This window comes from Rhododendron vialii, chromosome 1a (genome assembly GCF_030253575.1).
Source record: "Rhododendron vialii isolate Sample 1 chromosome 1a, ASM3025357v1".
NCBI lineage: Eukaryota > Viridiplantae > Streptophyta > Magnoliopsida > Ericales > Ericaceae > Rhododendron > Rhododendron vialii.
In genome coordinates this window covers 20,168,839-20,240,927 of record NC_080557.1, presented here as the reverse complement: position 1 = coordinate 20,240,927, position 72,089 = coordinate 20,168,839, and the positions used below count along the sequence as shown (strand labels likewise).

General features: G+C 38.3%; 2 protein-coding genes and 1 long non-coding RNA gene across 3 annotated transcripts; 2 read left to right on the top strand and 1 right to left on the bottom strand.

Annotated features, from left to right (window-relative positions):
- Nucleotides 1-28,237: 28,237 nt before the first annotated feature.
- On the bottom strand, nt 28,238-37,228 carry LOC131336287 (non-functional NADPH-dependent codeinone reductase 2-like). The gene is made up of 4 exons (XM_058372072.1): nt 36,790-37,228; nt 30,855-31,101; nt 29,902-30,081; nt 28,238-28,871 (listed from the first exon to the last, which is right to left on the bottom strand). Exons 1-4 carry the CDS (start codon nt 37,149-37,151, stop codon nt 28,629-28,631), a joined length of 1,032 nt encoding a protein of 343 aa, XP_058228055.1. The 5' UTR covers nt 37,152-37,228; the 3' UTR covers nt 28,238-28,628.
- Nucleotides 37,229-39,919: 2,691 nt separating this feature from the next.
- On the top strand, nt 39,920-40,892 carry LOC131332674 (uncharacterized). The gene is made up of 2 exons (XM_058366975.1): nt 39,920-40,215; nt 40,346-40,892. Exons 1-2 carry the CDS (start codon nt 39,956-39,958, stop codon nt 40,755-40,757), a joined length of 672 nt encoding a protein of 223 aa, XP_058222958.1. The 5' UTR covers nt 39,920-39,955; the 3' UTR covers nt 40,758-40,892.
- A 6,083-nt stretch (nt 40,893-46,975) lies between these two features.
- On the top strand, nt 46,976-48,756 carry LOC131325632 (uncharacterized). The gene is made up of 4 exons (XR_009199767.1): nt 46,976-47,119; nt 47,194-47,298; nt 47,413-47,490; nt 48,580-48,756. It is a non-coding gene; the product is annotated as an uncharacterized LOC131325632 (long non-coding RNA).
- The last annotated feature ends 23,333 nt before the right edge of the window (nt 48,757-72,089 follow it).

Below are 72,089 nucleotides of genomic sequence, written 5' to 3'. Positions count from 1 at the left end.
TCTATGGCAACTAAATGCCTGGTGTTATCTCGGTTGTACTTAGGCTTCAAAGGTGATTGTTTTCCTATAATGGAGAATTGCTTACCTCTACCTATGATGACTCAAAACAAAAACTAATGACCCGAGTTCTTAATACATGTTACCGTCCTAAGCTATGGCGCCAAAAATGCTTAACGATTTCCTAAACTTAAAATAACGGGTTGCCCCAAGCGTAGGGCTAAGATCGATGTAGCATAATATCTAGTAAGACCAGAGTCGAATTCAAAGAGACAATGATGTGTGTTGACTCAAAAACTCGGGTTGTTACTGTTTAAACTGGCTCTTAGGTAGCCACCCCTTGTCGTTTGGTGCTGAGATTAATTAAACCTAGGAAATTGTTTTGTTTTTTCAAATAATTAAAAGGAGGTACGGTCGTAGGATTCATAGCACTCTCAACCAGTTTGGGACTTATCTGCTCCATTCGGTGTTCTTAAAAACGTTTGACTTTAGAGAGAAAAAGCTACCCCGAAAGATGCAAATCTTTATGGGCGCCATTTACCCATGTGCAGCAGAGAACAAGTTTTGGTCCCCTGTTCCCCTATTCACATGGGTTCCGACGCTGCTTGGGTTCATCTAATGGAAGTACTTTACTAACCTAAAATTGCTTTTTCATTTATTATATCAAAATAGGAGCAGAACATGTCCGACTTGGCTACGGTGTGCTAATCACCCTGTAACCCTACCTTTACGACTACTCACTCAACATCAAATAAGAAACGAAAGAAACCCTAATTTGAAACATGCTTCCAAGTAGGTAATAAACAAAGGATATTAACTAATCAAGTACCAATGAACAACTTTAATGAAGAACGAAAATTAATACGAGTTACTAGCATGTGAGTAATTGAACAAAGTGTCAAAAACTTGAAGGAAAAGAGCTCTAAAGAAAACTACATAAGTCTAAAGCTGCAAAAAGATGTTCGAACCCTAACAAACGAAGTTTTGAGGGGTATTTATACAAGACCCCTAAAATCTGGAATTAAAAACGTTAAAAACTAATTTTATTCCGTAGTTGCCACTGGTATCAATATAGCTCAAAACTGTATCGATACAGGCTTCTCTAGACCGCGAATTATCATATCTGTATCGATACAACTGAGAGCTGTATCAATACCGCCTCCCTTAGTGGCCAATCTCGAGCGTTGCATGCACTTTTGGCACCCGACGCACCAACGACGTCATTCAACGCCTCACGCCTTCGCCTTGACTTTCCACGATGACATCCAACTCGGCCTCAAGGCCTCGCAATCAATCTTGGTGTAAAATTCGCCTTATTCCTGCGAAATTAACAAAAATATGAAAACCAAACAAAGCACGGCATTAAGTGGAACATGAGATAAAACGCGCCTCTAACGCGCTAATTTGCCCTACTTAGGCACCCATATCTATGATATTGTGCGCCTATCAAAAGTGTTAGTCGGGAATTAACTAAAAATCGCCGACTAAAATTGTTTAGTCGGGACAAACCTCCCTTCCCCAACCAATTATTTAGTCGAAAAATATATTCCATTTGTTGTTTTTTAAAATTGAGAACAAATTGATATTTCCCTAATAAATATGTGTTTCGGCGTTAATATGAAGATATACCGACTAAATTTTAGTCGGCCATTCAATTCCCACCATCACCCGCGAAAATTCTAGGTTGGCGCCGCATTTTTGCCGACTAACATATATTTTAGTCGGTAAAATATATGTTTTGGCCGACGAAAATAGTTTAGTCAGCAATTGTCTTATACTTTGCCAACTAAAAATTCTTTAGTCGGTTGATTGGCTTATATTTGTCGACTAAAAATTCTTCAGTTGGAAATGGTGTATTTTGTTGTAAGATCTTTACAAAATTACAAAGATTAGAAGGACAATGCTAGAAAAGAAATTAAAATTACTTAATTTCCAATACTACCTGAGACCCAATCGCTGGTCCAAGACCAACCAAAGCCCTAAACACCCAAAAACTAAAACTCCATTGCCCAAACCACCACCCTACCGGAAACCACCAACGATCGGGATTCGAAATGCTGCCACCGTCGCGTAGACCGCCGTAAATCTACAGTATGTTGCCAATCCCAAAAATGCCCCGAGCCAGACGCAAACACCTCGCATCCCAACCATCACCATCGTTGAGACACCACCACCGCTAGGACCACCATAGCTCCAAAGCCCCACCACCACTATCACTACAAGAAATCAAGTAATAGGTAACGAAAAATGGTGATGAAATTGATTTTCGTCGCAAATAGTACACATTGGCGACAAAAATAATTTCGTCGTCTTTTTAACAAAATTGGCAACGAAATTGTAATTTTGTCGCCATTTTAACAAAATCGGCGATGAAATTACAATTTCGTCTCCTTTGGTAATCAAATTGGCGCCGAAATTATTTTTTGTCGCCTTTTGTAACAAATTGGAAAGGAGACGAAATTACAATTTCGTCGCCAATTTATTACAAATGGTGACGAGAAAGTAATTTTGTCACCAATTTGGTTACCAAGAGGCGACGAAAAAGTAATTTTGTTACACGAAATTAATTTTTTTTCCAATGTGTACTATTTGCGACACAATTAACTTACAATGTTAGTCATGAATACATATAATTTATGACCGCATAACTTATTCAAAGGTTTGCATGTAAAAAATTAATACAAGTTAAGAGACACAGTGATCCCCATAGACCTATACCAAACGAAACGAATAGAAAAGAATAAAAGAAACATAGTACTCAGCTTTTAACGGTTCAATTTCTTCTCATTTTTCCAAACCCAAGTCCGTAGAGGTGTCAAATGGGTCGTGCCGGCACGACACGACACGGGCACAGCACTGGCACGGGACGGCACGGCACGGCACGGCACAGGCACGATCTTGGCCTGGCACGGCACGACACGGCACGGTCTTAGTGGGCCTGGGGCACGGCACGGGCACGACACGACATGGTCGTAGACGGGCACGACACGAGCACGGGCACGAAAAGTGGACAGGAACGGCGCGGCACGGCACGGTTCTAACCGGGCATGAGCACGAGCACGGGCACGACATGGGCATGGAAGGGAACGGCACGAGGCACGAAAAAAAAAAAAGAGAGAACCAAATGACATTTTTTTAAATTTAAAAATGTAAACAATTTCTATGCGGTAAAAAATATTTGTTTACCTTTAATTTAATTTTAAAAAAATTCTTAAAAAAATCAATTTTTTACCTTTAAAAAATTATTAAATTTTATTTGGTAAAAAAAATTTCTTTTGTTTTTGTTAGTGAATAGGCTTTTGGACCATTGGTTTGTAAATTTAACATTACAAGATAACAAGTAAAATTAAAAAAACTTATCAAAATATTTATGGTTCAAGAGTAATTTAATACAAAAGGAAATGTGCAAGAGTCGTATATTATTTACCTCATAATCAGATTTATCGGGAAATAAGAAAAAAAATCTCAAACAAAAAATATGGAAAAAAATACATAGTAGAAATAAGGGGAAAAAACAAAACAAAAGAGATTAGCTGGACTAAGACTTGAACCTAAGTCCCTAGGTTCTTTCATACACAAACAAACCACCATGCCACCAATTAACTTGTGTTATAGAATTGAAAATTTAGTATATAATATATAGCTCTATTATATAAAAACGAGACCATCAAGCAGTAGCCACACAATCGCAACGCAATCATGACAATCGATACCATTCAATGCGTTCATTTTATTGTGCTTAGCATTTTAATCATGGGATCCAATTTTTTCGTGCGTCAGATTTTGAAAGTTCTTTCATCGGCACGCTGATTCATTGTTTGATTGAATTTTTTTTTTACATCCGATCAAGTATGTAGTGATAAGTATTTTACTTGATTATTAGCATGAATGATCTAATCCCTCCCACATAAAAGTTAGATGGTTCCGATTTTAAAAAAATAGCTTTGGCGGCCCTCAAGTAGTGCATTATAGGATTTTAATGCCTTTGGAAGCACTGAATGTGTTCCGATCATGTGGTATCCGACATTCGATTATCATCTATTCAGGTGAGAATGATAAATTTGATAAGACATTAAATCGTAACGGTTTAGATCGAACATTCGGGAAAAAAAGTCTGTAGCTACCTTTCAAATCTATACATTGAACTTAATTGGTTATGAACCAAGGTATTCTGCTATAGTCTAATGTACGTTGGCCACATGATCACAAAACAACTGTGCCAATCCATACTGTTCATTTTGTTATTCTCTGTGTTTTAATGACTTTCACCAATTTTTGGGTCTATCGGGTTTTAAAAGCTCCTTCATCGGGACGTAAATTAATTATTATCAAAAATTTTGTTATGTACGATCAAGCACATAATGATAAGAAATTTAATTAATTCTTGGCATGAATGATATAATCACTCCAACGTAAAATCTAGACGGTTCCGATTTTTCAAAAATAGCTCAAGTGGCCCTTGAGTGCTGCATCGTAGGACTTTACGAGATTTTTTCATTATTGGTGCATATGGATTACTGGTGTTGTGTACGCACATGATCATAGGGTTCCTATAAAAGGGAAAGAGATGTTGCCCTAGCAGACTGCAAACATCTCTGATTCTCTCTCTATCTCTCAGTCTCTCACAAATCACAATCACAATCTCACTCTCTCACTCTCAACGTTCGGATCTCAACGTTCGGAATTCTTGACTTAACTTCAACGTCTGAATCTCTCTCTGTCTCTCTCACTCTCTAGTCTCTCCACTCTCAATGTCTCTCACTCTCGTCTCTATCACTCTCTCCACTCTCAATGGTGACTGGTAGTGGTCTGGTGGTGACTCAAACCCTAGATCGACTACCGTTTCCATTTCCGTTCAGGCGGTGAGTCGGTGTCGGTGACCATTTGGCGACTGGTGTTCAGCGACTCAAACCCTAGATCTACAACTAGATTTGAGTTTGCCTTTGCCCGACGGCCCCGACTCAAACCCTCTGTCACGTTCAGCGATTTGTCTCTGAAACTCGATTGAGGTCGTTTGTAACGCCCCGAATTTTGGGTACGTTAAATGAGGCATTTATTATATAATAAAGAGAGTTTGACTCATTATTACATCATAAATACATCATAAGGAAAGGGTACATTTATTCAACAAGGAAGGAAACTAGGGTTCCTAATACTACTCTGCTTGCTCTTCCATCCTAGCAAGCTCCTCTGCTCCAAAAAGCTTCCACGGTGTACATCTTACCCTGTTCATCTAAGAAGTCTAACACATTATACCGGCGTCGCCACCCATATAATATGTCAGGGTCACCAAAAAGGCAACACCGTGAGCTACAACGCTCAATAGAAAATCCTTACCCACCAACCTTAACTTACAAACAAGGCTATAATAGAACATCAATTTCCACATGATACGTATATACACAGTTAACAATGACACATCCACATTCGTTAATCATCTATCGTTGGTGTCCAAGATTTTCGGGTTTCTCTTACGCAACTCATCGTAGACCGTGTCAACATTTTCATATTTCAAATCAACCTTTCTAAATCATTTGCATTGGCTCCGTACCGCGGATAACCAAGCTACACACCCAACCTTTCAAAATCATTTGCATTGGCTCCGTTCCACAGATAACCAAGCTACACACCTAACCTCGGTTCCGCCACGCCGGGTTCCCGAGTATCCTCACAATGGTTCCGCCGCGCCGGGTTCCCATTGGCACACAATTGCATTGGCTCCGTACCGCGGATAACCAAGCCATACCTCACCATGGTTCCGCCGCTCCGGGTTCCCATGGGAACGCACACAATTTAAAACCCTCGGTTCCGCCGCTCCGGGTTCCCGAGTATCCCACAATGGTTCCGCCACTCCGGGTTCCCATTTGGGGTTTTCGAAATCTAAAACCCTCGGTTCCGCCGCTTCGGGTTCCCGAGTATCCCACAATGATTCTGCCGCTCCGGGTTCTCATTGGGTTTTTCACAAATCTTACTTTTACACACGCACACAACTCACATAATGCCACCCAAAACCGGTCATTATGTTGTTTCAAAATATTTTCTTCCTCGGAAAACATTTCCTTTCATTAATCACACCCTAGGTGTCATGTTTCTACTTTCTCGGTTCTCGTGTCTCGTTTACATGCAAAGACTCCGCGGTAGGACAAAAATAAGCATGAATCATTCTAACAAGATCATCCAATTCTATATTACTTATCACGCTAAATCACCACTTATAGCATAACGCCACATGTACGGACGCCTTTGGAGTGTATCACTTATGCTTTATTCAAAGCACAACGCCACATGTACGGACGCCTTTGGAGTGAAATCACTTATGCTTAATCACATACCACAAGTAATACAAGCAACTCATATACGCATACTCATAACCATCTTAAAGATCAAAATACGAATACTTAAAGTAAATAGGTAAAGATACACTTCATATAATTAGGAGTAGTAGATAGGGAGAATCTACCATTCTTTCTTAGCGGTTCAAAATAACAACGCTATACTTGAGTAAGTAAGTAAATAGGAAGTAAGTAAGGATTTCCTTACCGTTCTTCCAGGCGGTAGTAACGGCTTACGGACGGTAATCGACGGTCGGACGGAGTAACTTCCTACGGTGGTCTCCGGTAGCTTCGAAAGAGAAAGGTTTCTCTCGAAACTTCTACTTGACTAACACTACTCTACTTTATGGATCGAATGGTGGTCGAGTGGCGGTTTAGTGGCGGCTTAGGTTGAGTTTCTTGAAGAACTCAAGAACAACTCAAGAACAAGAAGAACAAAAGAAAGAACAAAGAAAGAACAAGATTTTTCTAGAGAGAGAAGTTGCTAGGTGAAGGTGTGAGTTGAATGAGAAACATGGGGTGCAATTTATAGCCAAAACTTGAGCTCCCTCTCTCTCTCTAAGGCCAGCCCTCTCTCTCTCTCTATATCTCCCATGGATTTGCTCCATTAAGTTGTCAAACCACATCACATGTCATGCCATGCCTTGTCCAATCATATCTTAGGTGTAAGGCTATAGAATCAAGTAAGATCTTTAGGCTTTTTAGGTGAATCTAGGTAATTACAACCTAGGTCTAGCTTGTAGTCAAAATCTTAGGCTAATAAAGGCTAGGATTGTGTCATAATGGTCCATCAATAGGTTGTCATTAGGCAAAAATAGACTAAGGCCTATTTAGGTAGCTTGCATGGCTAGTTTGTCCTTGGATGGGATTATGGAAGATTTGTTGGAAAGGATGGAGACAATGGTACAAGATTTGGGTACTAAACAATCCTAGAAGTACAATGGGGAGTTATGTTTGGTTAGGAGAAAGATTCACCCATGGATTTGAAAGATGTAGGAAGATATGGAAGATCAAGGAAAGTACGATCCCATCTCCTTCTCTCTCTCTCTCTCTCTCTCTCTCTCTCTCAGGTACACACACACACATATATAAATATTAGAAAGAATAAATAAAAAGTACCAAGTACAAGATTTTCCAAATCCAAAAATCCTATTAAAGAAATCCAATAAGGCACATGTTGATTTAAATAAATAAACTAGTGTACAAAGTACTCTAGGAAGATCAACTCCCCAATAATTTAATCCAATTGGGTACAAAACCCCAATATAAAATAATATAGGAGTACTTAGGAAAATCTTAGGCTTTAAAGGCTACTAAGGATAATAAAATATTGGTACTTCATCACATGGGTAATTAGGAAAAATGACTAGTTTAATAAGCCCATGTACTTGGTTGAAAGACCAAACTATTACCCAATGGATAATAAATACCCTAACTTTTATTATCCAATGGACAATAATAATTAGGGAACTTTTTATAATAAAATAATCAAAAAGTACTTTAAAGCAATTATAAAAGTCTATTCAAGTACTTTGCTCAAACCTTTCATTAAACCCTTTTAATATAAAGAATTGGATTTCTATTATCCAATGAATAATAGTTCTCCTAACTTTTATTGTCCAAAGGACAAAGAATAAAACCAAATTAATAAAAGGAAATAGATAAGTAATTTCTAGGGTTGAAAAGGTTGACTAGTCAAATCAACTTTATTAGAAGGTTCCCTAGTCACATCGGTACTTTATTTGGTCAAAAGACTCTATTACCCAAGGGTTACTAACTTCTCTAACGGTTATTACCCAATGGATAATAATTCCCCTTGCGGTTAATAACCAATGGATAAAAGGAGTAAAGTACTTTTATCTTTAAAATAAGATTTTGAAAAGACTATATGTACTTTTAGTCAAATATAAATAAAAGTTTATTGTCCAATGGGTAAAGATTACCCTAACATTATGGACCAAAGGGTAAAGGTAAAAGGTTCAAAAGTTTCAAAAGGTCCAAAAGGTTCATCTAGTAACTAGGTGAGCTCGGTTCCTCCAAGTAGTCGGTTGGAATCTAATTCGATTGGTCAAGTAGGGTTTCTAGTCGAGACCAAAATTTAACTACGACGAAAGTTAACAAGAAATCATATAGCCACTCAAAGAGAAAATAAGTAATTCAAATAAAATTTAAATATTTAACGAAATTTTTATTGACCAAAATTCAGGGGCGTTACATCGTTTCCGGTGAAAGACGTGTACGGTGAGTTTTCATTTCTGGTGGCACACGTCTTCATCATCAATTGTTAAGGTAAGAAATGGATTCCATGGAGTAGAGCAGAACCAAAAATGATAATCTCTATTTGCTAGTGCAATGTACTATCTATTGCTGGACATTCCTCGATTTGGGATCCTATCATGTTTTAACAATACGAATAAACTCTTACGTATAGTTTGCACGTTGTTTGTAAATCCTCTGTATCATGATTTGTTGTTGTGATTTTGTTTTGTAAAATTAGAAGGGAAACCCTTCTAAAGCCGGACTGAAATGTGTGGGAGGTGGGTTTGATTCTCAATGATATGTGGATTGGCCTCTGACAGCCAAATCAGATTCTGCCATATATTATTCGGTCCTTCTAGTTTAGTTTGTAGTGTACACTGTAGGACATGCTTGTTGCATGAGTACTCATATGTGAGCTAAAACCAAGTATCCCCATCAAAGGATATGCTATGGTGTAGATAAGGATTCCATGATTCCCTTACACTGTAAAAAAATTAGGTAACCTTTTGTTCCCTCACACTGTAGCCTGTAGGGCACCCTTATTATGCTGTAGAGAAAGTATCTTTCAAATTTGCCTTTATTATGCTGTAGAGAGAGTGTCTTTCAAATTTGCTTTTGAGTTTTAATCTTAGTATTAGACTACAATGATTTTATTGAAAGGATTGGAATGGTAGCTGGAGCATTGACTTGTCTTTGATTGTGATTATTGACTGTAACTTGACTATACTTTATGTGTTTCATCATCGTTCACAATAAGATATTCAATTCATACATGAGTCCACCCAATAGCAGTTACAATTACAACTAGCATTGTCTTTGTCCTTGTCATTGCCATCATTATAGTAGTATTATCGTTAATTCAATGCTCTTTCTCAGATGTTTCTATTTACTACTACTGTATAGGACATGTTGAAAAAGGAGAAGTTCTTGTTTGAGCAGTTTGTTTTGATTTTCCCAACTTTTGTACTAATATTCTAGTACACTAATTTTCTCTGTTTGTTTTCAGTTTTTTATAGGAGATGGATCCTGAAAATATTCATTTTGACTATGAGGGTTTACACCCTGACTTGGATGATGATGGACCAACTCTACCACTGGAAATAGAGTCTGTAGGTGAAGTGTAGGTGGATAAATTCAAGTAGTGCTTTAAACAGCACTGGAATGCAACGGCTTCACGTGCCTCTTGAATGTAACCCTAATTTGTCAATGAAACCCCTGTCCTGCAAAACAGACAAGGAGTGAGTGCACCTTTGCCTCTCGTGGCAAAGGCCCTCCGATGCCTTTGTTAGTATCACGTACTAGCAATCAAACCCTAATTATCAATAAGAAAGCAAATAGAATGCAGTGTATTGCGTACCTCTCACCTCTAGGTTTACCTCATATTTATAGATTTATGGATGCTTGATGTCCAAGCATCCATATTACCATAGGATTCCTAACTCGTATAGGAAACCCAGGATATCAAGGAGTCTCGTTTCCTTTATCAGTTTATGGAAAAGAGTCCTTTTAGGATTCTTTTCCTTTAAGAGCCGAACATCCCATATTCGTTGGGTATCTTTCTCAGATCCTATATTCTTGGGATCTTTATCCCTTTATGGGACATGACTACTCTGGAACCTTCCAGAATGTTCCCTCAAATAGTACTTCTCTCTCTGTTCGGCCATCTCATGGCCGAACAGATGGCCTGGACCAATTACCTCACGTGTTACTGGTCCTAAGGAAACAATTTGAACCATATCCTTTGTAAGGAACTCTCCTCCTGTTCAGCTCTCTCTTGCCGAACAAGTTTCTATGAACAGTGGCATCTCATGTCATTTTCCTTGTATTTGGTCCTAATAACGTCTCATGTTATTGCACCGAGAATCGTACAACCTCTCTGGACCATTGACTTCTCATATCACTGGTCCACAGTGCGTTGACCCTTTGTTGACCGTGCTCGGGCTCATTTTGCACCTGTTCGGGAATACCTCCCTACAATTGCTCTCCAGCTTTGCTCGTTTATATTTTACTTCAGATGATGAGTAAAGCTTTTTACCGAACAAATTTATTTTGTTTTTGCACCCTATTTCATATATTGGTGCGTTGTTTCATCACGTTGCTAAGAAAATATCATCTTTTCTTGTGGTCGTCACAGGCTTTTAGCCTTAATTTTTACACGTGTCGATCATCGTATTGCTTTTACATCAAATACGAACAGACGTGTTTATTGGAAAACGGAACGCTCAAAACGGCGTCTGGGTGACGTTTCACGTACGCCACCTACTTTTAGGGTATTTTTGGGTTTTCGTCCCATTTTAAAAAAAAACCCCAATCTTTCTCTTAGACTCCTTCTACAGGAAACAAACGGTTCAAGCTCTTCCCCGCCATTGAAGCTCTGTTCATCGTCTCAAGGCCTCTTCTTTTCTGCTCTTTAGAGATTCCATCGACTATTCTCGTAAGTCATCACTTCTTCTTCTTACAACTCCCTTTCTCTAGTGGATTGTTTACAATCTCGTTTTAGGGTTTTATTGTCCTCTTTCTTTATACTTCAAAGAACCCCAAAAGTTTTTCTGGTAATGGGGAGATTCCGTAGACACTGTAATACTCCTCAAACCATGACAAGTTTCAGATCTCGATATGGGATTCCTGACAACGTAGCTACTGTTTTGGCTCCTGAGGATGCCATTCGCGAAAGCTTCGATTTCGACACACTTCATATTCCAGTAGTAGCCGTCGTCGAAGGCGGAGTTAGGTTTCCCTTAGCCCCTCTACTCCGCCAAGTTTTAGCGTATTACAGGCTTTCGCCAATGCAAGTTTCTGCTAATTTCTTCCGAGTAGTTATGGGTATAAATACCCTAAACCAAATGTTAGGGACTTCTCTAGGCTTGTATGATATCCATCATCTATATAGCATTTCCAGAACTGGGGACGCCCTTACGTATTATTTAAAGAGTAGGGATTCTAGAAAGAAGCTCGTTCTCGAACTCCCTGACTCTGCTCGAGGGGATGATGACGACTTTCTGATCGTTACGGGCAACTTCGAACCCAGAGACGAGGACGACCAAGTGATTGGTTTTCATGCCCCTCACATATTCGGGAGCCCACGTTAGTGCTCTCCCTTAATTTCATTGGTTTTGTCCTCTTTCATAGGAAAAGCTTTTTCGTGCTTCTAATTGCTTATGCTTTGTTTCAGCATCAAATATTAACCGTGGTTATAACATCATAACCCCACAAGTTCACGTAGCTGATATCAAACGAGCACTTGCATTCAACGGCGAAGGGACATACCTTGCAGGCCGAGCAAGAGCAGCTCAAGTACTTCTCAGCTACAAAGCTTCGTACGGTGGGTTTATTGATCGGAGAACCCGAGCAGCTGACATCCCTGCAATAGCTGGTCCTTCAAGACCAATCCCCGAACAAGAAGAGAGGCGTTCCCAGACTCCTCCAATCTCTGACGAACCTATCCCTCTTGCTGAGGAAGCTTCCAGTTCCACATCTAACTCGTCTTCCAGCGGCCGTACCTTCTCAACTTCAGAGATGAACCGGCCGATTGACTTGGGCAGCCTCCTCACCATTCCTGGTCGAGGTCGTGGTCGGGGCCAAAGTGTTCAAGGTCGTGGTCGTCGCCCCCAAACTCAAACAGATGCTCCCCCAGGATTTTCCCTTGAAGAGATTGAAGCCCTTCACCGTGAAAAACGTCAACGAGTGGAGGAAACTCAAGAAAGACCCCCTACATCCTCCTCATCACCTGCTCCCCTCTGGGCTCCTCCATTCTCACACGGGAGCCGAGCTATCACTGCTCGGGACAGTGTTGAGTCAGAAGGCACTGCCTTTGCCTTGTCTCAAGCTTTTCTGCTGCCAGGAGATATGCAGAATGAGGTGGCAAGCTCGCCTGACAACCTTCTAAGCTCATTCATGTCTCACAATGCCAAGGTAAAATTTCGCTTTTGTAAATCATAGCATACCATAGCATTTGGTATCCATGTTTAACTGTTTTGAACGTTCCAGGTGATGCAAAAAATGGTGGCTATGGCTCAAAAGCTTAGCCAGTCTGAGCCTCAACGTGTCAAGCTTGTAAGTGAGAATACCAAGCTTCAACGGACCATCATCAGGCTCGAGAAAGAAAAGAACCAAGCCTTGGGAATGGCTGATGGTTTAAAGGGACAACTGAAGGGGACTGAGGACAGCCTAAATCAGACGCTGAAGGAATTCGAGGCGAGCCAGAATGAAACCAAAGCTGCATTTGAGAAGGGATACAACGAAGGGATCAAGGTTGCCACGGAAAGCTACACAAGCCAAATGCCTGGGATACAAGACCAAGTCTGGGTGGCCTCTTGGACAGCTTGCCTTGCCAAAGCTGAGATTCCTGAATCATCTCCTCTCTGGACCAACATTGAACTACCCAGTGCTGCCAGTCAAGAGGAGGATATTGCAGAGGAGATAAATGATGAGCAGGTGGTGAACGTGTCGGCTGAGCAACCTGTGTCTGAAGTGGAGCCTCAAATTGACACGACCAACCCTGGCCAGAAGGAAGTCAGTGATGGTCAACTTGGAGATGAAAATCCCACAGAAGAGCTGGCTGCTCCAGTAGCTCCTATAATTACTCCTGCAGCTGTCCAAGATCTCACAGAAGATGAATGAGCTCTGTCGTTCTTCACATCTGTTTTTGAATTATTCTTGTCAAGATACCTTTTCCACATGTTGCTGTCATGGGTGTTTTAAGATGTTTAAGTATTTCGTACTTAAATCGTTTAAAGTTTAAAAGTTTCACGTACTTTTATGCATATATTCGTATGCTTCCAAGTTTGTGCATATTTTCGTATGCTGTGGACTGTTGGTGCATATACTCGTATGCTTTTATGCATGTATTCGTATGCACCGTAAGGGTTCTCGTACTCTGAATATCTCGTGGCTAACATATACTTGTTTAAAGTTTATGCATATCTGTCCAAGTTTCCCGTACTTCAATTTCATACAATTGTTTCTCGTACTTAGAACAATTCTCAAGTATTTCGTACTTGCGTTCTCACAAGTGTCACGTACTTTAAAGTATCACGTACTTAGAACAATTTCTCAAGTATTTCGTACTTGTTTGAAGTTCACACAAGTGTTTCGAACTTGTGTTCAAGTATCACGTACTTAAATGGATATCCTATACCCTGCTCCCCAATACGAATGAGGGAAACCAATGTCGTGATTCGTATTTAAAACAAATACCAAGAAAACAGCAGTCTAGACAAAAAACGTAACTTCATTCATAAACTGTAAAACTCAAGAGGGCGTTACTCGTATCCCTTGTAAAAATAATAAAACTAGAACACAAGAGAGTTTTATTCGTAACTCCCACACAATCACGATGTGCATAAAGAAAAATTATATAAAAAACTTTCTTAGATTATGGACATTCCAAGGTCTTGGCACTGGGTTCCCATCCAAGTCTGCCAATCGATAAGCCCCAATGCCTGCGATTTCTGTAACTCGATATGGGCCTTCCCAATTTGCCCCTAGCTTTCCCTCATTAGCCACTTTAGTATTGCCGAGCACTTTTCGTAGCACAAGGTCTCCAACACCAAACTCTCGTGGGTGTACATTCTTGTTATAACTTTTGATGAGCTGCTCTTGGTATGAGGCCAAGTGCACCAAGGCCCGTTCTCGTCGTTCCTCGGCAAAGTCTAACTCAATCTCCAAGGCTCTGTCATTTCCTCCACTTTCAACCAAAGTGGTCCTGTTGGTCGGCAGACCTATTTCTAATGGAATAACAGCCTCTGTTCCATATGCTAATGAGTAGGGGGTCTCTCCCGTAGACCTCCTAGGCGTTGTTCGGTATGCCCATAGGACCAATGGCAATTCATCGGGCCATTTCCCCTTTGCTTTATCCAAACGTTTCTTAATCCCATCAAGGATTGTTTTGTTTGAAGCCTCTGCTTGTCCGTTGCTTTGAGGGTAAGCTAGAGTCGAATAATAATTTCTTATCCCATACTGGGCACAGAAAGTTTTGAATTTCTTCTGAAATTGCGACCCATTGTCTGTAATCAACGAATAAGGTACCCCAAAGCGAGTTATGATGCTTTTCCACACAAACCTTTCTATCATAGGTTCAGTAATCTTGGCCAACGGCTCAGCCTCAATCCACTTAGTGAAGTAATCTGTTGCAACTAATAGGAATTTTCGATTCCCAGTTGCCTTGTGTAGTGGACCCACTATGTCCATTCCCCATTGAGCAAACGGCTAGGGACTTGTCAGCGGCACCAGGTCCTCGGCTGGTGTTCGAATCATTGGTGAAAATTTCTGACACTTCTCACAAATTTTTATGTACACCTTAGCATCTTCTTGCATGTACGGCCACCAATACCCTTGGGTGATTGCTCGGTGGGCTATGGACCGACCACCAGCATGGCTTCCACAAGTCCCCTCGTGAATTTCGTGGAGGAACTTTTGCACCATCTCAGGATGCACACAAAGCAAGTAGGGTCCTGTAAAAGACTTCCTATATAGTTTTCCCTCTGGGGATAACCAGAACCGAGCAGATTTGGTCCTGATTTTATGTGCATCCTTTTTGTCCAAAGGGAGTACTTCATCTCGTAAAAACTCCACTATTGGGTCCATCACGTCCAAGACCATCTCTACACTTCTCCCAATGCTCGGCTCAGTCAAATACTCCACGGCTATTTTTCTTTTAAACTCAGATGGCACAGCTGCGGCTAACCATGCCAATGAATCTGCATGAGCATTCTTTCCAGAACTTATCTGTTCAATATACACCCTTTCGAAGGTATCGAGCAGATCTCTGGTCACCTGTACATATGCCGCCATCTTCTCGCTCCGGGTTTCATATTGTCCGGACAGTTGATGGTCTACGAGCTGTGAATCAGAATACACCCTAACTCGTTCAGCTTTTAGGGTTTTTGCACTTCTCAAACCAGCTAAGAGTGCATCATACTCTGCCACATTATTTGATGCATTGAACCCTAGCCGAACAGATAATTCTAACATTGACCCTTCAGGGGGTAAAAGCACAACTCCAATTCCTGAACCGGTGTTGCAAGCTGACCCATCAACAAACAGCTTCCATTCCAGGGGATCTTGTTCGGCTAATGCCTGTTTCTTCGTTACAGGAGACTTTGCTTCACACTCCTTTCTCGTAGGAGGCAGAGGTGCAACCGCAGGTGAGAATTCTGCCACAAAATCTGCCAACACCTGGCCTTTGATTGCTGTGCGCGGCTGATAGTCGATGTCATATTGGCTCAACTCAACGGACCAAGTTGAGATCCTTCCCGAGAAATCTGCCTTTCGGAGCAATGATTTTAATGGGAACTCAGTGTAAACTACAACTTTATGGCTCTGGAAATAATGTGGCAATTTTCTAGTTGATGTCCTTAGTGCTAGGACCAATTTCTCGAGGGGCAAATACCTTATTTCGGCATCTAACAAAGTTTTGCTCACATAATAGACTGGAATTTGCTCGGATCCCTTATCTCTTAAAAGTACTGCACTTACGGCATGCTCAGAAACAGCTAAGTATAAAATTAGAGACTCACCTGTTTCTGGAGTCGAAAGAAGGGGAGGAGAGGCCAAGTATCCCTTTAGATCCTGAAAGGCTTGTTCACATTCTGCTCCCCATTCGAACCCTTCCCTTTTCTTTAACAGCTGAAAGAAAGGTCTGCACTTGTCACTTGATCGGCTAATAAATCGATTAAGAGCTGCTGCCATCCCAGTTAATCGTTGGACTTCTTTCGTTGTCCGAGGACTTTCTAGATTTTGTAAGGCCTTTATCTGGTCGGGATTTGCCTCTATTCCCCTTAGAGTTACAAGATGGCCCAAAAACTTTCCAGAGCCGACTCCAAACGCACACTTCGAAGCGTTGAGTTTCAACTTGTATTTCCTCAAAATCTCGAAAGCTTCTCTCAAATCTGCAATATGGCCTTGCCCAGATTTACTCTTTACCACCATGTCATCTATGTAGACCTCCATAGTTTTGCCGAGCAATTTTCTAAACATGATGGTCGCCAGTCTCTGATACGTTGCCCCTGCATTCTTCAATCCAAAAGGCATGACATTATAACAGTACAACCCTCGTGGTGTAATAAAAGACGTCTTCTCCTGATCTGGCCCAAACATTGCAATTTGATGGTATCCTCGATATGCATCGAGAAAACTCATCCGTCCATATCCCGCTGTTGCATCAACCAACTGGTCAATCCTTGGAAGAGGAAAACTGTCTTTAGGACACGCCTTGTTTAAATCTGTGAAGTCAACACATACACGCCATTTTCCGTTCTTTTTCTTGACGACAACAGTATTTGATAGCCACTCTGGATAATAAACTTCCCTTATTGCCTTGGCTTCCAACAAGTGATCCACTTCTTCAATTACAGCGTCAACGTGCTGTACGGCTGCCCTTCGTTTCTTTTGAATGACCGGTTTATGCTGTGGATCTATATTCAAATGATGGCAGATAACATCTGCATTCACCCCAGGCATCTCCTCTGGTGTCCAAGCAAATACATCGACATAAGTTTTCAAAAAACTAATCAGTTCATTCTCTTCCTCTTCTGGCAGTGATTCCCCAATTAGAAAATACCTATCTGGATCAGTCTCGTTGATCTGTGTTTTCTTCAAATCCTCAACCACCCTTTCGGTTGGGTCTTTTCCGATATCCTCAATGGTCGGCAGATCCGGAGTTTCCACAGTATTAATATGGTGGGCATTATGGACTCTTTTTATGATGGATACCAAACATTGTTGAGCTATCTTTTGGTTACCTTTGATGTGCTCAATCCCATTAGACCCTGGGAACTTTACCATCTGATGGAAAGTTGAAGAGACTGCCCTCATCTTGTGCAACCATGTTCTCCCTATAATCACGTTATAGGAGGACGGTACATCCACCACTAAGAAGTCGGTTCGTAGCACTACCGTCCCAGCCCGAACAGGCAGGGTTACCTTGCCTAACGGCCAAACTGCTCCTGCTCCAAATCCGACCAATGGAGTTACTGATTGTACCAAATCTTCTTGTGTGAGCCCCAGTTTCTTGAACGCATCGTAGTATAGCACTTCGGTGCAACTCCCTGAATCCACCAGGATTCTCTCCATATCATATTCCCCAACTCGGAGGGTTATGACCAAAGCATCATTGTGAGGTACCTGGACTCCTCCCAGATCTTCATCCGTAAAAACTATGCCCTCGTTGCTTGCCCCTTCGTTGCGCCCTCTTTTCTTCCCCAACTGCATTACATGTTGGTCATGTTTCACTTGTCTCTGAAGCAATCTCACCTCATTTCTCGTATAAGGTTCGGCTAATCCATGTATCATATGGATTACCCCTTTTGGATTCTGTTCGTAATCCAATTCCATTGCCTTGTCTTTATCCTTGGAATCCTCTTGGATAAATTCTTTGAGGTAACCTCGTGAGACCAAATCATCAAGATGCCGTTTAAACATCTCACAGGCCTCAGTCATGTGACCCCAATCCTTATGGTAACTGCAGTGCTGATTCGTAGCACGTTTTGCATCTTTATTCCCACCAAGAGTTGGGGGCCATTTGAAATATGGTTGATTCTTTATTCGATAAAGAATCCTGTAAATGGGCTCTTTCCAAACCGTGTTTATTGAAAAGAATGACTTGGGATCCGGGGCTTGCTTATCCTTGTACTGCTCTTTCTTCGCCTGCCCATAATCTTTCCTCTCACAATAAGTCTTGGGCTCTGGCTTGTCAGCTTTCTTTATAGGCCCCTTTACTTGCTCGGCGGCCAACTTTCCATCCTCTCGTAGGATGTCGTCCTCGTTCCTGGCGTGCTGCTCAATTCTCTCCATCAATTTTGCCAATGTCTGCACGGGACTCATGTTTAGAGATTTACGCAGTTCCCCCCGAACAGGTAAGCCTGTTTTGAACGTGGCTATTGCGTATTCTTCACTACATCCTTCAATCTCGTTGAAGGTTTCCCAGTACTTCTTTGCATAAGCCCTGATCGGCTCGTCCTCTCCTTGCTTCATAAAAGAAAGACTCTCAAAGTTTTTGGGAGCTTTCCTGCTCGTCAAAAACCGTGCAGTGAATTCCTCGACCAATTGCACCCATGTTCGGATGGAGCGTGAGCCCAATTTGTGGAACCAGGACAGAGCAACCTTCCCCAAACTCGACGGGAACATCTTGCACATAATTGCATCATCCCCTTCATGCATAAACATTGCTTGCTGATAATGCTGTATATGGGCCACGGGATCAGTATCTGTCTCGTAGAGGATGAATGTCCCGTGCTTTACCCTGGTCGGCAATCTAGCCTCCTGTAACTTTTTTGCAAAAGGGGAGGATGCTATATTCTGCAGTGCTTTCCGTGCTGCTTCCCGTGCAGTCATGGCTTCATCCTCCGGTCCTTTCTTGGATCTAATTCGTTCCCAATCGGAATCAGGTCTCTCGTACCTGTCCCTATGATGTTTTCTACTCCCTTCTTCTTCGGGGGTAGAACTCCGACCTCTGCTTCTCCTCTTTCTTGGAGATACCCTCCTTCGCTCGGGTGTTCGGATCCTGCTCCTCCCTTTTCGTGGAGAAGTTTTATGTCGCCTCGGGGTCAGACTTCTGCTTTTGCTCCTCCTTCCTCGTGAAGGAGCCTTTTGATACTGTACCAAAGCGTATTCACTACCTCTAGAATTTCTTCGAGATAGTCCAGAGTCCTCCGGATGTTCTCTGATTTTCTCTAGTTCTCTGATTTCATGTTCTCGTTTTTTGATCAAACGAGCATACTCCTCAATTTCTTGTCTCTTCTTATCAAGAACGTCTTCGCTACGGTATACACTTCTGGAGTGTGCAATCGATTCATCCCCTCGATGGGATTTAGTCCTTCTCGTGGACTTCGATGCCGTCTCTCCATCTCTATTTCTGGAGTTGCCGTGGATAGTAAGGGGGTGGCCCTTACTCGTGGTCCTCTTGTGTTCTCCTTCGGGCTTTCTCGGAGCCCCGGGTGGAGACTTATCCCCTCCTCCAATTAACACATCCTTTGGGTCGTGCGGCGTTGCTGGCTCTACTTCCACCATGGTCGTATTTCAAAGGGAACTCTTTCGTTTCCCACAGACGGCGCCAATTGTAGGTGGATAAATTCAAGTAGTGCTTTAAACAGCACTGGAATGCAACGGCTTCACGTGCCTCTTGAATGTAACCCTAATTTGTCAATGAAACCCCTGTCCTGCAAAACAGACAAGGAGTGAGTGCACCTTTGCCTCTCGTGGCAAAGGCCCTCCGATGCCTTTGTTAGTATCACGTACTAGCAATCAAACCCTAATTATCAATAGGAAAGCAAATAGAATGCAGTGTATTGCGTACCTCTCACCTCTAGGTTTACCTCATATTTATAGATTTATGGATGCTTGATGTCCAAGCATCCATATTACCATAGGATTCCTAACTCGTATAGGAAACCCAGGATATCAAGGAGTCTCGTTTCCTTTATCAGTTTATGGAAAAGAGTCTTTTTAGGATTCTTTTCCTTTAAGAGCCGAACATCCCATATTCATTGGGTATCTTTCTCAGATCCTATATTCTTGGGATCTTTATCCCTTTATGGGACATGACTACTCTGGAACCTTCCAGAATGTTCCCTCAAATAGTACTTCTCTCTCTGTTCGGCCATCTCATGGCCGAACAGATGGCCTGGACCAATTACCTCACGTGTTACTGGTCCTAAGGAAACAATTTGAACCATATCCTTTGTAAGGAACTCTCCTCCTGTTCGGCTCTCTCTTGCCGAACAAGTTTCTATGAACAGTGGCATCTCATGTCATTTTCCTTGTATTTGGTCCTAATAACGTCTCATGTTATTGCACCGAGAATCGTACAACCTCTCTGGACCATTGACTTCTCATATCACTGGTCCACAGTGCGTTGACCCTTTGTTGACCGTGCTCGGGCTCATTTTGCACCTGTTTGGGAATACCTCCCTACATGAAGCTGCTTCAAACATTGCATCAGCTTCTACTCCTATAGGTGTAGCAGGTGGTAGCCAATCAGCCCAGTCAGGTGATAAAAGGCGTCGCTCTTGGGTATGGAATCATTTAACCATTGTTAAGAAGTTTAAAGATGCACATGGAATTGTTATAGGACCTAGAGCTGTATGTAATTATTGTCCAAAAAGTTTTACTTGCGCAAGTGGTGGCAGCGTAGGTCATCTTCAACGACATTTAGAGAACAAACATAAAAAATTTAAACATACCTTAGTTGGCCAAGTCAGTGGTGAATCTGGTGGTATTGATACCGTAGGTGGTACGTCGAATTTCGTATATTCTCAATCTAGTATGAGAGAGGGATTGGCCCGTTACGTAGTTGCAGCAGAACCGTTTACTTTTGGTGATAATATTAGATTTGAATATTTTGTCAAACATTATCTTAATCCTCTTTTTTCAAAAGTTTCTAGAAATACAACCATAAGTGATTCTTTGAAAGTTTTTAATGAAGTTAGAAAAAATTTGATAAGTGAAATTGCGAAACTTGGTAAATTAATCTCTTTTACTTCTGATTTGTGGAGTGGTCGAAATAATCTTAGTTACATTTCTGTAACAGCTCATTATATAGACACCAATTGGATTTTGAATAAAAAAATTATTGCTTTCCGTTTAATGAAGTATCCTCATAATGCTATGAACATTTTTCAATGTATAATGGGTGCTTTTAGGGAGTTTGAAATTGTTGATAAAGTTTTCAGTATTACTTTTGATAATCATTCCGCTAATACCAGTTCAATTGATTTGTTCAAAACGAATTTGACTACTCATGCCGGACAATTTTTTCATGTGCGATGTGTATGCCATATAATTAACTTAGTTGTGCAAGATGGTTTGAAACATATAGGACCACAAGTGGAAAAAATTAGTGATGCTATTCTTTTTATTGCTACTTCCCCAGCTAGGCAACAAGAATTTGAAGGATTGTGTGTAAGTTACAACATTAAACAAAAACAAATCAAAACTGATGTTAAAACTCGTTGGAATTCAACATTTCTTATGTTAAAATCTTGTAGGAATCACGCTGATGTAATTTCTGCTTATGTTAATTCCAAGTACACGCGTCCTGATGGTGGTTTAACTCGAGCTGATTGGAAGATTGCTTTTGACTTTATGAAATTTTTGAAAATATTTTATGCTGCTACCTTAGCTTGCTCAGGTGTTCGTTATCCTACTACTTGTCTTGTACTTAATCACTTGTATAATATGAGTCACAATCTTAAAAATCATAGAACGAAACCAAATTTGGTAGCTGCTTGTAAGTCTATGGAAGATAAATTCAAAAAATATTTTGAGAACATGCCAACAATATTTATTGTAGCTTCTGTAATGGACCCAAGGATTAAGGTAAATGGTGTTGAATTGCTTTTAGAAGGGATTGGTGAGAATTTAGGGATTACATTATCTTCTAATTCTACTGTGACTGCACTGTTGACTTCAATATATGCTTCATATGAGTCTAAATTTGCAAGCACTACTACTACTACTGCTGGTCCATCTTCTTCAAGTATTAATGACCCATGTTCTACAAGTAACAATGAGAATGACCCATCTTGGTTTCTGATTTCAGGGTTAGGTAGAAGTGAAACTTCTTCACGCTCTGAACTTAGTCAATATGTAGAGATAAATTTACTTACCAAAGATGAGTTACAATCATTTGATATCTTAGCTTGGTGGAAAAAAACTGAAAGGACATTTCCCATTCTTTCTATCATGGCACGTGATTTACTAACACCACCTGTGTCTTCAAGGGCTTCCAAATCTGCTTTTAGTGCAGGTAATAGAGTGTTGGATGAGAGGAGGAGCAGACTAGCTCCTGACATTTTGGACTGTCTTATATGCTTAAAAGATTGGGAGGATGCACGTCTTGGAATTCAAAAATGTCATCCTAGAGATGAATTTAGAGATTATTTTTCGGACTTAGATATAGATGCTGATTAGGGAGAGATGCATTGCTGATGCTAGTAACTTATGAGGTCTTAAATGGCAACTTAATGTTGTCGCATCCAGGTGCTATTCTTTATATATCTGAGTGTGTACTATGATGATATAATCTGAGCTTTTGGTGTTTAGTGTGGCCATGATAATGCTGGTAACTTATGAATGCCTTAAATGACAACTTAATGTTGCCACATCCAGGTGTTATTCTTTATATATCTAAGTGTGTGCTATGATGATATAATCTGATCTGAGCCTTCAGTGTTTAGTGTGGCTGTGATGATGTAATCTGAGCCTTTGGTGTTTAGTGTGGCTATGATGATATAATCTGAGCTAAATTGGTGTTAAGTGTGGCTATGATGATGTAATTTGAGCCTAATTGGTGTTTTAGTATGGTTATGATGATATAATCTGAGCCTTTTGGTGTTTAGTGTGGCTATGATGATATAATCTGAGCCAAATTGGTGTTATACTTCAAGTTTTCATTTGTTATTGGAATGAACAGAAACTGAGCAAAAATTGAGCATAAATGACTTTATGTGCTGCTGCTGTTGCTGTTTGAACAACTCTGTGTGTCAGTGTGTGGGTGTGGGTGCCTTTCAATGCAAGTTTTAGTGTCCCGAGTATGTGTGTGTTTACTGGATTGAGCAAGCTTTGTGTGTGTGTTTGAGAGTAATCTGGACTTTATCACTTTATGCATCCGGAATTTGTGATGAAAAATTGGGCTCTGTCAGTGTTTGAGAGAAATCTGCACTTTTACTGTGAAGTGCAGGTGCATATGTGTGTGTGTGTCTGTTGCTCTTCTGGTGCTGTTTTTTGGCAAATTTTATGCTGGTTTCAAAATGTGCAGTTTTTAGTTGGTTTTTGGTTCAAAATTTGGAGGGTTTTGGCAGGTTTTTGGTTCAAAAAAGTGCAGGTGTGTCATGTGTGTGTTTCTTCCAGCAGGTGTGTGTGTGTGTGCGTGTGTGTGTGTGTGTTAAAGATACAACAGCCAGCTGGTTTGAAAATGTGCAGTTTTTAGTTGGTTGTTGGTTCAAAGTTTGAAGGGTTTTGGCAGGTTTTCTGTTTTTGGTTCAATAAAGTGCAGGTGTGTGTGCTTGTTCCAACAGGTGTGTGTGTGTGTGTGTGTGTGTGTGTGTTAAAGATACAGCAGCCAGCTGGTGTGTATTTGTGTTCCAATCGGGCCCTTTCCAGATTTATTTGGCTATGATGATAAAGTTTTGTAAAATATGTTGAACTTAGGTGAGGCAACATTTGAAGGTCAAATTGGCAACTAATGTTGCAACCTATTAGTCCTTCAAAAAGTGGTCTATAAACTTACAAATTATCTGAGCCTATTAGCCAAATGTTAACAAGTGTTCGACACGTATCTAAGTATCCAAGCACTCAGTGACCGAGTCCCAAGGGAAGAAGCAGCAAAGGATGGAAGACCAAGAATTTCTTTTTAATTAGGGGCAGTTAGGACAATAGGACCATTTGTAATATGTTATTTTTTTAATTGTTAAATTTTACTTCATTACGACCAAGAATTTCTTTTTAATTAGGGGTTGTAATATGTTATTTTTTAATTGTAAAATTGTTTTGGCGTGCCATCTAATCTAGAAGGATTGGTATATGAAAATGTTGTTGTCCATTATTATTCTTTCTCTTTTCATTGTGAATTGTCCTCTCCTTTTTCTCTTCTGCAAGTTACAAGTCATAGAGGGATTATGCATTTATGATATTCTGAGACTGAGAGTAAACCTTTTGCCTAACATAATTCCCGTGCACTAGCATGAGCGTAAAACGATAAAAGCGTCTTTAAGAAAACACCCCAAACTATTCAAATGTGCGACAATAAGGATTAAAAGCGCAAGTGCAGATTGATTGAGCCCTTTACCAAACTCGCTTGTATATTAACCGAAAAGTTGTCTAAGATTTATCAAGTGAAAAGTTGTCTAAGATTTATCAAGTAGGAAGTTAGGAAAGCGAGGAAAAATAAGGGACGTTCAAAAGAAAAAAAGGAAAAAGAAGGGGCAATCGAAGTTGAATAGCAACTTCGTCTCTCTCTCTCTGTCTAAAAAAAAAACACACACACACACACACACACTCATCCCTTGTTTTTTATGAGGATGCAGCGAATGCAAGGATCTCTATCCTTATCCAATGTCGCTGAGTTTCCAATATGCAAAAAAACCAAATGTATACAATGGTTGTATGTCTGATGCGAGGTTAGTTATGCTTTAAGTCAACCCACACATGTTAGGGCAGACTAAAACGGCATGGTCCGATCCGACACGACACGATTAAGTAAACGGGCCGGCACATCTTGACACGATTGAAAACGGCACGGCACGACATGATTTAAGAACACGGGCCGGCACGACACGACACGATTTAAGAAAACGGGCTGGAACGACACCACACGATTGAAAATGGCACGACACGACACGATTTAAGAAAATGAACCGGCACGACACGACACGATTTCAGAAACGGGCCGGCACGGCACGACACGATTGGCAAATGGCACAGCACGACACGATTTAAGTAAATACAGTAAACGGCCTGGCACGGCACGACACGAAGCACGGTTAGCACGAAGTTAAACAGGACACCTCTACAAGTCCGAATATAAATGGATTTTTGATTATTTAGTCAAAAACAATTTATTGTAATTTAATTTTTTTGTTTATTGTGTGTATTTTTTTTTCCTAACATGTATTAGAACCAATACTAATTTTGTACTAGCAAGATAATGAGGTTTAATAAATCAATTTATGTTTTAAAGTTAATTAAGAATAAAACAAATAAAAGAATAATTGATCTCCTCTTAGTTATCGCATTTGATAGTAATGAAATCAAAAAAAAAATACTAAAAACAAATATTGAACATATATGTTATATATTGGATATTCCTAATACATTTTGAAAAGTGTAATTAGTGCAGTTGGTCGCGCATGGGTGTGTTTAGTTGAAAGGCCTTGGTTCAAAATCCAAGAGGCACAAGAAGTTGATTTTTTTCCCATACGAAAGTGGAATTAGCGACAAAAAAATTTCATCACCAAATTGCTACATTTCGTCGCCAATGGTCAACTTTTGGCGACGAATTTTTTCGTCGCCAAAAGGAATAATCGGCAATGAATATATATTTTTCGTCGCCAAGCTCTTTTGCAACCAACCTTCTCCGACGAATTTGGGACGAAATCCAACCCTTTGATGACAAAAAATTTTCGTCACCAATTACATATTTTATTGTAGTGCATGAACCAAACTGCCACACACTTGCTACCACCAAAACCCCCCATGTTGCCCCCCAAAATCTCCCCGTGCTACCGACAAAATTGTCTCCTCTGTTCCAAACCCCCAACACCACCAACTTCCATCAGACACCACCTGCAAAAAAGAAAAAAACCCTAACCCTAGGCAACCACCCCCAAAACCTAGAGCCCCATCAAAACACTGCCTCCCCAAATAGCCACTTAAAGCTGCAACCCAACACAAACTTTGCCCACCACGTACTGCACCTAGCGCCACCGTCCAAAAGCCTAGCACCACATACCCCCACCATCAGCAGCCACCATTGCTGATCTGAGTCTAAACCCAAAAGAGCAACGCATGCTCACTCCCAACCACCAATCAACTAGAGCGCCAAGGATAGACCACCAGTCGAAAACCAAAGTAAGCGGCCGGAGAGGAGAGGCACAACACAGGACTTCGTGGAATCCAAAACGCTGTTAAGCAAAACCACGATCTATTCAAGAGAGGAACCGGTGGGAGACCACAACCCAACGGATAAGACCGCCGCTGAGAAACACCACAAAGCTGTTAAGCACAAGATTGGAACAACCCAAGAGAAAGAACCGACGAGTGTAGCCGACGGAACGAGAAGTCCAAGGGAAAAGGGAAAACGAGCTTGAGAAAGGGGAGGGAGGGAAGCGAACGCAAGGGAGAGGGGAGAAAAGGAAAGAAAACGAGGATGAGCGCCTGAGGGGAGGAGGGAGGATCTCATATCCTCCCTAACTGGGGAAGATGTGGCTTTTTGTTTCTAGAGAGAGAAAGAGAGAGGTTTTTTGATGAAGGATTGTTGTGGAAGGTGATTCCCTCACAAGTAATTCAAGCACTCTCTCAAGTGAAAATCATTTGTAGATTGTAGATCTATTCTCTCGGATTGTTCAGGTCTACGACCTTTATTTTCCTCTTATAATTTTGTGCACGTCAAACATTCTTGTAATAGGGTAACTCATTCATTGACTATGCAATCCCTATTAGGTGCTAGACTAGAAAACTGGGGGTCCTGTCCCTCAGGCTAGATAGATAGTCTTACCCTTGATGATGTTTGGTCCTTACACTGGGTTCTCCATTAATAAAGACCCTCTTTTTCTGTGTTAACAGAAAGAGTGTTGAAATTTGACGCAATTAGTTAACATGAGCACATATCGCATGTGGATCAAAACCAACGCCCTATGACAACATGAAAAACAATATGGATTTAAATGTGATTGTAGAAATTTTGACACGAATTGGTGATGGTGTGATATGAGATCATGTAGGCCTAAAAAGTTTGAAGACCAACAAAAAAGTAAGTTCTTGCATTCCACTTTGTTACAAGGGAAATGCTAACTAGAGTTCTTAGGACATATGAATTATAACGCGTAAAAGATATATCAATATTCAGGAAAAATATAATGATATCCGTGAGGTGTATTGAAAGTAACTTTATATGGATGTGTGTTAAAATTTGTCTTTCAGTACTAAGAACTTTCACCATAAGAAGACGTAGCATCATCCACAAAGATGGCGTAGCAAAAAAATTCCCGAACGGTGGAATTAAAATCACAAAATGTCACGCCAAAATAACACCATAAAATTTAAGAAGGCATAACATTTTCTCCATTTGATGGATAAGATTTTTCAAAATGGCAAAATATTTTTAAAATAACTTTATTTACTTTGTCACCCATCATAACATTCACCACAAAATAGTATATCGTTCATCAGAGAAAAAGGCATATTATTTTATGATTAGGTCACACAATAGAGGGGTACTTTTAGAATTTCATATGTTCTTGTGGTTGGTTGTCTTGTAGTAGACGTAGAAGTGCTAAAGTTGATTACATTGACAAATTCAACCAGATTAACATTCCAAGTTATTCAGCTAACAAAAACCTTTGAGCTTTATCTAATTAAGCTCTAGATGATGCTTTATTCAAAAGAACACATTTCGAGTATTCACTACAAGAAAAAACACATTTGGTGACTAATCATTTCATTGCCAAAAGACTCAAATGTAGTCGCCAAATCTATGCTGCGACTAAATATTTTGGTCGCTGCGTTGGTCGCCTATGGCTTGTAGGAAAAGGTATTTGGCGACCAAATGTTAAGTAGTCAACTGGCTTTTTTTTTTGTCCTTATTCAAGTTTTTTTTCGTATTTGTTAGTTTTTCGTCAATTTTTTTAGAGATTATTGCATCGTCATGACAAGAGGAATTTTAAAAGATAAAAAAATTACGATCGAAATCTAATTGTTTTGAATAAAGACAAAAATAAGTCAATAAGTTAATTTTTTCGTCTTTATTCCAAAAAAATCGAATTTCAATCAGAATTTTTTACTTTTTAGATTTCTCTCATCATGACGTTGCAATAATCCCAAAAAAATTGACGAAAAACTAACAAATACAAAAAAAAATTGAATAAGAACAAAAAAATAAGCCTGTTGACTTATTTAGCCAAACGGGTATCATTGTTCGCCAAAAGCATGTATCCTTCAGCAACAAAGAAACTTTCGTAGCAAAATATCATTAGTCGCAAAAGTCTATTGTTCGAAGCATTATTGCACTTGTAACCATAACAATGAATTCGTAGCTAAGTCCTCGAACTTATTCAAAATTACTGATTCCTCCACTCTTAAATGATAGTCCGCTATGAAAAAGACGTGCAATGTTTGTATAAAAATTTATGTACTTTTCATAATTTTTTAATTTCTTGACACCAAATTAAAGGTCTCAAATTTGAGATCTTAAATTTGGTTTCAAGAGATTTAATAACTTATACACAAAAGTACTTTACTTTTCTTTTTTGAAAAATTGCTTGTCTTTTCGTAGTGGACTATTATTTAAAAATGCATGGAATAATAGATGCGATCTATGATAATAAATTACCCAGTAACATTTAGATCAATGGGTTCATCCCAGAGGTCCTCAACAGATTTGTAGGGACCACCATCAGATACGAACTCAAGTCCACGACACCCCTTTTGTTGTGGAATTTGATTGATCTTTTGAGACTCTTCTGGGTTTAGTGTCCAACCCAATATTTCAAGATTTTGTCTCATCCTTTCCTTGTTAAAGCTCTTTACAAGTGCGCTCACTCCTTGCTCGTACACCCATCTCAAGCAGACCTTTTCACACACAGACAACAAGAAGAAATCTTTCTCATTTAGTTATTATTATTTGTATGTTTTTGTGTTGCATGTTCTTAATTATGCTCTTTGAAAAAGTAGGTACACATTCAAGAGTGATGAAGACAGTTAAAGACAAACTTTATATAATCCTTTGCAGAATACGACCCCCTATGGGGAAAACACTTTTTAGCTACATTTGTGTGTGAATTTGACTCTATTATTTAGTAGCTTTAATTTATGTCATGTTTGAACTTAGATCTTATGAATGCAATATGGTATTGAGTTTGAATTTGTTGGCTCGAATTTATGTGATTTGGATGATCATTGGTAGTGTTGTACGCACAAGTTAGATGTTATTCTTCTTATTAGAAAAATGAAAATAGGCGATTTAAGGGATCAAAAACGAAAACTTTTCGTGATAAAAAACTTTGTGTGTTCAAAACGCGTTGCTTCATGCTTTATGTATAAAAAACTTTTTGTGATAAAAACAAAAGTATCATATTGTTCATATACTGATAAGTAATCGAATTATACAGTCAGTCTCAAATGAGGGAGTCCAAATTTTAGTTAAAATGCGGACCCTCTCATTTCTTTCATTTTCCGATCAAATTTTGATGATCCGAACCGCTCAATGTGTTCAGAACGTGATTTGAAGGGTACTCGCAAGAAATCGGCAAAAAAAATGATCGGGAAGGGCTTCATCCGAGCAGTTTTTCTTTGAACCGTTCGATAAAAAATAAACAAAAACTGCTCGGATGAAGCCCTTTCTGATCATTTTTTTTGCTGATTTCTTCTGGGTACCCTTAAAATCACATTCTGAACACATTGAGCGGCTCAGATCATCGAAATTCGATCGGGAAAGGGAGGTCTGCATTTTATTAAAATGAGGTGGTCCTCATAAGAGCCGGACTGTCGAATTTTATATATATATATAAAGTATCAAGTTGTTTATGATCGGTATACGTACGTATCCAAATACCATTAATTATTAATTATATTACTTATAATTAAGGAGTTGATTAGTTACCTGTGCAAGAGTCTTTCCTTTGGACTTGGCAATTTCTTTGAGTATCTCACACTCCATGACTTGGTCGGTTCCCCAAAGTGTTCCTTTAGCACCTAAAGGTGAGTATGCAGTAACATGGATGCCCTTTTCCTCACAGAACTTCCTCAGCTTCTTTTGCTGCCAAAGTGGGTTCATCTCCACCTTGCATGATTCAACCCAAATATAATGGTAACAATAAGTAGGTTTAGAACACAAGAAATTAACCAATTAATTAGGACATATGCAGGCAAAATAAAAGCACAAATTACAAAATTGAACCTGATATTGAAGAGTGTATAAAAAGCAAAGCTTTAAATAGCGGTAGTGGATTGGGTAGCAGAAACGAGGGTTTCGAATGATACGTGGCGGGAATCAGGTAGTGGTCGTAGTGACTATGAAGTGTCAAAAATTCAAAAGCGATACGCATCGGGCATTGGTCGGTTTGACTGCCACCAAGGATGGAACCAGGATTTTACCCTAGCATTGGCGAAATATATACTAAAAAAATCTAATGATTGCGAGACTATATAAGTTAGGCATAATTTTTTTTTTTACATATAATAATTGCATTTTCTAAAATTCTTGTCGTGGCGGTCGCCGCCACTAGACCATCTGGTCCCATCTTTGGGCCTGCCACGTATTAGTTTTTTGGCTCTCCCATACAATACCGCTGATATCTCGATGCTACTAAAAACTTGCAAGTGTATCAGCCTATTCTTGATACATTTCACTTTACACTCTAGTTTTTTGCCCTCTTCACGGTCAATACACAACATATACGAATGCTTCAAGATCGAGCTCTAGCTCCAAAACTAACGACGCCGTTACATTCGATTTCCGCTACGTATTATTCAATACTTTCTCCACCGTTACACAGCTACTATTAATATTTTGCACCCGTTTCCGGTATTTAAAACCTTGAAGACAATACTTACTTGATTGACAGCTGGAGGAATGTTTGCTGTGAGAAGTAACTGCTTAAGTTTTTTGGAAGAGAAATTGCTCACTCCAATATTCTTGGTGAGGCCTAGTTTATGACATTCCTCCATAGCTTCCCATACAGACTTGAAATCCATGGGAAGAAGGTCACTCTGACTGAAAGGCAACACATAGCCCGCCGCGGGCTTCATGCTTATTGGAAAGTGAATTAGATACAGATCCAAATACTCCAACCCAAGTTTCCTAATTCACTCAAAAAGTAAAACACAAGCAGATTAAATTACATCTTCTTCAATCTGTATTTGGAATGGGAAAAAAAACAAGTATAAAATTCATTGAGCAATGCTAGAAACACTGTGAAAAAAAAAACACAAAAAACAAAACCGCGGTACTTCCCGGTGTAAAAAGTACAAAGTGTTCATCATGTTGGACATTTGAAGTTGCAATGCCATAGTGGTCATCTCTGATGACCACATTTTTGGTGCCATGTGATGTATCATCACTTTTCATTGGTAAAGTACATGACTAGTGAGATGTACTCTACTAATACAGTGATAACACATCACATAGTAATCAAAATGTGGTTATCAGAGATGGACACCAAAGCATTAGGATTTGACTTAGGGCATCTCCAATCCATCTCTATTTCTCCAAAATAGAAGATGGATGTGACACATTGAGGGGAGATTTTGTAATTTATTTCCTTTTTTCTTCACTTTTTGTACTTTTTGGGAGAATCTTTGAGGAACCCACCGTCCTTTTTAGAGTTTGGTCCTCCAAAAGTAAATTTGGTCCTCTAAAAATGGAGGACCAAAAGCAAATTTGGAGTATAAAATTTCTCCAAACTCTAAAAAGGACGATGGGTCCCTCAAAAATTCTCCCAAAAAGTACAAAAAGTGAAGAAAAAAAGAAATAAATTACAAAATCTCCCCTCAATGTGTCACATTCATTCTCTATTTTGAAGGAATGGAGATGGATTGGAGATGCTCTTAGAGCATCTCTAATCTCTAGTGGGTTAGCTATTTTATGTACTAAAATGTGTGTTACAGGACGTAAATTGAATAACTGCACACACATATATATATAGTAATTTTCAGGTTCACTCACCTGGATTTTCTTATGGTCCAAATTTTCCCTTTCCGGATCGATTTGCGATGATCCGAGCCGCTCAATGTGTTCAAAACGTGATTTTAAAGGTACTCGCGAGAAATCAGCAAAAAAAATGACCGGGAAGGGCTTGATCCGAGCAGTTTTTTACTGAACCGTTCAATAAAAAACTGTTTGGATCAAGCCCTTCCCGATCATTTTTTTTTGCTGATTTCTCGCGGGTACCCTTAAAATCACGTTCTGATTACTTTGAGCGGCTCGGATCATCGAAATTCGATCGGGAAATGCGAGGTTTGGACGGTCCGGTCCGTAAGGCGTTCGGACCTGAAAAGAAATCTATATATATATATATAGAGAGAGAGAGAGAGAGAGAGAGAGAGAGAGAGTGTGCATTAATTTAGGTAATTAAAGAGTGAGTGCACTAAGGGTGAAAATAAATTGTGTTAGTATATATTGAAGAAAATAAGGTAACTTAAATATCAGTCTTGTTTTTTTTTTATTAGCAAAAAATATTTATTAATCATAATAAACAATACATCCCAATTAAGTTGGCACCTATCACTACAAATTTTTTTTCCCTTTAACAACATTTGAAAAACGCCGGGAAAGACCCGAAAAACACCGGCAAAGATTCTAGCGGTGTTTTTGCAAACGCTGAGGATGCCAAAGTCAGCTGGGGATTTTGGCGTTTAAGAAACGTCGTAAAAGATCTATGGCGGCATTTTTCGAAAAAAGTCATAATTCATTCATGAGTAAAAATCGCCTTTCTGGCGACGTTTTTCCAAAAATGCCGAAAAATGTCTTCTATGGCGAAGATTTTTTTTTTTTTTTAAATGTTGCTAATAAAAGCCTCAGGAATAACTTTTTTTCTTGTAGTGTATTGCTAGCTAGGACAATCATAGGACTCGGAGACCCTGCTGGCTAGCAGGGTTAGGAGGGGTGCTGCCCCTTTCAAACGAACCTGTTTTGCTTCACGAAACCCCTCACCTTTTATGCTCGTTTGTTCCCTGTTTGGTACCCACAAAATGGACAAGATATTATTGATTTTTTGTGGGACCCATTTTGAGTCCAACAAAGATGTTTAAACCGCTCATTTTATTCTTAAAATGTGTTTTCATAGGTTGTTGTAAAAAATTAGCTCAAGCTAGCCGATATCGGTAAGAGCTTTTTCAAAATTGCGCCTACGAATTTTGAAAAGGCATTTACCTATATCGGTTTGAGCTAATTTTTTAGCATGAACACATTTAAATAATAATGAGTGATTAGAATTATCTTTGTGAGATCCGAAATGGACCCCTCAAAATTCAATAATCATTAGTCTGAAATAAAGTGTTTTGCCCTACAAATTTTTAAAAAGCCTAACTGATATCAAATTAAGCTAATTTTTTTTGTAGGAACTCATAAAAAAAAAATTGAAGAATAAGCGATTTCAATCATTTATGTGGGATCCAAAATAAACCCCACAAAAAAAGAAAAATGATTTTCACACTCCTCTTTTACATCCACACCTTCCTTCTTTGTCTTTTAGCAAAAAAAAAAAAAAAAATACATACATTTTCAACACTTAAAAACAAAAAGAAAGAAAATGTGAATATTAAAAAGGGAAGTATATATGAAAATCACTCCCCCAGGAAAAAATCAAAAAATCATTAACCATCTTACCCACTTTTGGTGGGTGCCAAACAGGGAACAAACAAGCATTAAAAGGGGATGAGTTTCATGGAGTAAAACAAGGCTGTTTGAAAGGACCAACACCCCTGCCGACCCTGAAGGGTCCCCCAGTCCGACAATCATATGCCGCCTAAACCCAAAAAAGAAAGGCTAACATGCAAGATGCCAACCTTGGCCCCAAGAGGAAAGGCTAGCAATAGTCTTGTTCTTTGGTCTTCCTTAAGATTTAATCCTTGTTGAAAAAGTAAGTTATCTTTTAGTCTTGAATTTCAAATAAACATACTCCCTCCCTCCCTAGAGCACAGCCCACCTTTTCTCATTTCTTAATTTTTCACAATCGGTTCTTAACAAACTCCCCATTAATTTTTTAGTCTCCAATATTTCCAATGCACCGACTAGTAAAACGTAAGAGTGGTTATCTTAAACATTAACTATAACAAGATTAATGGGATTCGTTTGAAGCTAAACCCATCACGTAAACTGAAACAAATTATTCATATCAATAACAACTAGGGTTGATGACTAAATAACGAATACTGCATGAAATATTGTGCAAAACTTACACTATTTGAAATGGATTTATCATTGTCTGTATATCTAAAATTTCTCATAATTTCTGCAAGACGTAATTTTTTGATAAACTTGTCATAATTTAGTACAAAACAGTACCACAAATATCTCATAAACTTCCGTAAACTTTAGTACTTATATGGTAATTTTACCATAACAAGATAATATTATCAATTCACCACAACATAAAATTACTTGGAAAAGTACAACAAATTTATCATATTCATGATCACAACATAAAAATGTCAGAAAACTTTTGAAAACAAATGATAAATCATCAAGATAACACATCGATCAAGAGATTATGCAAATAAATATCCTAACATAAAGACAACTACATTGACACCTTGAAGATATTTCACCCACTTCTTGCAAACGAGGTATGAGAGAATAGTGTAGGATGATATATATATATATATATATATATATATATATATATATATATATATATATATATATATATATATGTTAGATATGTTATATACACGATACGGTTTCTCAGAAAGTTACACGTCTGATTCATATTCTATCACCTCTCTTTAATTCTTTCTTTAATTAACTGTCCTGCCTTAGTACTTAGTAGTGTGCAAATTTGGCCCAGCCGCCTGAAAGCCTGTCGAGCCCATTGGATTTTAGCTTAGTGGGGACCGATTTTAGCCTGGCCTTTGCCCCACCAAGTTTTACGGATAGGGCTTGGGCTTGGGCTAGAGGTTTTGGAGCTTGGCCCTACCAGACGCCCAGTTGTTGGGCTACCAGGCTAATATGGCTCTAAGCCCGAAACTTTTGGCCCCTCATAGCTCTATCCAATTCCATCATGAGTTATATATATATATATGGTTTCTAATTCGCATGTCCACAGTAGATAATGCTATTTTATAATCAATAATCCAAACCATAGCGTTTAAAGTCCAAACTTTAATTTTTGAAGTAGAAAACCCCCAATATAATTATCCTACATGGGTGCTTTAGGGTGATTTTATGTGAAAAAAGTATTTTATCCACTATTTTGTCAAATATGAAAATTTTGTAATGTATCATTGAATTGATTGTTCAATAGAAATAAGAATTGTTATTCAACACTTTTTGCCTAATAGCCCATAAAAAAAAAATAAAAGCTTTTTGCCTAGAGTACATATTCGAATATATTCCATGCACATTGCGTTGAAGTCATGCATTAAAAACACTACATACATAGCCGGCCCAAGCACAAGGCCTGGGCCTTGGGCATCAAGATGCCCAATTTTGGGGCACCCTAATTTTTTTTAGTATTTGGGTTGTGTAGGACTCTTTTTAAGAAATGCTCAGTCCAAGTTTCAGAAGTAAGGCCCAGTCTCTTGAGCATTGACACTAAGGCAATAGGAATTTCTACTTATAAATTTTTTTTTGCCTTCATTGTTTCCTTCAACTAGCAATGTGGGACTATAAGTGGGAGATTTTATTTTACAACTTGTTTGTCCCACATAGATAGAGGAAAACCTCAATTGGCAAAGTGGATTTAATACTATTGTTTTGGCTTTCTCTGACTGTTTTTTTTTTCCGTAAAAATTGTCAAGCATTTAAGGCATTATTCTTAGAACAGAGGCCTTGGGCACCTAAATACTTTGGGCCGGCCCTGACTACATATAACTAATGTCGCAAAAAGAATCGTGTAGCCTCTTTATTATTAAAAAAATAATTTTAATTGTAATTGCATTCAAAGATTGAAACTATAATTTACTTCCATGAAAGAAAGTTCAACAAAAAAAAGGGTCCTGTATAACAGAGGGCCCGAGGCCCAAACCCAAACTCTAGCCCAAGCCCTTAGCCTAGGGGCGGAGAGAAGGTCCCCCCGGTCCCCCACCCCAAAGTCATTGACTATTTCAAAAATCATGACCCCGTTGGTTTTGAATTTTGAATTTTGAATTTTGAATTTTAATTATTACTTTATTTTTTTAATAATTATTTTTATTTTTATTTTTCTCTAATTATTATTATTATTTTCAATCATTCCTTTGCTTCTTTTTTTTTTACATTCATTGCCTACAAATTCAAATTAAAAATCTCAAAACGAATGAATCGATATGACTATTTTATTCTGTTCCTGAATAAAAGTAGTTATGTAAAAATAATGGCGACACCCCCCAAAACTCATTGGAGATTGTACCTAGAATAGATTTGGATAAAAAACCATCTTTTCATTTTTTTCTTGAGTTGTGCTCCCAACTATGGAGTGTTCCGTTACCATACTTTTTGGTATTTTGCATTTTGATTATTGACTTTTTAGTTTTTTGAATTTTGGTCAAAATGTATTTTGAATATGATTTAGTGTTTGAAGATATGTGCATAATATATTTTGCAACATGATTAATGTTTAAAAGATATGTGCGAAATACATTGCAGGACTTTTTATTAACCAAAATAAAAAAAAAGTAAAACATGAGAAGTCAAGAAGCTCATCTCCTCCTACTTCTTACTTCTCTCTTCTCTAAACAACCCAGGTTACCCAGCCAAACACGTAATGAGAAAAAGAGAATGCAAAAAAGAAGCTGCCAAAGAAACAGGCCCTTCGATAAACCATCAAAACCAATGAATGGAACAACTCACTGAAGCGTATTTCGTAGCGCAGGGAGGACGCGGGAAGGGTGCACGTCGGAGCACCATAGCTTGGACGTGATGAACAGCTCGTCACGAGATTTGACGAGTCCGAGATCAAGGGCTTGTGAAACGGCTTCACCGAGACACTGTTCCGACTGGTAAACTGCGGCCGTGTCGAAATGGCGGTACCCGAGTTCGATAGCCGTCAAAATGGACTCCTTTAGAATCTCTCCTGATTCACCGAAGGGCCACGAAGCTGTCCCAAAGCCAACTAGAGGAATACTATTATTTGCGGAGGCAGAGGCGGTACTATCATTACCGGTGTTGTTGGCCGGTGGGCTGCGTAGTGGTACCTCCGGTATGCTCACCATTTCTATGAAGAAGGTAGATAAAATGTGATGCAGAGGAGTGAACGGCGGATGTAGTTATTGAGTATCGGATAAAAGAGATTAAAAGCAATACAGACCACATAATAGTTTAGTTCCCCCTCCCCCACACCAGCCCAAATGGAAAACGATTATTTTAGCTGAGCACGGATCTCTATGAGCGGAGGGTGGAACCCGAAATTTTTTATTTTTGGACGCTGCTATTCACAGCCCTCTATTTTCTCCCATGGCCCGTTAAAAATTTTCAATTATAATCGACAATTAGTTATCGAAATTGAGATATATTTTCAGCATCCAATTACCAAAATATAATATTTTTTTCAACAGCTATTTACCGAAAATGCATGTTCGGCAGTTGTTTACCGAAAGTTGAACATATTTTCGACATGTAGTTACCGAAATATAATATTGTTTTCAACAGCAATTTACCGAAATATTATTTATGATTCTCAACAACAATATACCGAAATGTTATTTATGATTTTTAACAATTATTTACCGAAATGTAGTGGGTTATGGAAGAAAATAAAGGGTTGCAAATAGCGGTGCCCTTTTTTTTTTTTTTTTAATCAAACGGAAATTTTATTTAAGGGAAATTTATATAAATGATCCTCCTAATTTCATCCGAGTCTCATTTTCGCCCCCCAAGTATTAATTACAACTCTTTTGACCTTCAAGTTTTGTTTTCGTATCAAATTGGTCCAATTGATAACTTTTGTTAGCTAAACTGGAAGAAAAAAAATAAGATTGAGGGCAGCGTCATCAATTGTACCAACTTGGTATGAACTGTAACATTCAAACTGCTATCAATCTTATTTTTTCAATCCAATTTGGCTGACAGATGTTATCAATTGGACTAACTTGGAAAAAAACCAAACTTGAAGGTTATTAGAGTTGCAATTAATACTTGGAGGACGATAATGAGACTCGGGTGAAACTAGGAGGACCATTTCCATAAATGTCCCTTTTATTTTTGTTTTGTGTGTTTAAGTTTGTCTTTATGAATATTGTTAGATTTGCATCATTATTTTTTTTATCTCATCTTGAAGAGAGAAGTTTAAAAAGTAAAAAGTAATACCTAAAACCAAAAAAGTTTATTAAAACGAAAAAAATATCAAATAACTGTCTTGTTTTTTTGGTCTAAAATGCCGTCTTATATAAATTTTTGTCAACATCGGTCACAATGTTTTACTTTTCTATTTTCTCTCGTCGAGACAAATGACTAAAAAAAAAAAAAAAAAAGCTGAGAAAAGTAAAAACAAGAACATTAATTTGAACTGTGCAACAGGCTCAACGATTATATTTGGGTTTATTTGTACCATCTTTTGAACTTTTGAGTCATGGCAAAAGTGGTATGCTCTAATTTACTCTTTCTATCTCCTTTTTTAGAATTCAGTATTTTATTTTGTTCTGTTCTTTAATAAGTGTCCATTTTATAAAGTTAGTAAGCAAAAATTGATACATTTTATATTTTTCCCTTAAAAATAGATTCCATTTTAAAAAGTTAATGAGTAAAAGTGTAATGATGATGTTTTCATAGATGATAAGTAGGAAAAATTTTAACTTTTACAGTGTAATGATGATATTTTCATAAAAAAATGAATTTACGAAATGTGAAGGGATGGAGGGAGTGGGACGCTTACATTATAATTGAAGGTATATATAGAGATAGAAATAAAGTTATATTAGTGCGTCCTGTTGGTATTATATGCTACTATTATGCTTAATGTTTGGGTGTGTATGTGTGTGAGCTGAGAAACAAGAAAAAAGAAAAAAGTGAGACGGGCCAAGCCAAGAGTTGTGCTTGCTGGGAATTCAATTGGGGGTTGGAAAGGTAGCCCGTAAAATTAATTCAAAATATCTCGGAAAGAGAAATAAGTGGTTTGGATCACATAAAGTGAATTTGAATTATTAATTTCACTTTTCGTGACATTTTTGGGTTCACATTTTTTATGAAATTACAACAACTAGCCTCCAAGAATTCAAATGATTACTATTCAATAGGGTATTATCAGCAGGGGCGGCTCCACATGGAGTCCAGAGGGTGAAAGCGAACCCTTTGGACTCGAAAAATGTACTAAAATTTTGTACTTTTTACATATAATTTGATTTTTCTTTCATATTTTTTCATATTATTGATACTGAATTGTTCATGAGTAGTCAATCTAAAAAAAAAAACTTCACTTAAATTTGTGAGTATGTAGATCATATAACTCAACAAAATAAAATGAATTAAGCACAATTCATTTTCAATCATAATAACAATTTTCTTTTTATATAGAGTTGTGTATCCAAAAAATTTCTTTATGTTTTTATCATCGCTAAACTAAAACCATGAAGCCGCCACTGATTATCTGAGAAGTTCCATAAATGTGTGCGAGTCCCTCAAAATAGGTAACCAATCCCAGTCAAAACTGCAAATATATGCGTTTCAAATTTTCAATCAACTAAATATGGGAAATATATGATACCCCCTATATACAAAATTCAGGATTTCGTGCAATTACAGGGGGAAAACATAACACATTATGATGTTATGAACTAAAACTCAAGTAAGTGCAAGATTTGGGAATAATATTTAGTTTATCCTTTTTTTTTGTTGACCTTATTAATTTGAGGTGGACTCAGATTCGAAAATCTTTTTCTATTTAATTTTTTTCCGATGTAAGATTGAAGTAGTTACCATTTTGAGAGAGTTTACATAACGAAAACTAATTCATACAGCATTCCACTGTGTATATATATGAACCAAACAACTCTTCAGTCTCCGCAAGTATTTCAAAGGAAAAATGGGGTTGGTCAGAAAAGATTTTGCTCTAGTACTGGTAATTGCTATGGCCCTGTTTGGGTCGATGCTATGTGAAGGAAAGGCTAATTCCAAGGGTTTTGAAGTGGCACCAAACTGCAAAAGACTCGAGTGCCCTCCTTACCAAGTGATTGAAAGCCAAAAGGATTATGAGATTCGAAGTTACAAGAGGGCTCTGTGGGTGTCCAGTCCCCGGATCAACTCAACTTCCTACAACGATGGATCCGGCAAAGGCTTCAAAATGTAAGCATCGCTCTCTCTCTCTCTCTCTCTTTGAACAGTTGCCGAAACGAATTGTCATCCAGACCAAATTCATTAATGTTTGCGAGCTATCGATCATCTTCTAACACGTTTGAATTTTGATGGCACGCAGACTCTTCGCTTACTTTTTGGGAAAAAACAAACAGTTGGTGGAAATCAATATGACCGCTCCCGTTTTGGTCGATGTGAATCCTTCAAATACTACCGGATTGTATACCGTCTACTTCTACTTGCCACAAAAGTACCAGAAGATCAGCCCTCCTGTCGCTGATCAGGTTCGCCCGGTGACGCTCCCTAAGCGCAAGTACGCTGCCGTTAGGAGATTCGGAGGCTTCACGAACATTACAGACATTCCTTCGCAAGTGACCGCATTGAGAGGAAGCCTGAAGGGCACCCCTTGGGAATCAGCCATTGCAAAAACATATGGTGGTGGCGTTGTGCCATACACTGTTGCCGGCTACAACTCGCCGTTCGAACTTGTCAACCGCGTGAACGAAGTATTGCTTTGGTTTGACAAAAGTTAATCAAATAGCCGTAAGTAATAATAAGAGGCAAAATTTTTTAAAATTACTGAGTTTGAGATGTCGTTGGCGTTCGACCTTTTTACGTGCTTTCTGTCCCTATTGAATGTTGTTTGTGAAAGAGCAAGAAATGCATGGATGATATAAAAGAGGCACGCTGTTTTGGACTGGCACTACTTCGGACCTGCATGCTTTATGTTTATGTTTATTGTAGGGGTTCGATTTAACGGGACCTTAACCGTGATATGGGCTAGGATTCTCCCTCCGCTGATCCGTTCTCCTGCTTCTAGACCTGCAACAAGTCACTAGGGTTGGGATAGTCCAGTGACCCTCCGACAATCAAGTTAAATCTCAGGGGAAGGATTTAGATCTAGAGTTAGGGAGGAATGACATACCTCTCTAGATGAGTATCCCTTTGTATTTATTGACCTAGGTTTACTTGGCCTCCAAGCCAACGCGTGAAGAGTACACTCAAGTAACCGCCTCGGGTGACATCATATGTGACGAGAGGGGCAAAGTGGTTGCGGAGCATATGACCAGACCTGATCCCAATGATTACAATTGCCACGTAATCCTCATGGACCCCGGCCATCTGGCACACTTTCTCCCTTAGGCGGCTTCGGGAGCACCGAAGCAGGAACACGTGCTGCTGGCATTCACCGAATCCAGACAGGGTCTTTCTACCGAGCACTAAACCGAGCAGCATGTCGGCTCCATTACCTTCCACCAACTCACTGACCAGACCCTCACGGGGCACTTGTCTCGGAATACGGGGCCAGGTAACCGAGGCCACCACATTTATAGTTTGTTTATGTCCCTACTGATCGAATTGTTTTAGCATCTAGTTCATGAATCGTCTAAACGGGAAATTGAATATCTATAAAAACATAAACTGAATTTGAAAAAGTTCAAAAAGAGAAAATAATATCATCTTGTAAGCAAGATTTTGATTATTTTCTTGTTTAAAAAAACATTTAAAAATTGGTCCAAAACTCTAGGGAAACGTAGAAGAAATACGAAAAAATTTCAACTTTGAATTCGTTAGAGAGATTTAGAGAAGCCTCACGATAAATACCGACTAGCATCAACCCGTGTTATGCGTGACAATTAAAAGGGAAAAAATAGATTTTATTGATCCGTGGTTAATAGGATTTATCAAATTCTAAGTTATCTTCCTTTTTGAATCAAATTAGATTTTAAAATAGTTAAAATCTAAATTTTATTAGACGTTTTTGGATTATGCCACTTGTCGCTTACAGAGGGCTTCTCACAAAAACACCCTTGCAATACGACATTGTATGGATATAGTTATGGATGGGAGATCGCTTCTAACAAAAGTACGTGTAATGAAGGGACTTTTCGGCCTTCTAACAAAGATGATGTGGACATATCATGTCAAATTTCTTCCTAACAATTTTTTTTTTTGGTAAGTAATTCCTTCATAACACTTATTTTGAAATTAACCCAAGGAGTTGGTCTAGTGATCAAGACCCGTAACTTAAGAGTTTGTTCCACCCTAAAATCTCAAGTTTAAAACCCTCTCAGGTGCTATCAATTTTTTTGTGTCCAATCCATATCGAGTTTTGCACTAACTAATTGGAACCTCTGCAAGGGGTGGATGGGATCGATTCCCCACAATTAGATAATGTGCACGTAAACTGGCCAGAAGTTTGAGTAATACAGACACGCTGACTTTGAACTTCTCTTCTTGGCAAGTCGACTGGGCTGGACAAATGGGTGAATTGGGCTAAATGAGATTTTGGGTCTCATCTTAATGGATGGTTGTTGGCTAGATGACAACTATGGGATCGGAATGGTAAATGGTTTATCTAACTTTGGGGTTTGGAATGGGGCACTGGAAGCAGAAATGCACGCCAACCCCTCAGGTTCACCCCTCCATCTACCACTCGCGTACTTGGCGAGCGGGCCCCATCTCTTTAAAAAAAAAAAAAAAAGAAACAGCAAAAAGCAAAACGACCCAAAACCATCTCGAGAGAGAGAGGAGGCCAGAGGACGGACCCATCACCACTGCCAACCACCACTGGCTGCACCTTTGGCGACCACCTCCACCGCGGCGGGGCCCCTTCAGATCTTGAAGAGCGGTCCTTAAATCCAAAAGGAGCATAAAAGTGTTAGTGAATTTTGGATGGTAGCGGATTTTATAGTTGGTCTTAGTACATAGCCCTAAGCCAAAGGGAGCAAGGCTTTTATCCTTGGTTACCAATAATTTGATAAAATGAGGGGTCCTTGACAATTTGTGTAGTATTCATGAGCCCTTCAAATAAGTAAAAATTGATTATATGAGAACAATAGTAATATTTTTGTCCCTAAAAATGATGGAAGAGTTAGTTATCTTTAAGCAATTGTTTCAAATTTGTGTAATATAGCATAATTTTTTAAGTTTATGTTTGTGTACCCACTACTAATGTTACTATTTTTAAGCTTATTTGTCTTTTTTAATCATTTTTCTGGTAATTAAAATGCATAAATGTTAGAAGATTACGTTTGGAATCTTTTTTCTGATACCATGTTACAATAAATAAAAAAAATGAGAAAACAGTGTTCCGGCTCATAAAAAAAACTCATTTTCTTTAAGTAACTGGAATATTTTGGCAAAATATTTAGAAGAAAAGAAAAAACTCTCTACACGCCTGGAATACTGAATTTTTTTCGAAATTAATAAATGACCCCATTACAAATTGATGATGACACCACACTAGTTTATTTTTCACTAGAACCACCCTCATTTTTCCTCTGTAAAAGTTAAAACTTAAAGCACCACACTATTAGAATTTGATAACCAAACCACACTAGATTATTTTTCCACTTGAAAGTTGAAACCCACTCCACTCTTTGAAGAAAAATATTTATTTGGTGGTCTTGGGGCAAATACCCCTAAACACCGTACATTTTCGTGGAGGCTTATCACTAAATGTATGGACTCCACAAAAAAGTGTGATGTTGAAGTATGATGGGGCACCATGTGGCGGTGCCCCAAAACCATTGAAATTACTCCTCTTTGTTTTGTAAAAGTTAGAAAACCAACGATAGAATAAAGTGCATGGATAATAGAAGCACTTGATGTTATCCACAAAAAGATCGACTAGTATCATGCAACGATTTCAAAATATGAAACACCGTTGAATACAATTGTAGAAGTGCAAGAGTTTTTTTTTTTTTTTTTTCCGCTGAAACTGAAAAGAAGATTATTAATACATACCTTTCGATACCTTTTATTTTTCAGTTGAAATACTTGTTGGGCTTTCGACGAGTTCTTTAACGAAACTATATTATTAATTGCCATTACTGTTGAACTTTTTTATATATGTAACAGAAATCCTATTGGTACCGACAGTACCATAGGGAAAATGCACCGACAGCCACCGGAAGGCCGTCTCCGGCCACCAGACGGCCGATCCGAGCCGTCCAAAAATTTTAAAAAATAAAACCGAGTAGGCCAACGCGAGAATCAATGGCATCCGAGGTGTATAGGGTACTTGATCCGAGCATCCATTTTTTGGGTATATTTGTATATACGTGTATATACACGAAAAAGGGGTGCTCGGATCAAGTACCCTACACACCTCAGATGCCATTGATTCTCGCGAAGGCCCACTCGGTTTTATTTTTTAAAATTTTTGGACGGCTCGGATCGGCCGTCCGGTGGCCGTCGGTGCATTTTCCCTACGGTACCATCGGTACCAATAGCAGTACTCTGTATGTAATCGCTAATCGGTAAGGGAATTTATGCTTATAAATGACCCTATTATTTTAAAATTCTGGAGTCGCCACTGCACACACTTATGTGGATGGGTGTGTGACTAGGCCGTGTTTCCACTAGCAAAAAATGAAAAAAACTTAGGTATTTTTCTCCATCTCGTTTACGCTAATAAACAAGTCTTACCATTTTACAAACTCATTTATACTAACAAAAAAGTTGTCTACAATTTTTTTTTTCACCTAAAAAATTCGTCAGATCTTTATGACATGAATCCAAAATGATAACGAGATAAATTGACTAGATAATTTCAGGAAGATATTCTATGGTGTATGATGTTTGCAGATGATATTATCCTCATAAATGAAACCGTTAGAGGTGTTACTATGAAACTAGAAACATGGAGGGAAGCATAAAAGTCAAAGGATTTTCAAATAAGTAAGAATAAAATTAAGTATATGGTGTGCAAGTTTAGTGGTACCAGCAGTGCGCATAAACAAAGAGTGATGATCCAAGAATAAGAGATACTAAAGAGTAATCATTTTAGGTATTTAAGCTCAATTATTAGTAAAGATTGAGAGATTGCCGATGATGTGACCCATAGGATCCAAATGGGGTAGCTCAAGTGGAAGAACGCTACTGGTATACTATGTGACAAGAGGGTTCCCACAAAATTGAAGTGAAAATTCTATGGAACTGCCATAAGACTAGCGATACTTTACGGGACAGAATGTTGGTCTATTAAGAAATAACAAGTGAACAAAATGAGTGTAGCGGAAATGAGAATGTTGAGATGAATGTGTGGTAAGACTAGACAAGACATGATTAGAAATGAAACGGTTCGTGAGATGGTAGGTGTAACGCCTATAGGTGAGAAGTTGAGGGAAAATAGACAAAGATGGTTTGGGCAAGTTTACGGTAGATCGGGAGATGCTGTAGTTAAGAGAGCGGATAAGATAGTTTTGGATAGCAATGCTATAGGGAGGTGTAGACCCAAATTGACATTAGATGATGTTGTGCGCAAAAATATGAGTATAATTAGTTTGTGTGAGTAACTAGCCCTTGACAGAGCTCAATGGATGAAAATAATTCATGTAGCCAATCCCAAGTGATTAGGACATAAGGCTCGGTTTGGTTTGGTTTGATTTGGTATGGTTTAGTAACTCTACTCACAAACTCATCTACAACTTATAGTATTAACTATCGGAAACAACTTAACACTTTTCAACACCTAATTCACTACCAAAAACACCTAACAACTTGATTGCTACAATTTTTTTTTTTCAAAACGTATTCTGGAAAAGCGTGCCCCGTAATTGGTACGTTGTGTTTCAAGATTTATTGCAAAAGACATTACTTTCTGCCTTAAATTGTGGTCGTCCAAATCGCAGCTGAAGTGTAACCCCTTCTCTCGGCCATTCGAGGGAACTCAAATTAGGCATGCAACACACTTGGAGTAACGTGGACATAAAAATATGGATAAATACAGATTACACCTGATATAGTCTGAATACAAAGACTTTGGCATAGTCTGCATATACTACAAGAAAATGTGACTTTAACAGCATTTTTCTTACCGGCGGTTCATAAAATGCCGGTAAAACTAGTTATTCCCGACATTAATAGTAATGCCGGTTAAAATCACCTTAAAAACGGCATTAGATATAAAATGCCGGTAAAAAGAACTAAAACCGGCTTTAATTTAAAAAATGCCGTTTTTAGTCGGGTTATGCACGTCAATTATTCCAGAAACACTCAGCGAAATCTCATCCCTCCTAAAACGACGTCGTCTGCTTATTTCCCACCTATTTTTTCGCTTCCTTTTGAACTACCCTCCTAAATTTTCCTCCAGACTCCACATCAGTACTCTCTGAGTCTCAGCCCTCAAACGAAAAGCTCCAAGTCCTAATTTCTTCCTAATCGTCGTCGGTCTCTCATCGGCATCTTCACTGGTCGTCGTCGGCCTCTCATCGGCATCTTCGCTGGTCGTCGATCTCTCACCTCTCGCAGGTACACACGGTTTCTTCCTGATCGATCTCTCTGTGTGGCCGTCAGGCGATTTGGAGCGCACACAGGCACGGAGTTAGTTCTGGGTTTCGATCTCTCTGAACCTCAAATCCCCTCTCTCTATTCAGAGTTATGGGTTTCGAGATTTCACTTTTCTTTCTAGATGTTTCACCGTGCATAGGGTTCTAGAATCGTATTTGAGTGCTAAAAAAGCCGAAATTAATGTATTGCATGTGTTCTCCTAAATTTTTTCTCGGAAAGTTTTTCTTTTTAAGTTGGTAACCTTAAACATTCTTCAATTGGGACAGTTATTCATTGCCCTTTCCAATTGGGATCTAGCGGGACCAATTTTCAACTGGCTCCACAAAAGTTTACAGTAACTAGGAGATTTTGTATGACATTATCATTATGATGTATAAATTATGCAATCAGACACATATATGCGTGCTCATCACTTGAAAGGATACTCCTTTAGTTTGTTTATCAGGTTTCTCTGTAGCAAGTTACTTATTACCTTGATACTGAACACGTCAGGTTTGGTAGAACCTCTCAACTGAATATAAGAGTGGTTTGTGCTGCTTCGTCGGCCGCAGGAACCGCAGGAAGTTCAAGTTCCGAAGGCAACTTCAACCCGTATGAGGTAGTTTCAGATGGTGTTAAGTTGAGCGATTCGTTTGCTTCATCAAGTTCTCCCTTTTTAATACTTTTTTTCAGGTGCTTGGTGTGAGCCCCATTGCAGGATTTGAGGTGGTCAATGAGGCATATGCAAGAAAACGCAAGGATGCACAGGAGAGAAGGGATGAAGCAACTGCTGCCCAAGTTGGTTACCCTTTTTTCCCATACTATCCTGCTTGTATTCTATTTATTTATTTGCAAAATGGTGTTTATGCAATTATTTTTGGGATGTGTGTGTTCTACATGTATTATTTGCAGTTAGAAGAGGCGCATGACAAATTGTTGATGGCAGAATTGGAAAACTGAAAGAAGGGTGTGACATCTGGTTCCTTTGAGGTATATTTTACAAATCTCGGTTTGTGCCTGCTTCAAGTTTCTAATCTTGAAGGATGAAACAAGTTATTAAGTATTGATCTCTAAAGCTGCTGATGTTGAGGCTGGGATCTTCCTTGTTCCATGGACTGTCGAGGGAGATCACAGGGTTATTTATGAGGCTGTTGGCGTGTTCGTTAGTTTATTCTTTTTGTAGAAAAGATAGTGTCACTGTCTTCATTATAAGATGTCTACCTGCCATTTTTCTAGTGCAATATGATGCTGTTAAGTGTTGAATTTTGGGAACCAAAACAAGGAAGCCCTAAAGATCTTTTTTTTTTTTTTTTTTGGAGAAACTTATGCTTATATCACCTCATTCGACTGGGGGAACTTATGAGTTTGCCTTGTTTTTCTCAATGTTATATATGCTGTTGGCCATGAGTTTCAATGTATACCCTAACAATGAAGCCTAAAGAGTTTTGTTCAGAAAATTTATTCTTATATCCCATCTTTTTTGTGGGATAAATTCTCAAACCATTCCATTGCTTCTTTACTCGAATGCTTTTTCAGTTTGCTGGACGTCCGACGCTTAGTTCCCATGCATCAGTGTTTTACCATTTATCATGTGGTTCTCTATCTTGTGATGCGTCATTTAGATATTTCTGTTGGAGATGATTTAGATTTATTATTTAGGATAGAGTTGTCTAACGCATGGTTCATGTATTAAGGTTACCGAAGAGTCACATTCATGTATCTTGGTATATGTGTGTGTGGAGATACATGAATGTATTAAGTATTGAGAGTCCAAGCGATATGTTTGTGCCCTATATAAATGGGCTTTGGTCTATGGAGTTGGTAAGTAGAAAAGTTAAAGAGTATTGAAATAAAGATTAGCTTGTTGAGTGTTTAAGGTACTTGTGCTCCTTGGGAGCTCTGTGCGGCCTTAGGGTCGTACATCTCCAGAATGTTTATATTTTTGTTATCTTCCACATTTATGTTTAGTTATTTTATATATTCCGCTGCGTTATGGATTCCCAACAATTTCAAGACTTATGAGTGGTTATATTCTTTCTCATAATGTTTGATTATTAGTCTTATGGTTCTATCATTCAGGTTTCTAAGTATATCAAGTATGCCGATAAGCAGCCAATAGTACCATGGTGGCCAAGATCTGTCTTTGCATTTCATCATAGCATTATAAAGTAGTGCCGTTACGAACTCTTCTTTGCAGTCCGATTGTATACTTTACCAATTTATTACTGTGCGTTGTATATTAGTATTGAAGATGCTTTGGTAGTGTAACCAGGCCGATGATAGAATTTTTTTGTCCCATATCTATGACAGACTTCATCAATACTGATATACTGATGGGTAGTTGCATATGTCACCGAAATAGGTGATGTCCTTCTCTTTCTTTCTGCATTGTGTGAGTGTGAAACATTGGAGCTTTTGTTTGTGAAAATTATTTTAATAACAATGACAAGTGATTCCACTCAAATGGAGGAAGGAGTGAGAAAGGAAGAGAAAATCTTCTGTAGTTATTATGCATGTATTTTCCATGACTACTCCATTGTATTGATGCGTCGGTTTTTTGTTCAATCTTATCCTGACCTTGTCCACTCAACATTCATTGCATTTTATGTTTGGTTGAAAAGTATGACTACTAGAAAAGGAAAGCACATGATGAACTGTACTGCTGATGATGACGAGGGTAATCAACTGGCTGACGGTGAGGATGGAATGAGTTCTTCCTCCGAAGATGTTGACTCTTCTGGGGCTCGATTGAATAAGGTGATGTTGACTCTAGCTTTGGGTTCATTTTGGTCTGTTGGCAACAAGGAATATGTTGCGGGTTATGCTATGGTCATTTACGTATAGCTCTTACCACTTGTTAGTTGCTGGAAATATAGTTTTAAGGCATAAATTTACCTCTGTCAATGTTGAAATTAAGTGTTAAGTGATGATACTAAAACTCAATTACTGCAACTACATTATTGGGTGTTAAAACTGAAATTTATTCGCAGGAAATAATGGTTTAAACGTTGGAAATGAATCAGCTATGGAGCAGCAACCACATCCACAATCTACCAGTAACAACACTAATTCAAACTTGCACTCGTTGGAACAAAGGGTCGCGAACATCAGTTGGAACAGGTACCTTCAGTTTCATATTGGAAAGCCAAAGTATGGTTGTACCTTCAGTTGCATTCACAATTTTGAGGGCCAATGTATCTGACTGAAATTGAATAGCCATCTCACATCACAAACTTTGCCATACAACTATGCGAGAACTAAATGATATATATCTAGCACAAAATTGCCTTGGCGCAAAGGATAAGAGAGCACGTGTATTAGAAATGTAGAACATTCACATTCAAATAGGGACTACAATACCATTGTTGCAAAAAGATAAAACTAAAACAGAGTAGGCCCATTATACTTTCAGATTTGTATGTCACACACTCTGCTCCATGTCATACACAGAAAACCATTTTGACCATAATCAAAAGCCATGCAATCTACTTTTTTTGTTATTCTTTTCCTCCTTGGAAAATTTACTGGAGGCTTCCTATTATGTAGGTTTCGTTTCTCATGTACTCTTGAGAATACCTCTGATGTACTCCTATTAAATATATGTACTTTTTAGACTTAACTCTTGATGTGCTATTCCTATTAAATGGGTGTTTTGAGAAAAATTGATTGGGCTGGAGAGTACTCTTTGGGTCCAAATAGAATTCAACTTGTTTCAATGTTGCTTTTATTTTGGAATGGCAATGCTACCCGCTTGCTGCTGCTTTGAATTCTGCTGGTTATAGTTTTGGAATGGGAATGTTACTTGTTGCTGCTTTGTTTTCTGCTGGAGTCTTGTCTTCTTTGGATTATTTCATTTATGAATTGGTAGTGTGCGTGGCCCTAAAGGGATTAATGGTGCTCTGGACTCTCCATGTTGTTTCGATTTTTGAATGGGAATGTTACATGCTGTGTTTTGGTGCTCTTGATGATGCTGTGTTACTAAAATTTGCTCTTTTCTTGCTACTGGACTCAACTGTCGATGGACAATATGTGACGGCTACGGACATGATACGACTCTCCCCGAACATGTGTCAAACATGGCTTAGTACTTGTCCATCTTTACTATATTTCTTTTTCTCAAACACAGTGTAGATATTCTAGGACACGTAGGGTACCCATTTTACATTTGACGTGTCCCCGGCGATCATATTGGTTTGTTGGTGCTTCGATCATAACTTCTAAAATCTAAACCAACATAAGAGATTTTTTTGTTAAACTCTTTGAGGCACACCAACTTAATGCAACTAGTTAATGTCATTTGCTAAGGCCATGCGGATATTGTTTGATATTTTGATATTCCATTTGTTAATCATGATCACTTAAGTTGAAATTTTTATATACATAGTTATCACGAGCCAATTTAAGTTTTTGTTATTTTCTTCATCATGAATGGCAGAGCTTAGTTTCTTGCATTTATCCATTATAGTGTGATATGTTTGATGCATAGTGTGATATGTTTGATGCATGTGTCCTGTATTTTAAATGTATAGGATGTCGTGGGCTATATTAATATTATATATATACACACATATAACCGTGTAATTGTTTCTTGAATTTGCAGGTTGATAGGACGTAGACGGGCATGCACATGCAATGGGAATGATGGGAAATCTTCCTGATTAGGACAACTATTTTTGGTCTTTTGCTTTGGAGATTCGCAACCAAAAGCATGTTTTGGGTCTCTATGGTGCTTTGCTTAGTATGATCTTTTGTTTCTGGAGATATACATGCAATTGAAACTTGTAATTGATGCTTTGGGTTTGATTTTCACATTGGCATTCTATGCCATACCTTGTTATTATTTGTTACTTTGGGAATTGTCTTTTAAGATGTCCAATTTACTTATATACGGAACTTGGATTTTGGTAGTTGAACTTCAAATTGTTATGGGCAATTACAATTTTGTATGCAGGAAATATAGTGAAAATCATGTTTTAACAAATTGAAAATGCAAAAAAAAAAAAAAAAACCTTTTAGCGGCGATTTACAAATGCCGGTAAAAGCAATAAAAAGAAGATACCAAGATATAAAAATGGCATTTGAAAAATGCCGGTAAAAGTGATCAGAATTACGGCACTTATAAAATGCCGGTAATACTACCTTTCCCGGCATTTGCACCAAATGCCGGCAATAAATGTATATTCGGCTATTCTTTTGCCGGCATTTTAGAAATGCCAGGAAAACCAACAACAAATGCCGTTTTTGTATTACCGACACTTACCTAGACGGCATTTTTCACTTTTGTCAACAAACGCCGGTAATACTATTACCGGCATTAATTTAGCCTTTACCGGCATTTATAAAATGCCGCAAAAAGCATAATTTGGCGTAGTATATAGATCTCTCTAGCCTCTAGCAGTGTCCATATTTTAATTTTTACTTCGCAAATTTGATTGCTTTTTACACAGTTCTACGTGTTTATAATCTTTTAATATAGTTTTCCATGATTTCATATTGTTAGGTCAAATTATAGTTTAAAGGGTGTCCGTTTAATGTCTCTGATTTCACCAACAGCACTTAGACATGTTTTGGAAGTAAAGTAAACTGCTCCATATATATAGCTAGGGGTCAAACTGCCAAAGAAACACGCATTAATTGATTTATACCCTTGTAATAGTACTACTAGAAAATAATTAAAAAAGAAATAGAAATTAAACAGCTGATATCAGCTAGAATGACTTCGACTGGCTAGCCTGTTCTAGTGGCTACATATGGCTCATGGCTAGGATCACAGTACGTGGCAAGTTCTATGATTTTATTTCTTCTTAGACACTTGAATATACTACTTTATTTGATAACTCAAGTATCCGGATCACATTATGCGCACTTAGACTAAGCAAACGGAGCCCTTATTAAAGTCAAGACAAGGTTTTGTATGGAGTGACCCAAAAAGAGGTGAAAGTAAGTGATGCGACGATCCAAAATTTTGAATAACAATTTTATTTCAAAGATATCATTTTAACCGTTCCAGAACGGGGAAATAAGTCCTTATTTTTAAGAACGCAATTTCAAGCTAAAAAATAATGGATTTACTAAAATCTAAAAATATACAATATGGATCTTGTTTGAAAGATCTCGATGACATCTTTTGTACGGTGCAAAAAAATAATAAAATATTTATTATTTACATTATTTTTGAGTTTGAAAATTTTAAAATAAGTATTTATTTTTTAAGAAGGTATTCTGGAACGGGATTCGATGATTTATTTAAATTATGTTCTATCTATTTCGCCCTTGTAGGAATGTGGTGTATATGAGCACTTCATTAAAATGAACATCTGTTATATATGAATGCCAAATATATTTCGCTCCGTATTCTCCCATTGCAATTGACTTGTCAACTTATACAATTTCGCCCTCTCGTCAACTATTTTGACTTGAGCAATCAACGCAATAGTGGTGGAGTAGTACTTTTTGCTGTGAGATTCAGATTTTGAGTAGAAGAGCAAAATAACAACATTTTAGTAGTCATTTAGCAAACAGAGCTGCTATAGGTTCATACACAAAATGAACATACTGCGCGTATATACAGATTTTGGACTCATATTGGGTTCCACAAAAATAATTCGAGCCGCTCATTTTGTTCGTTGATTCTGAAGCGAAGTTGGATGTATCCTAAACAACTTTACCGATGTCCGATTGAGTTGATTTTTCACAAGAACTTTAAACAAACCACTTTACACAAAATGAGCGGCCTGGATCATTTTTGTGGGACCCAAAAAATCTGTATATACACTCTATATGTGCTCATATTCAATATGTTTAGCAAAATAACTCATCAACATCCTACCTATTAACTTGAAAAAATACTCCAGAGAATATGGGTATTATTTGTTCTTAGAAATCTCTAGGTGGACATTTAGGGATGGAAAAAAGTCTATGGGTTGGTGTTAGCAAAGTCAATTAAAGACTTTTGTTATCTAAAATTATTAATGGCTTATTTTCCAAGTTTGCGATCCTCATAGCCAGCAAAAAATACTTTGCACCACATGAATTTATTTGGCTGTTAACTTTAGGGATGTCTTCATCAAAATAATCAATTACCGAAAACAAAAAAGGAAAAAGAGTATGGATTGCAGTGACGGCTCTCAGAATTAGTAGCAAGGTATTGAGAAATTACCTTAACTCTACTAGTGGGTAATCTATTAACTAACAATATATGTACAAAATATCATATATTAGCCTAAATAGTGCAGAAAATAAAATTTATCTACCACGTGAAATGAGAACTTAAGAATATACTCCTATATATTTGCCAACAAATTTTTATTTATTTTTTAAAGTTCTCCCATTACATTGGACATTTTTTTTAAGTATGGAGGGAGTAATTCTAATAGTTGTTTTAGATGAGATTTTATATTTTGTGCTAACGTTAAGCTGATGTAATAAATTACGAGTGCCCTATTGAAAGAAATTGGGACGAATAAGTTGGAGCCGACTTTTTTGAAAGAAATTGGGACGAATAAGTTGGAGCCGACTTTTTTGAAGATACGTTCTTCTATAGATAGTTATGATGACACATTAATTCTATGGTAGATGAGAATTCGAAAGAATACTGTTCAAGTTAACAAGGTTTTGCAATGTAGTTGAATGTCTTTAAGCTTGTTCATAATTATGCAAAACATTATAAATTGAAAAATAAGAAATTAATAAAGGATACAACATTCAAAAATACAAACAAAATGGGACGAAGAGAGTAACAAATTGGGCAGCACTAAAAGATTAGGGAAAGATTACCTACCACAATGTAAAATGCACTGATAGAGTTTTTAATTTTAATTTAAAGAAACTATCATACCCTAGCCTAGCCTTTTTACATTATCGGTAATTATTTGATCTAACTTCCTTCTGAATAGGCTGCTTGCTTTTGTCTTTGCGGGAGCCTATGCTTGCTTTTGTGTAGAGACAGAAGAACGTATTATAGAGTATAGAGTCTATGGACTCGTAAACTTTGTGAAAAGAGAAAAAATATTGAGTTCTTTGCACAACGTCACAATCAAAGAGAGCAAGAATTATAAATTCCTTGGGATCTTCAGGACAAAAATATTATCTCTTGGGGCAAAATTACTGTAACGACTCTAATTTTTAGTATATAAAAAAAATATTCTTGTTTAAATATTGAAATTTTTTTTGGACTTTGGATAATAATCAATTTTTTTTTCAAAAGTAGTAAACCTAGACTTGTCATGCATGCAAGCCTATAAATGATAGCCTTGAACTTATTATCCATCAAAGATACTTTCCTAGATTCCTAGGTACATACTAGCCAATTTTTTTTTAAGCATGCCTAGATATACTTTCTAGGAATTTGTTATCCATTAGCCAATAGCATACCACTTAGCCTCCGCCATAGTCATTACACTTTCTTGGTCTTATACACACACACATATTATATATATTTATATGGACACATGGGAAAAGGAAGAGAGAGAGGAAAAAGGTGTGTGTGTGCATGTGCCTACTTTATCCTAGAAAGCTATGCCTCCTTACATTTTTTTAGCCTTTAAACCTAATTACCACATGACAACCCATTCCTAGACTATAATTATCTAGGATTTGCCTAAAAAGCTTAAGATCCTACTTGTCTTATACAGCCTTAAACCCATAATGAAAAAGACAAATCATGGCATGCTTGGGAGGCTTGATTGGACAAGACCATGAAACAAATCCATGGGAAAGAGAGAGAGGGAGATTTTCGGCCATTGTAGAGAGAGAGAGAGAGAGAGAGAGAGAGAGAGAGAGACAATGTTTTGCTATAAATAGGACCCTTCACTTGCCATTCAACTCACACCTTCCATATTTCAACTCCTCTCTCTAGAATTCTTGTGTTCTTATTTTGTTCTTAAAATTCTTCCTTTATTATTGAGTTCTTCAAGAAATTCATTCAAGGCCGCCACTAAACCACCACTAACCCACCATTCCGATTCATAAAGTTTAGTAGTTTAGTCAAGATCTAGTTTCGAGAGAAACCTTTCTCTTTCGAAGCTACCGTAAGCTTACCGTAGGAAGTCACTCCGTTCGATAGCCGACGTACTTACTTTTTTTCGTAGCCGTACCTACTGCAAAGAAGAACTGTAGATTTTCCTTACTCATTCCCCTAAGTATAAAAGTAAAATTGTTTGATGCTTGTATTGTGTGAAATGTATGTGACTATATTGAATATATCGACTTTATTTTTCGGGAAAATATATGTTGTTTAGAACTTCCTTAAAATGAAGAAAGAACGAATTTTGAAATATAAACTTGAGCAAAAGTATTCGTCTTTTGATCTATAGGATGGTTATAAATATGTATACTTGAATTGTTTGTATTACTTATCTTGTTGTAAAGCATAAGTGATTTTTACTTTAAGGGCATCTGTACATGTGACGTTATGCTTTAAGTTATAATTTGAGCATATTAAGTAATATAGAGTTGGATGATCTTACTAGTTTAGTTTCTAGATTACAATGAATGATTTATGATTACTCTTATGAAAAGTCCTACTGCGGAGTCTATGCATGCAACGAGGCACGGAAATCAAGAAAGTAGAAACATGACGCTTAAGGTGTTGTTAATAACAATGTGTGTTTTGAAACCACATTGTGGCTGGACTTGCCCATTGTGTGGTGTGTGTGTGTGTGTGTAAAGGAAAGATTTTTCGAAAACCCAATGGGAACCCGGAGCGGCGGAACCATTGTGGTATGCTCGAAAACCCGGAGCGACGGAACCGAGGTTGGAATTGTGGATTGGTTATCCAAGGAGAGGAGCCAATGCCAAATTCAATGTTTTGTGTGCCAATGGGAATCCGGAGCGGTGGAACCATTGTGGTATACTCGGGAATCCAGAGCGGCGGAACCGAGGTTGAAATTGTGGATTGGTTATCCGAGGAGAGGAGCCAATCCCAAATTCAATATTTTGTGTGCCAATGGAAACCCGGAGCGGCGGAACCATTGTGAGGATACTCGGAAACCCGTAGTGGCGGAACCGATGTTGGGTGTGTTAAAAACGATTTTGAAAATGTATATGAAAAATGGTGACACGGACTACGATGGGTTGCGTAAGAGAAACTCAGAAATCATGGACACCAACGATAGTTGAATAATGAATGTAGATGTGTCATTGGTAACTGTTTCAGTTAGATATGCATGTACTATGTGAAATCGTTAATTTTGTGATCTACTACTTGTAAGTTAAGGGTTAGTAGGTATAGATTGTTCTATTGAGCTCTCGTAGCTCATGGTGTTACCTTTGGTGACCCTAACATATTATACTAGTGGTGACGCTGGTATAATGTGTCAGACTTTGTAGATGATCAAGGTGAGCTGTACACCTTGGAGGTCTTTGGAGCTGAAAAGCTAGCTATGATGGAGGAGTAGGCAGAGCTGTAGTTATGAACACTAGCTTCCCTCCCTTTTGTAACGAAAGTACTCTCATGGAGGTTATGATGTAATAATGAGTCAGGCCCTATTTAGATATTCAATAAAATTGTCTATTTAACGTTCTCAAACTTCAGGGCGTTACAGTTTGGTATCAGAGCTTTAGGTTTAAAACATCGGCCATGGGTAGAACCATAAGATAGATTGACCGTTGCACAAACGTGGATTGAGTTTAAGTTTACTGTCCCAAATTGGGTGGAATTCTGATAAAACAATCTTCGAATTGAAACAAGGTGTGGAAATTGGCAATACCATCGAGCTAAAAATTTTTGAACAATTGGATGATGACTTAAATCAAAAATTGAATGTGGAACTTCAAAATTTTAAAGTTTTCTTTAGTGGTAATAAATCCCTGTCTTCTAATTGAGGTTAAACTATGTCCTTATAGATAAGCCACCTCGCCAACCTGTTAGCTCGAACTACATGGAATGGTTGAGAGAGGTTTATAGAATTGTTCTAACTTAGAATGGTATGGCAGCAGCGTGGAATGAAGCTTGACAACCTGTAGGACCATGTAATAGGAGTATGTAGGATCGTATCGTCATCACTTGTATTAGAAAGAACCTTATCTTTGGTCTCTACTTGCCTTGTAGTAGAATTCTATGCTTATGATTGTATCTCTCTTTTATCTATGAAAAGCTTGCTTTATTTTAAAAGAGTACTGTTGCATACTTCGTGATAAAACTGCTTTCGACTTTAGAAGGAAAACATCATTTGCAAAAGGAAATTTTGTTTTAGTAAACTAAAATCTCCCCCTTTCGATTCTTACTCGTAGATGGTGAATACGCGCCACGGATTAGGATACGAAAACGGAGAATCCTCTAACGCAAACCCCGACCTAGCCCAAATGATGAAAGCGTTCATAATTGCCCTAAACGCTAACCGCCAAAACCAGTACCACAATGACGGACCCATGACCTGAACCCAAGCAATGAATGAGTTCTGCAAACGCCGACCCCGACCTTTCATGGAAACACCAACCCCGTCGTGGCTGAGACATGGCTGAACGAAGTCAAGATGATCCTCAGAATCTTAGGGATTACCCAGGACAGAGATCGTGTGGCTTTAGCCACTTATCAATTGAAGGGAGAAGCCTGCTATTGGTGGGACCTGATGGAAGCCACCCATACCATAGCCACTACGGTATTTGCCGAGTTCGAAACTCTGTTTCTCGATAAATATTTTTCCACACCTCTCCGTTTAGCCAAGGAACAAGAGTTCCTAAACCTAAAACAAGGAACAATGACCGTTAACCAGTACGCGGCCAAATTTGAGGAACTATCCTGTTACGCCCTAAACTCCATCCCGAACAAGAAGGCTAGGAGATTCGAGTGGGGACTAACGACTGCTCAAAAGACTGTTGTGGCTCAAGCTTTTACCACCTATGCCAAAGTCGTGAAGTGTGTACTCCGGCTAGAGAGTGAGGAAACTGACTTTAAAACCCGATGGAAGAAGGCGAATAATAGCACCGGTGGACTAATCCGAACCCAACCCCTTAGCAACAACCATGGACCCTAACCCACCAAACCTTCTAACCCGCCTCAAAACAACCAACCTTGGAGGATTGCTATCCCCGGAAGTGGCGAACCAAAGTGAGGTGGTCGAGACATAGCGACAGTTCAGTGCTTCAACTGCCAGGCTATGGGTTACTATAAGTGCGACTGCCCCTAACTTCAAAGGGAAAGGAATGGGAGCTTTAGATAGACAGGTTTTGTGAAATAAAACCCTGGAGGCCCATCGCAGCAGCAAAACAAAGGAAACCAGCCCATGGGAACACAGCAGGGTACTGAATGGCGTATTTTTGCGCTGCAAACTGAGGAACAAGAGCAGGATCCTGCTGTGATCCAAGATATGCTACTATTATAGTATATGCATACAAGTCTTGTTTTGATTCTGGGGCATCGCATTCATTTATCTCTACTGCCAGCATAACTGCACTAGCACTGGAAACAGAACCCCTAAGTACGAGTACGAAAGTAACATCGTTGTTGGGGGGAGAATAGCTGTTAGTCTAGTGTGTAAAAGGTGCGAACTAGGAGTAGCCAACCTGCGCCTAAACTGCGATCTTAGAGTGATCAACATGGCAGATTTCGATGTAATCCTAGGGATAGACTGGCGATCAGCACATCGAGCGGTCATAGACTGCCATCAGAAGATAGTGACAGCTTATACTCTATAAGGGACTCATTTCCTTTTAAGGGGGATAGACAGACGGTGAGTTCGGCGACGAAAAAGATCGAAGTGGCAGAACTAACTATTTGGATGGCTCGCTAATCTCCAATTGGAAGAAGCCGGGAGAATGGAAGTGGGATTACCACACATCATTTGCGAGTATGCCGATGTTTTCGCTGAAGAACTTTCTGGCGTACCACCTCAAAGAGAGATAGACTTCTCTATAGAACTCCAACTGGGAATAGCACCCAACTCTATGGTACCGTACCGAATGGCCCCGACAGAACTAAAGGAGGTCGAGATCCAATTGCAAGAATTATTGGACAAAGGATTTATCAGGCCAAGTACATCACCGTGGGAAGCGTCTGCATTGTTCGTAAAGAATAAAGAAGGAACGCTTCGACTGTGTATCAACTATAGGAAGTTGAACCAAGTCACAGTCAAGAACCGATATCCGTTGGCTAGGATTGTAACGCCCCCAAATTTTTGGTACATTAATGAGGCATTTATTACATAATAAAGAGAGTCTGGCTCATTATTACATCAGAAATACATCAATAGTAAAGGGTACATTTATTCAACAAGGAAGGAAACTAGGGTTCCTAATACTATTCTGCCTGCTCTTCCATTCTAGTAAGCTCATCTGCTCCAAAAGCTTCCACGGTTAACTGTTCGTTTTGAACATCTACAAGGTCTGACACATTATACTAGCGTCGCCACCGATATAATATGTCAGGGTCACCAAAGGTAACACCATGAGCTACAAAGGCTCAGCAAAACAATTTCATACCCGCTAACCCATAACTAGCAAACAAGAGATTAAATACAACAGACAATAACAATCACACATCCACATTCACTATTCAACTATCGTTGGTGTCCATGATTTTTCGAGTTTTTCCTACGCGGCTCATCGTAGACCGTGTCATCATTTCATATACCGTTCAACATTTCCAAAATCATTTTTAAACACATCCAACCTCGGTTCCGCCATTCCGGGTTCCCGAGTATCCTCACAATAGTTCCGCCGCACCGGGTTCCTATTGGCACACAATTGCATTGGCTCCTCTCCACGGATAACCAAGTCATACCTCACCATGGTTCCGCCGCTCCGGGTTCCCATAGGAACGCACACACCCTCACAATGGTTCTGCTATTTTGGATCCCCATTGGAACATACACACACCTCACACAATGGGCAAGTCCGGCCACATTGCGGTTTTGCTTCGTCGCAACCTAACCTCTTAGAAAGGTTCACACCCCAAGCGTAGGGCTAGGTCGTTGATAGCATATAAACCGGAAGACCGGATCGTTCCCACAGAGAAATCTTCTTAAGCGAATTTGGAATAGAAGTTGCTTAAAGATTGCGGCGTTCAAGCAGCCAACTTTGGAGTTTGGATTCGATTGACGAAATTAAACTTGGAAATAAACTAGGTTAAGATGGTCGAGTCAAAGGGATTGATTTACCCACGACTTAGCCATCAAACGGTTTCTTCATCTAACTCATGAATGGACCGAAACCGTCCGGATCCACTGGACGAATTAAAAGCTAAAGACTACTTATAACTTAATTCAAAGCTGTAATTCAAATTGAACTCATTTAACGCAAGTGAGAGACGAAAAAAGATCGTTCGCACGCGTAGGATTATCAAGCTCGTAACACAAGGCGATAAACTTCATTGATCAAAGAAGCCACCAACCCCATGATCAAAACTAGAAATCATGGGTTTAATTCATTCAAAACCTTAAGATTAAGCTAAAGTTAAGAGAAACCATTTAATGGACTAATCCATAGGGTGAACCTCACCCCATGACCGAACCGATTAACTACTCACTCATAATAAAAAGACTAGAAAACATGCTAAGAAATGAAAACATTATTAATAGAAGGTTGAAATGTTCAGCACAAAAAGCTGCTGGCCGAAGGGCATTGGTACCAATACCTAAAAAATGAGGTATTGGTACCAATCCAACTGTCTTCTAATTCGGCATGATGGTACCAATACCTAAAAAATGAGGTATTGGTACCTCTGTGTGAAAACAGCAGAACAAGGTCAGCTTGGTCCATCATGCCTTGTCGAACCCCAACGGCCTTCCAATACTTGATTTCTTGATCAACGAGACTTGGCGGAGGTATGCCATGTGGCCTTGGTCCCACGAATGTCCTCGGAACCATCATTGATGCGTTTGCCTCATTTGATACTCTTTGGCTCACTCCTCGCCAACCTTGACCTCCGGCCAATCTTCGTGGCTTCTTGTGGCACCGTTAGGCTCCGGTGACAATGACCATATGCCGCCGGGCACTTGAACTCTTGGTGACATACCGGAATGTCCCTTGGCGTACAAAATCGCCTTATTAGCACGTTTTACCTGAAATACACAAAAACGTACCTTACGTGCAATATCACATAAAAACGATTACTTAAACATATAAAAGCTACAAATTAGAGGATTAAAGCCCCAAGATTATACAATCTTGGGTGCTAATCAGGTTTCCAAAACATTTCACCATTTTCAAACACGCCTTTTCATTAACCACACCCTAGGTGTCATGTTTCTACTTTCTCGGTTTTCGTGTCTCGTTACATGCATAGACTCTGCGGTAGGACTTTCCACATACACAACAACAAATCATTCATTGTAATCTAACAAGATCATCCAACTCTATTTTATACCACAAGCAATACAAGCAATTCATGTATGCATGCTCATAACCATTCAGAATATCAAAACACGAATACTTAAAGTAAATAGGTAAAGATACACTACATATAATTTGGAGTAGTAGATAGGGAGAATCTACCGTTCTTCTAGGCGGTAGTAACGGCTTACGGACGGTAATCGGCGGTCGGACGGAGTAACTTCCTACGGTGGTCTCCGGTAGCTTCGAAAGAGAAAGGTCTCTCTCGAAACCTAATCTTGACTAAACTATTTAAGCTTTTTGGATCGGAGGGTGGTCGAGTGGCGGTTTAGTGGCGGCTTTGGATGAGTTTCTTGAAGAACACAAGAAGAACGAAGCAAGAACAAAGGATTTCTAGAGAGAAGTTGGAGCAAGAAGCGAAGGTGTGAGTTGAAATGCTTGGAATGGAGTCCTATTTATAGGAAAATTCTTGGCTCTCTCTCCTCTCTTCAAGCCCCCCCCTCTCTCCATACCTCAAATTTTGAACACTTGTCAAGCAATCTTTGAAAGATCAAGGCCTAACCATAAGCTTGCATGGCTAGATTGTACCAAGCATTGGATTTGGAAGATTTTGAAAGATTTGATGGAGGGAAATGATAAATGTACAAGATTTTGGTTTTAAACAATCATAGAAGTACAATGGAGAGTTAGGTTTGGCTAGGAAGAAGATTCACCCAAGGATTTGAAAGATGAAGAAGATCATGGAAGGTACAACCAATCTTCCTTTCTCTTTCCTCCTTCCTCTCTCTCTCTCCCTCTCCCTCTCTCCCTCTCTCTCCCAGCTTCCCTCTCCCTCTCTCTCTCTCTCAAGTACACTACATATATATATACACACATATAATAACATAAAAGTACAAAAGTACAAGATTTTCAAATCCAAATACCCCATTATAGAAATCTAATTAGGCACATGCCCCATTAAACAAATAGATGTTGTACTAACAAATCTAGGGTTTTGATACATGTGTACAAATGCCCTATATTTAAATATAGATGTGTTACCAAGTACCCCAATTAAATAAAAGGCTAAGATTTTCCCTATTAAAATAATAATAAAGTATAAGTACTAGTTTAATAAAGTACTTTAGAAATCTAAGGTTTAGATATACCCCAATATTTTAATACATAAAATCACATGGAAAATCCATACTTGATTATTTAAACAAAACCTTGTACCTTGTTAGAAGATTAAGGCTATTACCCAATAGGTAATAATTTCCCTTGTGGTTAATAACCAATGGATAATAAAAGGGTGGAAGAATCCCCAATAAACAATGCATATATGTACTTTGCACATGTGGATATACACTATTAAAATACTATATCTTTGTACTATCAAAATATTTTAATGAAAGGCCTAATGTCCAATGGACAAAGATTACCCTAACATCTATTGACCAATGGGTAAAGGCGAAAGGTTCAAAAGGTTCATCTAGTAACTAGGTGAGTTTGGTTGCTCGGTTCCTTCAAGTAGTCGGTTGGAATCTAATTCGATTGGCCCCGAAGGACTAGAATCTAATTACGACGGATTACTGAAAGTAAAAATAAGTAATTCAAATAAATTCAAATATTTAACGAAATTTTTACCTTCTAAAAATCAGGGCTGTTACAAGGATCGATGATCTATTTGATCAATTAAGAGGAGCAACCTGCTTTTCTAAAATTGATCTCCGATCAAACTATCATCAGTTAAGGATTCGGGATGAGGATATCGCCATGACAGCCTTTCGCACCAGATACGGACACTACGAGTTTGTAGTAATGCCGTTTGGGCTGACTAACGCTCCAGCAATATTCTTGTGTCTCATGAACAAGATTTTTCAACCCTAGCCAAACCAATGACCAGACTAATTCAGAAAGAAGTGAAGCTGGATTGGAATAAAGCCTGTGAGAGATCCTTTAGGGAATTGAAAAAGAGACTGACCTGTGCACCGATACTTATCATTTCCAAGTGGGATGTTGATTATACGGTCTACAGCAACGCGTCAAGAGATGGCTTGGGATGCGTGCTAATGCAGAATGGAAAAGTCGTAGCCTTCGGAGCTCGGCAACTCCGACCTCATGAAAGCGAATAACCCTCACTATTCGAATCCGAGCGTGCACCTAATTTCGAGGACGAAATTACTTTAGGGGGATAGCTTGTAACGACTTTGATTTTTAGTATATAAAAAAAAATTCTCGTTTAAATATTGAAATTTTTTTTAGACTTTGGATAGTAATCATTTTTTTTTCAAAAGTAGTAAACCTAGACTTGTCATGCATGCAAATCTATAAAATAATAGCATTGAACCTATTACCCATCAAAGATACTTTCTTAGATTCCTAGGTACATACTAGCCTATTTTTTTTAAGCTTGCCTAGATATACTTTCTAGGAAATTGTTATCCATTGGCCAATAGCATGCCACTTAGCCTTAACCATAGTCATTACACTTTCTTTGTCTTATACACACCGGTCTTATACACATCGGGGCGGTTCCGGAGACATCCAAAAAAATAACTTAAAAAATACCTCATAGTTTTCGATCAAATTTTGATGATCCGAGCCGTTCAATGTGATCAGAACGTGATTTTAAGGGTACTCGTGAGAAATCAGTAAAAAAAAAGACCGGGAAAGGCTTGATCTGAACAGTTTCGAACAGTTTTTTATTGAACGGTTCAAATAAAAACTTCTCAAATCAAGCATTTCTAGGTCATTTTGTTTGCTAATTTCTCGTGAGCACCCTTAAAATCACATTCTGCACACATTGAACGGTTCAGATCATAAAAATTTGATCAGGAACTATGAGATTTAGATTTGGGGTGTTTTTTTAGGTATTTTTTTGGGTGTCTCTTGAACCGTTCCGTATACACACACACACATATATTATATAAATTTATATGGATGCATGGGAAAAAGGAAGAGAGAGAGAAAAAGGTGTGTGTGTGCATGTGCCTACTTTATCCTAGAAAATTATGCTTCCTTACATTTTTTTAGCCTTTAAGCCTAATTACCACATGACAACCCATTCCTAGACTATAATTATCTAGGATTTGCCTAAAAAGTTTAAGATCCTACTTGTCTTATATAGCCTTAAGCCTATAATGAAAAAGACAAATCATGGCATGCTTGGGAGGCTTGATTGGACAAGACCATGGAACAAATCCATGGAAAAGAGAGAGAGGGAGATTTTCGGCCATTGTAGAGAGAGAGAGAGAGAGAGAGAGAGAGAGAGAGAGAGAGCCAATGTTTTGCTATAAATAGGACCCTTCACTTGCCATTCAACTCACACCTTCCATCTTTCAATTTCTCTCTCTAGAATTCTTGTGTTCTTAAAATTCTTCCTTTATTATTTTGAGTTCTTCAAGAAATTTATCCAAGGCCGTCACTAAACCACCACTAACCCACCATTTCAATTCATAAAGTTTAGTAGTTTAGTCAAGATCTAATTTTGAGAGAAACATTTCTCTTTCGAAGCTACCGTAAGCTTACCGTAGGAAGTTACTCCGTTCGATAGCCGACGTACTTACTTTTTTTCGTAGCCGTACCTACCGCAAAGAAGAACGGTAGCTTTTCCTTACTCATTCCTCTAAGTATAAAAGTAAAATTGTTTGATGCTTGTATTGTGCGAAATGTATATGACTATATTGAATATATCGACTTTATTTTTCGGGAAAACATATGTTGTTTTGAACTTCCCTAAAATGAAGAAAGAACGGATTTTCAAAATATAAACTTGAGCAAAAGTATTCGTCTTTTGATCTTTAGGATGGTTATGAGCATGTATACTTGAATTACTTGTCTTGTTGTAAAGCATAAATGATCTTCACTCCAAGGGCGTCCGTACATGTAGCGTTATTCTTTAAGTTGTGATCTGAGCATGTTAAGTAATATAGAGTTGGATGATCTTGCTAGTTTAGTTTCTAGATTATAATGAATGATTTTATGGTTACTTTTATGAAAAGTCCTGCCGCGGAGTTTATGCATGCAACGAGACACGAAAATCAAGAAAGTAGAAACATGACGCTTAAGGTGTTGTTAATGACAAGGTGTGTTTTGAAACCACAATGTGGCCGGACTTGCCCAATGTGTGGTGTGTGTGTGTGTGTGTAAAGGAAAGATTTTTCGAAGACTCAATGGGAACCCGGAGCGGCGGAACCATTGTGGTATACTTGGAAATCCGGAGCAGCGGAACCGATGTTGGAATTGTGGATTGGTTATCCGAGGAGAGGAGCCAATGCAAAATTCAATGTTTTGTGTGCCAATGGGAACCCGGGGCGTCTGAACCATTGTGGTATACTCGAGAACCCGGAGCGGCGGAACCGAGATTGGAATTGTGGATTGGTTATCCGAGGAGATGAACCAATGCCAAATTCAATGTTTTGTGTGCCAATAGGAACCCGGAGCAGCGGAGAGGATACTCGAGAACCCAGAGCTGCGGAACCGAGGTTGGGTGTGTTAAAAATGATTTTGAAAATGTATATGAAAAATGGTGACATGAGTCGCGTAGGAGAAACTCAGAAATCATGGACACCAACGATAGTTGAATAATGAATGTAGATGTGTCATTATTAACTGTTTCAATTAGATATGCATGTACTATGTGGAAATCGTTAATTTTGTGATATACTGCTTGTAAGTTAAGGGTTAGTGGGTATGGATTATTCTATTGAGCTCTCGTAACTCATGGTGTTACCTTTGGTGACCCTAACATATTATACTAGTGGCGACGCTGGTAGAATGTGTCAGACTTTGTAGATGATCAAGGTGAGTTGTACATCTTGGAGGCATTTGGAGCTGAAGAGCTGGCTAGGATAGAGGAGCAGGCAGAACTGTAGTTAGGAACCCTAGTTTTCCTCCCTTTTGTAATGAAAGTATGCTCATGAAAGTTATGATATAATAATGAGCCAGACTCTATTTAGATATTCAATAAAATTGTCTATTTAACGTTCCAAAAATTCGGGGCGTTACAATTACAAAATACTCCTCAAAACTATATATGCGCTAGTGGTATTTTAAAACTCAGTGGAGTCAAGTGACCTACCTTGCCATAGTGTGGGTCCGCCCATGGTTGTAATTGAGTTGTGGACAGAGTGATCAATTGTTTTTGAGCAGAGTGTCAATTATTTTTAAGTTGGGTGTTCAAGATTATTACGACTGAATATTCAAAAAATGGCTAAACTAAAAGTATAACGTGTATTCTAAGCAATTTTTTTGAAGGGGGTGTTCATTTGAACACTGTTGCTTCCGTGTGGAACTGCCTCTAATGGATCGTGTTGGAAACTTGACGGAACTTAGGTGGTGTTGTCCTATGGGCTTTTGGGCTTCTTAACGTTTTATCTCTTTATTCAAAAAATGCACAGAAGTTTAGTGTATTTGAACTAAATTTTTTTAGATTATTTATTTATCTAGATGAGAGAAATCAAAAAAAAACAAAAAAAAATACTTTTACCCTAATAATTTTGGCAATATCCAAGATAAAGTTCCGAAGTCAAAAAATTTTGATTTTTCAATTTTTTTTATTAAGACAAATCAATAATCTATAAAAATTTGACACCAAAATGACATACGTGAAAAAAAAATAGATGAAAGGCCAAAAAGCCAAAAATCCCTTTTAAGGAGAACACGTTAACACCACTTTACTTTGAACTTTGAACTCCAAAGACTAGAGCGTTAAATTGGGACCGAGTACATAGAAGACCACCGACGTTTGGACCGTTTAGTTTTAGGGCAGCAGCCAACGTTTTTACACAAAGCCACTGTCACACTCACTGTGGCTGTTCCATTAAAAATACTACGGAATACTAAAACGTACTTCCTCCGTCCCAATTTATTTGTCCCAGTTCTATTCTAACTGGATAAAAAAATTAGTTATATCTTTAAATTGATAATGAATTTTATATCTAATAAGGATCTTGTTTGATAGATCTCGATTTGTTCTATAATACAATATTTTCAAAATCACCTAAAATATTATAAATTACAAAATATAATAAATTAAAAAGTGACACGAACTCAAAAATAACAATTAAATTGGGACGGAGGTTACCTCTTTGACCTTTCACCTCTACGGTATACATGTGCCTATCACAGACCAAATAAAAAAAAGGAAAAAAACAAAACGAAACTTAGGCCCCCTGTACGTGCGTTTTCGATTGTTAATGATCGCTGACATTCCGTTGGCCGGTTCTTCATACGTGTCACATGCCTACCCACCCAGATAGACTTTGGAGAATTGGTGGGGACAATGTTTACTTACCCTTTCGGCGGTCTCAAGTTCCAAAATTACCCAAAACTTTGCGTCCTAATCAATGACCAATGAATGATAACATTTCTTGTCTGAACCAGTTTGCCGTTATTGTGGAGTGCAAGTCTCAAAAAGAGCCTACTTGTAAAATTTGGGACCAAGTCCATCTAGTACAAAAGGCAAATCTGAAAATAGACACTCAAATGCTGAGTTCTTCTAAACTTAATTTATTTTTTCTTATCAAAAAAACAAAAAAAAAAAAACTTAATTTATTTTTTTATTGTGTGTTTTGTTCATGTTTTTTGAATTTTTGTTAGATTCGTGTGATTTTTTTTGAATTAATAATCCATCTCGATGAGAGAATTCTAAAAAAATACAAAATTATGACCAAAAGCAAAAAAAAAAGTTCACTAATAGATCATCATTTTAGAGTTCTGCTAGCCGTACTAACCCATTCCACACCGAAACCATACCGACGGTCTCGCCGGGAAGTCTCCGACCACCGGATGGCCGATCCGAGCCATCCAAAAATTCTATAAAAAAAAACCGAGGGGGCTATTGCGAAAATCAATGGCATCCGATATGTGTAGAGTCTTTGGATCGAGTACCCTATTTTTCGTGTATACAGTATACACTAAAAATAGGGTACTCGATCTAACCACTCTAAACACATCAAATTCCGTTTATTCTCGCGAAGGCCCTCTCGGTTTTTTTTTTAGAATTTTTGGACGGTTCGGATCGGCCGTCCGGTGGTCGGGGGACGGCCCGGCGCGGCCGTCGGTACGGTTTCAGTATGGAATGGGTCGGTACGGCTAGGATTTCTCATCATTTTAACATCAAATTTTTCTAGTTTTGACCTAGTCTGGTCTTGTAACAGCCAATCTCGATCACCCTTCTACGGAAAAAATGATACTGTATATACCAGCAGTTAAATTTAAATCAAAACAACACAACCTCTTTTTGACACTCTAGGGCCTGTTTATTTGATCAAATAGGAACTTCTTATTTGAATATTTATCCTAGGAAACTACGTAATTGGTCAAGCTTAAATGTGGCAGTTGGATGCATTGGGTAGTGAATTAGTGATTATGGTAAAGGTTTGGTCGGGGAACGGTATATATATGGTGATGGTGATGCAGCAACAGAGAGGTGGCAGTGAAAGCCAGACTTAAAACCTTAGTTTTGATACCATATTAGAATAAAACGAAGATGAGAAAATGTGTTATTGGATGCAATATGACACTCTAAAATAAGACCTTTCTTATAATTAGGGGAAATATATAAAAACGAAATAAGACCATTATTATGACCAAATTCTTTTGATCTAATGGGCCAAAAGAAACTTTATATTAGACCCACTGACCAAACTCGAGCAAGTCATGGAAAATGACCCAAATGAATAGCTCGAAAAGATTGGCGGTGTCTGACTGAAAGAAAGAGAGAGGCCTATCATGCACAGAACCAAAGAAAAATCGAGTCGAGAGCACCAAAAGGACCACAAATGTATAACCACTGCACGCCGTGTGGGGTTCATTCTGGGATTTGTACAGATAATTCGAGTCATTTAATAATTTTAAGAAAAATTGAGTGAGCCCGCAAAAAATCAGTTCAATCCGATATATGTAGGTATTCGATCCAATCTTCCCATTTTTGAAAAATTAGAAAAAATGGAAATATTGGATTTTTCAATTTTTCAAAATGGAAAGACTGGATCGAGCACCTACACATATCGGAATGAGCTGATTTTTTATGGGCCCACTCGGTTATCTTTTTAAAATTATTAAACAGCTCTGATCATTCATGCAGGGCTCGGAGTGGGCCCTACAAGGCGTGCGGTGGGCGTATCCTTTTTGCCAAACGGACAAGGGGCCAATCAATGTCAAACAATGCAAACGCGTACAATCTAATTTAATTTATGGCCCTTAATTTGTTCTTAAACTCTTTTTTTTATATTTTATAATCTCGTTTACGGTCCGTACGGGCCTGTTTTTGGGCACCTCGACTTATCTAGGGGTCGAATCCCACCATCTACTTGTGATAAACTCAATTAAAGTCGGAGCAGAGCTCCATATAAACTGATCTTAAATGATCAGTTGATAGCACTTGAGAGATTTCAAACCTGAGACCTAAGAAGGAAGTAAACTCCTAGCTAATTTCCATATCTAGACCTTAGGAGGGAGTAAACTTCTAGCTAATTTTGTACAAAATTCATAAAAAGAAAAAATATTAAAAATACCCTATACATTTTGGGTTGTTTTTCTCTTGTTAACTTTTTCCAAGTGGTGTAAAAAAATTCAATCTTTTATCAAAAATTGAAAAACTCTAAAAAAAAAATTTTAAAAAAAGGGATTCTACTGTTGATTTCACATCTTCAAGTTAGCTCAAACTTAAGAGCGAAATGCTTAAAAAGCATTTTCCAAATATTTCTTGTTTTCAAAGAATTCTTATTTTTAAATTGGAATCATATGTCTTTTTTCTTATATATATTTTGGTGTTCCTCTTATTGAGACGGGTCTAAATGTAACAAATATGGACTAACAATGAAAAATGTTACAAAAAAAATTTCTTAAACACTTGATTTTTAATTAATGCAAAAGTATATATTTAATTCCTAATTTTTTAAATCAATCATTAAAAAAAAATTAGAATCATGAGCAATTATAAGTGATTTATTCAGTTAATTTTGTTTTCTATAAATGGGGCACCAATAGTGTATTACTCCAAACATCCAACAAAAGGAGGGTAATCCATCATAAGGGAGGTTAGTGCTCTTTTACATAAAGCAAGGGAGATCAGTCTAATTGTAAGAAACCTAGCTCATAGTAGGTGAATGTAACTTGGGTCTTGGGTATAATCATCAACTAAAATAAGTACTTATTTTTAAAAAATATATATTATTTTTTGAAATTAAAAGTAATATATTATGAGAGAATGACATGTCTCATAAAACGCGAAATAAGTACTTACAAAATAAGAATCTTAACCGAACACACTTATCCTAGTTTTTTTTTTCCCTAACTAAGCCTAGCGAAACGATCAACCAAGCTTTAATCAAGTAGACAAATACCATAGCTCAGCTCTCTTACCCAAAGAGTAGAGGAGGCCGCTTAGAGCATCTCCAATCCAATACTCTATTTGAGAGTATCAAAATAGTCTATTTTATTCATAAAGTGATTTTAGAGGAAATTACTATTCATATTTACTCCAACCACAAATCCTCTATTTATTCATAAAGTGATTTTAGAGGAGATCCTCCATACTTTCTCCCATCCTCTAAATATAGAGGATCAAAATCTCATCCTCTCAAATAGAGGAGGCTTGAAAGGATGGGTTGGAGAAGTTCTATATTCTCAAATGGAGGAATAGAGCATGGATTGGAGATGCTCTTAGGCCCCTCAAAAAATTGTAAAGTACAAAAAAACATAGTACCCGACATAGAAGCTTAAAAAAAAAAAAAAATTAGTACCATACCTTTTTTTTTTTTTTGATCGGCGAAAATTTTTATTAGGAATCTTGTCAAAGGTATAACAAAAAAGGGGAAGGGGAGCCCAACCAAAGGTTGAACAAATACAGCCAAGGGCAAAAGCCCAATCCAACGGGACAAGCCCAAAAGCCTAAGGCCTAAAATGCCAAAATCAAATAATGAAGCTCAAGAAAACCCCAAAGGCCAAAAAGCCCAGATATTACAATACAGCCCAATCTGATAGGCTAAAGCCCAAATATACAACAGAGCCCAATCCAGAAGCCCAAAACCAAACCCTAAAGCATAACCACATCACGACCACCCGCCGCACCACCAGGTCTTGACAGAACCACCACTAAACTGTCGGAATACTCCTCCACCCCACCATACCTTGCGTATAAGTTCCAAAGAAATTCATCGAAATTCAACTTTAATTCGTCAGAATGTTAAGGTTGGCCTTGCGAACGAGCCTACAAATCTAAGCTGGTTTATTAACTTTGAATTAATTAAGCTTGAATGAGTCCTCAATTACATAGCCAAATCTCAAAGGGCTCGCATCGGGCTCAGTTTATTTGTAACCCTAAATCTTAG

Coding starts and splice junctions, on each gene's coding strand:
- LOC131336287 (XM_058372072.1), bottom strand. CDS start 37,151: ATGGTGAGCATACCGGAGGTACCACTACGCAGCCCACCGGCCAACAAC. Junction 31,102..36,789: donor GCGCTACGAAATACGCTTCA/GTGAGTTGTTCC, acceptor TGAGTGAATTAG/GAAACTTGGGTTGGAGTATT. Junction 30,082..30,854: donor TTCCTCCAGCTGTCAATCAA/GTAAGTATTGTC, acceptor GAATCATGCAAG/GTGGAGATGAACCCACTTTG.
- LOC131332674 (XM_058366975.1), top strand. CDS start 39,956: ATGGGGTTGGTCAGAAAAGATTTTGCTCTAGTACTGGTAATTGCTATG. Junction 40,216..40,345: donor TCCGGCAAAGGCTTCAAAAT/GTAAGCATCGCT, acceptor GATGGCACGCAG/ACTCTTCGCTTACTTTTTGG.